This window comes from Rosa chinensis, chromosome 7 (assembly GCF_002994745.2).
Source record: "Rosa chinensis cultivar Old Blush chromosome 7, RchiOBHm-V2, whole genome shotgun sequence".
In the NCBI taxonomy this organism is placed as follows: Eukaryota; Viridiplantae; Streptophyta; class Magnoliopsida; order Rosales; family Rosaceae; genus Rosa; species Rosa chinensis.
Window position 1 is genome coordinate 52,591,572 of NC_037094.1, and position 54,524 is coordinate 52,646,095.

Consider the following 54,524-nt stretch of genomic DNA (forward strand, 5'->3'; position numbering starts at 1 on the left):
GAGTTATCGGAAGATGCCTTCTTGTACCTCTCTATAGTAGTTCTTAATATATGTCAGACAATATTCAGGACAATGTGTCAAAATCAATATTTCAGATATGAAACTTGTATGGTGAAGAAAAATATATTCACTAATCACCAACTCTGGGCCTTAATGCAAGTATTTTCACGTCCAATAGAAAGAAAAAAATTCTCAAACTCTAAAGCCAAATGAAATTGGAAGCATATATACTGATAACTGAACAAGATTTTGGTTGCAGGTTCCTAATAAATGGTGCATAGGGACGTGTGCACAGATGGATACATATTAAAGGTGCCTTTAATTCGAAGATCCAAAACCATGAAGGAAAAAGTTAACTAGAGAGAAACAAAGATGCACTGACTATGAATCTATGATATATTCAGCTTAGCTCAGTTGACTGAAGAACAGACCAGGGCTCAAATGAAATTAATAATTAATAATAATTACGTAATAAATAAAACATTTCCAGTCAATCAAATATGAGGAAGATGGCTGAATATAAAGGGAAATGGCCTATATATGTATTCACATGCATACATATAGACTGAAAAAATTGTGAAATAAAACAGCAAGAATTTGAAGAAACAGATCAAGAAGAAACCCGAAAAGTGACCAATAAAATTAAGAATTTAAAGAGAACTCTTAATCGAAACCAAACCACAGAAGGAATAAGAGCTCAAGGGCATTAGACAAACAGAACCTGAAACCTTTAGTTTCTTTACATGGATTTAACCGTGTCTTATATGCAAATAAAATTTAAAAAGTGTTAATAAACACTAAAAAGGCTAGAAAAACAAGTGCAGCAAGGTAAAAAAACACTTAAGAAGAAGCAAGATCATGAGCTCAACCCAGAACAGTTTTCTTCTTATTTTGAGAGTCAAACAAAAGAAATCAAAATCTAGAAGAAGGGTGCTCAAAAGAAGTAAAATTGTTATAAGATCAAAACCGGTTTTTATGCAAGGAAAAAAGATGACTCTCTTGTCTGCCAATTAACAGACCGCAGGCTTAGATCATCTTAATGAATGAGTACTGAATGCATATGAGAAACTAAAACGAAAGAAACAGACCTTTGGTTTGGATTCACTCCAGTCAATTAAGCTTAATTTGGGTAAGTTTCTAATCCCAAAGAAGCCCAAGTTTATATCCAACTCTACCTTTCTCCTCCATTTATAGCTCTTTCTTTATTTGTTTATTTTTCTTTCATATACAATATATCTAAATATATGTTAATAATTTTATATGGGTGTTCTAATCGAAAAGAAAAAATCTTATGTGGGTGTGACAAAGGGATGAAGAAAATGACATGAGGATGCTGTTTCCTGAAACGGATAGGAGATGATGTAGTTTTAGGTGATTTAAACCACCATGCAAGTTCAAATTCGCACCAAAAACAGCAAGTTTTGTTCCATTCTTACTTCTTATAACACATTACTTCAGTGAACTAAAATGACTTGTATAACCCTTTCCAGAATCTACGAAACCATATATAAGCCATATCCAAGTAATAATAAAATGTTGAAAATTAAAGTTTGGGAGATTAATTAGGCATATGTTCAAGTAAATTCAGAATATGTGTCTGACCCAAACTAGAGGTTACTTGCTCTAGTTGAAATAGGGTTTATATTAGAGATATTCTCAGAGAATCTTAGGAGATATCCAATCAATGTACGATTATATTTCCATGTACAACTCTATCTCTATGTTTGTAATCCTCTATATAAAGAGGCCCCTATTATCAATGAGAATACATAGCAATTTACTCTCAATTCCGTTTCTCTAAAACACGTTATCAGCACAAAGCCCTAACCCTGAAACAAATAGCCAAAACCTGATTCAAGAAGCTAAAAACCTTGAATCCGAATACAAAACCTTGAAGCCTTTTTTGCCTCCACCTCACACCTTGAAGAACTCGATCCCAGGAGTCCAGAACTGGTGGCCCCACCACAAGAACCGGCCACCGGAAGCTCCATACAATTCGCAGCAAATATTCCACCGGTTCACCATCTTCCGGACCTCCAATTTCCACCAAATTTTGGTAGCAGAAGCATCTCAAGCTAAACATTCAGGAACCTGAAGAAAAAGCACAAAAATTGGCCTAAAAGTGGGTGAACCGGCCAACTAAATCTTCTACAGAAAACCGGCAGAAAAGAGAAGAACAGAAAGAAAAAAAAAAAAAAAGAGAGGAAAAGATATATGGAAGCCCAAAAGCCCTGAAGCCTAAAGGCCCACTAACAAGGCCCACCGCCACGTCAGCTTCCAGGACCCACTGACACGTCAGCATCAGACCCCACTACCACGTCAGCACCCAGGGACTCACTTTCGCGTCAGCATCAGGACCCCACTGCCACGTCAGCACAGACCCTACTGTCAGCAGATGACCCAGAGCCACGTCAGTGACGGTCAGCACAGGTCAACTCTGGTTGACCAATTCCGGTCAACTTTCAGGTTTCAGCCTACTTTTTCCAGCCAAATTTTCCGGCCACCTATTTCAAGGTATTTTTTACTAAAAGTTACCGTTTTTTGAGTTTTTATTCAATTTCTCTTCTTTTTATCAGGGACTTGCAACCTCCCTTCTTCTACCCCCCCTTTTTTCATCATAGGGGAGACCAAATTAAGCCGAACTATGGGGGTTCGTGCTCACTCCAAGCTTAGAGCTTGTTGAGATCTCCAAACTTAGAGTTTATAGAGAATTTTTGATCGACCACTTACGTCATTGTTTCGATCTAATCCAATATCTCTTGGAATCGAATTTCTTAGAAGCAACTACACTTGGAAATTACTAATTTCTTGGAAGCGATTACGCTCAAAAATTTTATATGTTTTCATGGTAGCCTATTGCATTCCGAAATTAACCCTAATTCCTTGTTCTTTTTCAGGATGAGTAACCTAAACAAATTGGACTTTGCTCCATTAGGAACAACTGGCTCTGGATATCACAGGTGCATGGGTTCGTGATATCCGCCAGCATCTCAAGGCAGATGGAATCCTGGATATGATTCTCGAGCCTAGCCAGGATGTGCTAACTATTGAGCAAGCTCAAGCTTTGGAAGCAAATAGAGCAGCCTTAGAGTCAAATAAGGCGAAAGCTATCATCCTAATGACTCGTCATATGGATAAGCTCCAGTACGAGTGTATGAAGAAGACCCCAGAAGGCTGTGGGTCTCACTCGAAGATAGATTTGGCAACGTCCATGACTCCCTGCTTCCTGACATAGAAGTGAGATGGCATAGCCTCCGCTTCTGTGATTTCAAGTCAGTTCTTGACTACAACTCGAAAGCACTTCGCATTAAATCCTTAATAGAATTTTGTGATAAAGAGATCACAGATGCGATGTTGATTGAGAAGACTCTCTCTACCTTCCCCGTCTCTGCATTGATGGTTGCTAAGAACTATCGAATCAATGTTGTTGCAGGACGGATCACAAGGTTTCATGAGCTCATTGGAGTTATGAATGTCATTGAGAAGCATGACAACATCCTTGTGAAGAACTATAATTCGAGATCCGTGGAACTAGAGCATATTCCAGAATCCAATTATAGTCGCGCCCCTAAGAGAAGGCGCCAAGAGCGAAACACTAATCTTAGGGATACTTCTGGTCGTTCTGGTCCATATAATCGCTCTACTTGGGAAGGTAACCGCCAAAATAGGGGAACACGGAACCAAAGAGGTTTATGTGGAAAGAAAGAGGGAGGCAACGCCTCTGGCCATGTTGGTGGCGCCACCAACACTAAGAGCCATCTAAATGATGCTTTCAAAGCGCCTCAATCAATGGAGTTTGAGCAAAGAGATGTATGTTCTCGATGTGGATTGTCTGATCATTGGACACACATTTGTAGAGCTTGTGAAGAAATCGTCACCGCCTACAAAGCATATTGTGAAGCAAGAGAAGCTCACTATATGGAACAAGAAGATCAAGAAGATGATCTAGAGTGAAGGGTTGAAGACTACAAATTTGGTTGGGATCAATAGATCGCCAATTTTGTTTAAGTCTTTATTTTTCCAAGAGATGTAATAGGCAATTGCTATATATTTTTGTAGTAAATGCCAATGGTTTAGTTTTTCTTCAAAGTAGGCTCACTCAAAGTAAGTGTGATGTCTAGGAAGGTTCTGAGATTAGTGGTACTTAAGCGAGTATTGCTCCACCGACATCTCTCTACTTACCTGGTCACATTTATTTTGGAATTACCAAAAGAAGTTAGACGACTACCATTGTTTTGCATTAGCTATCATTTTGGATTAGATTTTGTTTAGTCAAAGAGACAATGATGTAACTCCGTTGGCTTATGAATAAAATTTTGAGTTTTTTATTACTCCATTTTGATTCTGAGCATATGACTTTTGTGACTACGATGGCTGGGCCATCAGTATTAATTCAAGGACATGGAATAGCCCAAGTTTCACTTGCCAAATGACACCTTAATTACTGCAGCAGAAACTCTCTATGCTCCTAGGGCCAATTGCACCTATGAATAGCCAACGGATTCCATGCGAAAACGCAGGTAGAGAACGGAAATGTGTTCCTTTGCAATACCTCTAATGATTGTGAACAAAGGTGCATCTTAGAGAAGTTTATGTGTCTCTCTAGTGGATTCTATGTCACTATTCGAGCTATTAATCCAATAAAGTTATGAGAGAAGATCTTTTGGATTTAGACACATATTGGCTTTGTCACGACAGGATAGATCATCCTATTCATGATATGATGATCCGTCTACTAAAAAATTCACATGGACATCATTTCTTTCGAGCGAAACGAAGCATGAATCAAAAGTTGATTTCTGGACTAAGTGTGACCGACGCAGCTGCCTAGGGCACCACCTTCATCCACCACCAGCCTAGGGCTGGCGCAGTCCCTATCCATGACGCCATGGATAGCGTCGTAGGTAATGCTGCAATCACCAACTTGCTTCAAATAGCGTTTCAGATGCTCAGGCCCAACCAAAATTCTCATTGGTTGCTTTTAAAGCCTCTCGCTCGTTTTACAAAGCCCGTTCCTTAGGGAAATTAGGACTGACACCGTCCTATACAAAGGCTATGAAAATACTCATTATGTTCTTACATAGAATCCATGGGGATTCTATGGACTGATTCAACTAACTTGCGGACGCTTAAATATCTCATGATATTGGTTGATACGCAAACACGCTGGTCACGTGTTTTGCCATATATTGTCCACTTGTAATGCTGCTCATGCTACACTCCTAGCAAATATCATATGACAATGGGCACACTCCCCAGATCATCCTATTCCTTCAATTGGACTTGACGATGCTAGCGAGTTTACATCGAAGACTTTTGATGGTTATTGCATTGGGACTGATGTTAGACATCACATTCCCATGAACACACCCAAATCTCGCGGAAATGTCTACGATGGTAGTCCGGACATTGGTAATGCGCATCAATCTCCTTATATCCGCTTGGGGTGATTCAATATCGCATGCAGCTATGCTAATTCATCTACGACCCACTGCCACTCAATCTACCTCTGCGTTACAGCTAGTGACTGGGTACAAGAATCATACTTACACATCTTTGAGTGTGCCAATTGCGCTGCCACAACGCTCTATGATGGGTCCGTACAGACGAATAGGCAACTACATTGGATTTGAGACTCCAACAATCGTCCGGCACTTAATGCCTTTCCAAGGCAATCTCCTTACTGCTAGATTTGCGGGTTGTCACTTTGATGAGACAGTCTTCCCGTCGTTTGGGGGAGATAAGAACACAGATATTATTCAGCACGAACGACAGGAATTGTCGTGGCCTGTCCCTACTATGTCTCATCTCGATCCCTACTAAAGTGACGAGATCATACATCTGCTACAAATATGCCTGCAAGGAAGTACGTCCCTACAAGAGGACATAGCGCCACCCTACACGGATGTAGGCATGGCGCCAACGCCAAAAAGAGTGGCACTCTGGCGTTACAGGCCATGGCCCCAGCTAGGATGCATGGGAGGCCCATGGGTTTGAATGAGGCTTTGGCACACTCCAATCCTTTAATCATCGACACTCAAAATCTGTCTCATGAGAATCTTCCAGGTTATGGTTATCATTCGGGGACGCCTCAACGTCAGAACCAATTCCTGAGAATATAGAGCTCTATGAAAATTACACTAGTGTACATGAGACGTGGGATAGAAACTCCATCATAATGGATGATGTAGTGACGCACTTCGTTGCACATGAGTTTGTTGAGTCCGATGATATCGAACCACACTCCGTTGATGAATGAATGCCAACGTAGAGAGATTTGGCCTAAATGGAAAGATGCGATCCAGGTTAAGTTGGATTCTCTAACGAAGAGGAACGTTTTCGAGCCAGTGATGCCAACACTTCCTAACATAAAACCTATTGACTAATGGGTCGTCGTTAGAAAGCGTGATGAGAAAAGAGATGGCAATCTCGCCTTATGGCGCAAGGCTTCTCACAAAACGCCCTGGAATCGACTACGATGAGACATATTCTCTCGTAATGGATTTCATTGCACTCCATTATCTTGTCAGTTTGGTAGTTTCTGAATAACTAATCATGCAGCTTACAAATGTGGTCACTACGTATCTATATGGGGATCTAGATATGAAATATACATGAAGGTTCATGGTGAACTTCATTTACCCAAGTCAAATAGCTCTAGACCACGGAGCGCGTTTGTAATAAGTTTGAAACGCTCACTAAAATGACTACTTGATTGGGAATGGATATGCCCATGCATTTCCATAACAAGTTTCGGATTCTATCGCGGTTCATGTTGGACATGATCTTTATTAGAAGCCCTTAAAGAGTTAAGGGAAACCGCTAAATACTTGAAATCCGAGTTTGAGATGAAGGATCTTGGGAGAACACGATATGTCTCGGTTTGGAACTTGAGCATCGTGTTGATAGATGCTTAGGCATTTTGACAAGGTCAAACCTTCAAGCACCCCCATGATCATCCGTAGTCATGATCCTAAAAAGGATTTTCTTCGTTCAAAGGATGATGATGAAGATGTGCTAGAGGCAAGAGTGTCTTACTTAAGTACAATAGGCGCATTATTGTACTTAGCTAAATACACAAGATCGGACATCTCATTTCCAATGAACTTGTTAGCTAGATATAGATTTGTGCCAACGCGACACCATTGGATTGGTGTAAAAAATATCTTTCGATACTTGAGATGTATGATTGATATGGGCTTGTTCTATCCCTACAAAGAGATGATGGATTCGGACCCATCACACCAGGAACGCCGCCAACACTAGCTTGCGTCCACTATGGCCATCCCAAAATGACATGTGTTTTGGAAGGTTTTGCTAATGTTGGGTATCTCTCTGACCCATACCAAGGTCATTCCCAAACTGGTTAAGTGTTCACCATGGATAAAGACCGTGATATTTTGGAGGTCTACAAAACAGACCCTAGTCGCTATATCTTCGAATAATGCAGAGATTATTGCTCTTCACAAAGTGGTTCATGAATGTATATGGATTGGATCCATAATTACGCATGTTCGAAACAATTGTGGTTTGAAGTTTACCACAGATGAGCCTACGAGCATATAGGATAATAATGCTTGTTTTGAAGCAAGACTACATCAAAACCGACCACACCAAGTATAATCAGCAACAACAAACTCTTCTCAAGATCAAAGTGAACTAGGTTCAATCTGAGGACAGTGCGGCAGGCTTGCTCACTAAGTCATTGCCTAAATTCCACTTTCAAGAAACATGTTGGTAGCATCGTTTGAGGAAGTTATCCGAACTCCAATGACCGTAGTCGTCAGGGGGAGATGCAGACATCAGGGGAGGTGTCTACATGTATGGTCTCGAAGTGTGAAGAGTGTGTTATGCTCTTTTTCCCCTTCAATCGATGTTATTTTTGTCTCACTGGGTTTTTGTTACTCGGCAAGGTTTTTAATGAGGCAACAAGAGGAGCACCACATTTGAGCGACACAAGGGGGAGTGTTCAAGTAAATCCAGGATATGTGTCTGGCCCAAACTCGAGGTTACTTGCTCTAGTTGAAATAGGGTTTATATTAGAGATATTCTCGGAGAATCTTAAGAGATATCCAATCAATGTACGATTATGTTTCCATGTACAACTCTATCTCTATGATTGTAATCCTCTATATAAAGAGGTCCCTATTATCAACGAGAATACACAGCAATTTACTTTCAATTCCGTTTCCCTAAAACAGCATATAATTTATGATTTATGTCCTAAATGAATTATTTAGTTAAATTTGGTTAATGGAGACAAGTCTAATCTTTAAATTAGGCGACTGGGAAATCAGTGGTCCATTATGGATTGTATTTCAATCCACTTAAAGATTATTTTATACAAATTAATGAATCATGTATCTATATATAATAGTTTGATTTTCGTGATCTAGCTATTTACATGAGCCCAGGTCATGCGTTAAGCCTTGGTGCCAACATTAATTTTAGGGTTTTGTTTGCAACGCCCAATATGATTGCCACATCTAGCATTAAAGTCTTATATGCAACACTTTTGAGCAGGGGCGGAGCCACGTTGGGGCACGGTGGGTCCCGTGCCCCAGTGAGATTTGAAATATATACAATCTGGTTGCATATTATAACTAAGGTCTGCCTTGTCTTGGTGGTTGAGGCAGATGAATGTGTTTTGGCTAGTCACTGGTTTGATTGCTAGTAACAGCAATGTGCTCAATTTTTTTTCCTTTTCTTGTTTTTACATTAATACTATTATTTATTCTTAGCAATGTGCTAATATTTTCTTTTTTATTATTTCTTTCTTTTTTCTAACATTAATACTAGTATTTCTTCTCAGAAAAAAAAAAAAAAAAAACATTAATAGTAGTCTTTCATATAGTTTCAAAGTTCAAAGATAAATTCTATTTCCATTATGAAAAATTGTCTAAAATCTAAAAGTTATAATTTTTATTAATAAAATATGCAATTTTAAAAAAAATATTGACCTTTTTTAGCACAAAAATAGATATTGATCTTTCCCTAACCTTATTCTAATTATTATTTTTATTACAATTTTGATATATTTTAAGTTTAAGTTTATTTGTTTTTTTTTTTTTTTAACTTTCGAGTGCCCCAGTTGAGATCATTTTCTGGTTCCACCATTGCTTTTGAGGTCACATGTAGAGTCTCTTTGGTGTTTTCATACTTGTTTGATAATTTCTTTCTTTACTAGTTATTCCATTTCTTTGCTCGTTAGTGATTTCATACCTTTGCCCCTAGCTAGGCCTTGTGTGGATCGGAATGCTTGCTATGCTTCATTAATTCTCTAATTTCTCTTGGTTCTTAATGAAATTTTTAACTTCGTTCATACCGTTCGCGGTGGACAGTTTGATAAGGTGAAGAATACAAGTCAAGCTCAAGGTCAACATAACCAAGCTCAAGGTCAACAAGATCAACGTTCAGATCAGCAATATTTATCAGATGAAGACCATGCGCGTACGTGTCACTCATGAAGAAAAGGAGCAGGAGAAAGAAGTTGTTGGTATTAACAGCTTGCTGCTGAACACGTGTCAAGCATCCAACGAGTCTGTTAGGAATTAGTTAGGACTAATTAACTGGTTTGCTATGCATGCACACCCCTAGTATAAAACCCTTAATTAATTAGTACCTGTAATTTTCAGCTAATCATCAATACAAATTCTCATCGTTCCTTTATCTGAGTTTCTCTTACAACTTCCAAGTTAGAGCAAACCCATTGATGACATGAACCCAACCAAATAAAACCCATTATGTGTTTCATGAGTCAAAACTCAACAAGAAGAAAGCTACGGACCCTTGGCATGAACAAACTCAAACTATGCTTCATAACCCCAAGTCCCAACTAAGCAGAATAGATTCGAAAAAGAGAAAGGAACAAGAATTTAGAGAATTTATTTTCTTGAAGACCGACTTTCTCTTTCAGGAAACTGAACAAGCAATTATAAACCAAACAAACTACACATATGCCAATAACTTTGATCAAGTTTCGATGATGAAGGGGACTCAGCATCTTAACATCAGCCAAAAGATTGATGACCTAGAAGAAAAATTTCTAAAAAATCTAAGCAACTCTCATCCCTCAAACCCTACCACCACCGCCACCACAACCCAACCCCAGTTCGTACTCGGACCAAAGCAATTGCCTCAACCCCTACCGAAAACCAACGGCGGCTTCATCTCACTCTCCTGCAGATCGCCATGGACTCCTTCGTGCTTCGTCGTACCTGCCTTGATCCTCCGCAGTGATTTTAGTAAGATCCCGTTGGCTTTTGCTCATCACGAGTGGGTATTTTGAACAGATCCAGGTCTTTAGGATTTTACGAATTTTTTTATTTGGTCTCATTTGTTCAGAGAGAAAGAGAGATTAAAAAAAATTAAAAATTAAAAAAATAGCTAGTAGTGAAAAGACTATTTTGCCTTTTCATAAAAATTTCACATGCGTGATACATGCTTAACGAAGCCGTCACGGAAATTGGACGGAGATATGTCGTCAATATCAAAATAAGACTTCAGGTATTACATTGATAAAGTTGAGAATTTAGGTATCAAATTAGCTTTGGTACCAAAGTGTGGGCACTAATGGTGAATTTTTCTCTTTAGGCCACCCATATTTGGTTTGTGGAATCAGGGCTTTGGAAAAAGAAAGTCATTCATTTCCTGTGTTTGGGATGGCAAAGGAAAGAAAAATAGGGAGGAAATGGTTCCTCCCACCCACCCTAGGATTCACTTTCCCTCCCAGTTTACTGCATTTATTATGAAAATATATGATCATATTCCTGGCATTTCCAAACACTAGAAAGGAAAATTGATGGAAATTGCAATTTCCCACGCCCGTGGAAAGAGCAAGGAATTGATTTACTTTTCTTTCTTTCCGTGTAAATTAACTCAGCATCAATGTAGGAGAGTATACGAGCAGAAAGAAGACTTGTTTCCTTTCCGCGAAGACTTGAAGGAGTCCATTTCCCTCAAAGTATCATTCCCTCGAGGAGGATCGTATAAATTCACAACGCATACACACACACACACACAGACTTCTCTTTTGTTATATTCTCTACTTTCTCTCTCTCCATTGGGCCTCCGAGAGAGAGTCTCTTTGTTCTTGGCTTCGCTCTTCCTCTACCTCAGTTGAGTTTCCTTTCTAGACGATCTTGAATGCTTAGTCTATGATTTACTATTTTAACTTGTATCGTACAGATTTAGTTCATATGCTTTAACCGCTTGGTTGTTTTTCATTACAAAACATGTCAAACATGGTTATTATTATCATTATTATTATTATTTATTTTTATTATTATTATAATAATAAGCTGACTCGAACCCACTAAAGGATTCTGTCAAAATTGCTTTTAGGCTCAAACAATAATAATTATTATTATTATTATTATTTGCTAAAGAGAAGAATTTCTGTTGCTTTAGTTCTGGTTCTAGATCATCTTTATGTGGAATATCCTGTACTTGTTCCTAACTTGTGTTTGTTGCAATTACATTTAGTTATTCGTCCTGCTGACTCATAGAACCACATATGGCTTACATGTTTAAAAATCAGTGTGTTTTGCTCAAATAAAAAATTAATTTTCCTTTACTCATATAACTTTAAGTCATTGCAATTATGTGCGTGAGTCTTCTAGATATATACAGTAATGCAAGTATTGCCGTACTTTTGTCATTATGAAGCAGTGAGAAAAGATAATATAGACTATATGCTTGCTAGGTATCCTCTTTCTACTTGCAGTACTTTCCTCGTTTATGAAGCATTGACAGAATATAAAACATATATGGTTGCAGGTATTCTGATTTTGTATAATGGGTGGACGTTTGATTGATGTTGACCGGGAACTTCCCATTTCTAATGATGCTCGCACTGTGGTCTTAGTTGGACGCACTGGTAATGGAAAAAGTGCAACAGGCAACAGCATTCTTGGCAAAAACGCCTTCAAGGCCAAGCGTAGCTCTAGTAGGGTCACGACCACTACTGAATTGAAGACTGCTATCTTGAGAAATGGACAACAAATTAATGTTATAGACACTCCTGGTAAAGTCTTGCCGACATGTATTTGTTTTGTAATTATGTATCAAAAAAATGTGTCTAGGAGTAGTACTACCAGTATATAAAGTAGTTGCATTTACGAACCTACTTTTCAACGGTTATTCTTTCCTTTTGATCTGTGTGGTATGCTGCAGGTCTTTTTGATAATTCTGCCAAATCAGAATTTATTGGCAAAGAAATTGCCAAATGCATTAAATTGGCCGAGGATGGAATCCATGCTGTTCTTGTGGTTCTCTCAACTAGAACTCGCTTTACGAAAGAAGAGGAGTCTGCACTCCGTAGCTTGGAAATTCTATTTGGAAGTAAAATCTTTGACTATATGATTGTTATCTTCACCGGAGGAGATGAGTTGGAAGAAAATGATGAGACTTTGGAAGATTATTTGGGACATGATTGCCCGGAGCCTTTGAAGGTAAATTTGTTTCTTCAATTTTGTTTTCCTTTCCCCAGTTTAAAATGTCATCATAATATCACTACTTTCGTTTCCATTTCTGAATGAGCGGGATATGATATTCTTTTTAACTGTATCTGTTAACATCATCGTGTGTTTCATTTGGACTTATAAGTTTGATAAAGAATATAGTCAAGTTGAGACATAAGCTAGAAAGTATTGAAGTTCTGTTGAAGCATTCCTGTTAGTTCTCCATTTTTTTCTTTTCTTTGCTCCCCATAGTTGGTTCCAAATGATATCAAACTTCGTGAAAATGCTTGTCCTGTCTAAACTGAGACAGTTCTTGGGGAACTCCTCCCTATTCATTGCGTACATCAAATGTGTATTACCTCTTTACAATAAATATTGGTGTCATTGTCATTTGTTGTTCACGGAAATAAAGTTGGTCTTTATTGATGATATGTGGTGATATAAGGTAGACTTGGTTCAAATTAGCAGTATCACTAGAAGTTGACAGAAATCTATTAGTAACATGGAATTAGTGGAAGAACATTTTGACATATTTTATGTAAGAATTTGCTTTTATTTTTATTGCTTGATCCAGTACTCTCTTTGATATGAGCCTATATATCATGCACTAGACATATAATCAGTTCTTGCAATAATTTAGGAACTCCTTGGTCTGTGTGGAAATCGTTGTGTGCTTTTTGATAACAAGACCAAGGATAAAAGCAAGAGGGTCGAACAAGTGCAGCAGCTTCTGTCGCTTGTAAACTCGGTTATAGCACAGAATGGTGGGCAGCCATACACAGATGAGATATTTGCTGAAGCGAAGGTATTTGTTGTTTTCTCTTTTATTTGCAGTAAATATTTCTTGAGATTATTACTATGTTGGTGTTGAATATAATGATCAAAACATTGTTGCATCTGGACAGAAAGGGGCTATGAAACTTCGTGACCAACAAGAAGAGGTTGCTTCGAAGGGGTATTCAAAACGAGACATAAATCTTTTGAATGAGCAGATGCAGCGTCAATATGATCTGCAGCTTAAACAAATTACTGAGATGGTATATTTTCATCTGCATTATGTTTGCATTCAATAATTTCCATCAGCATGTTTAACAATTGGCTTAGTTAAAACTACAATTTGCTACTTTCCTGCATCATGTGCCATTGTCCTGTGTCGATCTATTGACCAACCCCTTTAAACTGAGATCTTTGTATTGGTAAAGAATGAATTTGTGTATATTTTTTTGCATTGGCTGTTGGTCTTATTTGTCCAATAAATAGTAAAAGCGTAAAAACCAAAATTTAGAGTAAGAGAATTGAACAGTACGTTAACTATAAATCTGAAAACACTATATCAGCATTCATACTAAATGTGATTTAAGGTGGTTTAACACTCCCCACAACTCTCACAATCTTGGAGACAAGAGATTGGGAGAAGTTTGAACTGTTGACCGGGTAGAAATCTGGATACACAGAATAGCAATGACATTAAATGTGACTTAAGGGGAGCTTAATGTACTTGATAGTAGTTAATAGAATTTGTAGAATGAAATCCTTATTGGTAGAATGAAACAATTTAAGTGGCCATATCACCTTCATTTATCGAGTTTGGAATCTTGCATTGGGAATCTTATGATTCATGCTCTTCCATATAAAAACAATTCATTTTTCCTTTCTTTGGATTTGGAAAGATCGAGTGGGTAGTATAGATCTCAGAGCACAAGGTGTTTGCCTCTACTAATAACTTGTTTTTATATGCATGGAACTTTTACTTTCACGTATACTTTTATCTGAAACACAAATATGCAGCTTGAGTTAAAGATGAGAGTGAATACCATGGCGCTTGAACAAAAGTTAGCAGATGAACATGCTGCACGACTAAGATCTGAACTGCAGATTGCCCGAGAGGCTCAACAAAGGTCTGAAAAAGAGAGATACGATCTGCAAGTAGAGAAGCGGATATGTGACGGAAATGGCAGAGGCCGCATAGGCCTCGGAGACATTTGTCCTATTCTTTAATGCAATGATTGATAGGCTATGTGGTAAGGACATCGTGGAGTTTGAGGCAACTGGTTGCGACGTCCGGTTGATAATGGCTATGGTATCCTGTTTAAATGTGAAAGGTACTGGCTCACAGTTGGAATTAATTAATATCTAAACTCTTGAACTGTATGGGAATAATGTTGTAAGTTTATTCATCTCTTAAGGAGGTTTATACAGTATTACAACCATGTACATATAAAGAAAAGTAATAAATGCTGATCTAAGTTACCTATATCACTAATGCTAATTGATACACAAAATAAATCATTATAAATACTAATTGACATGATATAGCTCATACACGCTCCCTCAAGTTGGTGCATAGATGTCTCGCACTACTACAAAAATTGAATCAAACAACGCCTCTCAGATGACGCATTATAGTTTTCCGCTGTCTGATTTATTTTTATTTTTTTTTGTATGTCGTTTTTATAAAATTCGTTGTTTGATATGGAAATATGAGTTAGTTTAGAACACGTTTAAGTGCATAACCGTTGTACGTATGACCCTAAAAAAATTGAGCGGCAAGTTTCCCACCATATTTGTGGTGCCAAACCCTATCGCAAACCCCAAATTTCCGCCAACACATATTAATCATACGAGTAGAAACAATAAAAATGTGGTCTAATTAATATGTTTGACATAAAGGAGGGAGACTTCCCACCACCATTTTTCTCCAACTCCCCAAAAAGGGAAGTCAATTTAATAGGAGACAGACCCTAAATTTAAATGGCTGCATTCAGACCACATTCATACACAAATCTGTTGTGTGAGTCCTTGTCCAAATTGATAGGGCCTCACAAACTCGGCTGAAACCCTAACACTTAAGCAAAAAAAAAAAAAAAAAAACCGACCCAAAACCAAAACCCTAGCTCGATAGCGCCTCACTCTCAATAGACCCAAAACCAAAACCCTCTCTCGACAGACCCAAACCCAAAACCAAAACCCTCACTCTCTCGCCAAAACCTCACTGTCCTAAGCCCTCATTATTCTCTCTAACCAATCTCATCTCTCTGCATGACTCATGCAGCATGAGATTGTTGATTGCTAATGGGATTGAGCCGGTGAAGTTGTTAGAACTGAGATCGAGCCAATTCAGCCTCTCTAGATGGAGCTGATTCCCCCTAAGAACTTAGAGCTGACTCAGCCTGCCAAGTGTGTTGGGTGGAATCGGACCCACAAGCCCAACACCGGGAAGGTGAAGCGAATCCACATACGATTGGTTCCGGTCACACGCAGCTGCAGGCAGAGACCGAATTGTTCCTCAGTACCAAATTCACGTACGGCGTCGCATCTCTCTTTCTATGGAATTTTGATCATAAGTAACATATCTGGGCTTGTTTTTATTAGGTCGTTGATGTCCAGGTGTGTCTTGTGTCTATATTTTGTAATGGAAATTTCTATTGTGGTCGAGTGACTTCGCCCAATCCCACTTTGAATCAGCCATTAGGAACCAAACCCTAACCCACTCACTCCTCCTCTCAGTCTCCACCAAAACTCCCCATTTCGAATCTCTAGAATTGGACTGTCTTCCCTTCATAGACCATACTGAATTGAAGAAGATTCATTGCTCTGTGAAGTGCTAGTTTGTTACGTCTTTCTTGTGCATTTGGGTTTATCTGATTGTATGTTTGTTTGTCATGTGTCATTCTAATTTGCATTGGTTGACATTAGTTACTGTGTAGGTGTTTTGTGAGGTTAGGGTCTTCTTAAAAGAACCATAACATCCTTTTCCATATATGTATATTCAGCTCTCAATATGACAGGGAACTGTATCAATTTGGGCATAAAGGATTTAGGTTTTTTGGGTTTATATTCTACCCTTGTAGTACTCTAATCAGACTACGATTTTCAGTTATCTATATTTGGGTTGTTTATATGGAACTACATAAGTTTGTTTGGTATACTGCTTGCTTGCTCATATTGCTGTTTAATTCATAGCAACTCTTCGGAGTCTGGCAGCAGCTCTACTATAGATCATAATAACCTGTCAATGATGTGGATTATTTTCTTACGTTCTGAGTTCTGAGTTCTTTTCCGATTGTTGTTGTGGTGGATTGTTTCCTGTTATGATTTATTTGTTTCTCTGTTGGGCAACTTGAAGTAAAACACCAAGTTTCCATCAGTAAGATGTAATGTGCCATTTGGAGAATTTTAAATGGATGATTAATTTAAGCCTCAAAGATCTCATTGATTGTAGTAGTGTAGAGAATGTCTATTATTGGAGGTTGGAGATTAATTTAGCAACTTAATTAATGAGTATGTTATGGTCTAGATGAGTTGATATTTGTTGCTTTATTAATTTAGATTGAATGATAATGGGGAATTTAGTAACATTTTTCAGAACACATCACTACTAAAAAAAAATTGCAATTGCTTTGCCTTTTTACTTCAGCAACAGTTGTCATCACAATTAACACCCTATTGCTACAGAAAATGTTCCATCGCGATTAAACCTTATCATTTGTGACGGAAAATCTTTGCCGTAGTAGTTTTGTACTCAATTGCAACGCCTTTTGCTCTTGCCATCGCAAAACGTATTTGTATTTGTACTTTACCAAAAAAAAAAAAAAAGGACGAAAAGAAGCCATGGAAATACATAAACGTCACCGTATTACTCTTTGGTGCTAACCCAAATATTTTTCCCTCTGTTTTTCCTTTTGTTTTTTTTTGACCAAATTGTCTACTAACAAAACAGCCCTAATTCTTTTTCCCTCATTTCCCCAAACATCACCTCTCTCTCTCTCTCTCTCTCTCCCAAGCTTTGTAGCTCCTCGAACTGGAACCTACTGCCGACACCGATGAGCTCCTCCGCTGACGTTGATGAGTTCCACGCACCTAAATCTACCACCGAGGCAGACGAGCTCCTCCTTTCCTTCACCAAATAAACTGTAACAACAGCTTCTCCTTACCCAAACACAACAGATCAATTTCTTAAGGTAAATTCCATTGTTCTTTCCATTTGTCTCTCGTTAATTCTAGGGGAACAGTTGGTTGTATGTTGGAGTTCAGTTTTGATATGAAACTAATTGGGATTTCTTTCAAATTTGAGCACTAGTGGCCAATCCTCCTGGATAATCTTCATGTTAGTAAATAGATGGATATCTTTCTCTTAGACATCGATACAATGACTAGTTTGAGGTAGAACTTGATTTGAATTTTGTTGGGTTGAGTTTGAGTTTTGAATCAAGAGTTCAGCTTTTTGTATGGGTGATCTGATATTGTCAAGTTTTTATGGTTGAAGAACATTGCATGTCATGGTTGTGGACTCTACGCTCTGCACTGACCAAAGATTTGATGAAGACCCTTTTCATTTTAATCGGACTGCTTTCTGCTATAAACCTTTTAAATGAAGGAAGGATGCTTAAGTTGTTAATTAGATTTGCATTTGATTGTGTTATCTAAGATGCGTATTTTCTATCAACTATTGGGCTGCAGTTTTCTCATATAGTTGTGGGTATTAAAGAAACAACTTTCTAGAGTTTCCATTCACTATAATTTTGATATAGTCACTTTGAAAGCCATGTTTTCAAAAGGCAACTAGTAAAAGTTAGTAACTTGTTTACAAATCAGGTAGCAGTTAAAAGTGGTTGACTGACATTCTTCAAGCCTTACTACAATGCATTTATCTTAATTGTAGACTTGTAGCTGAGATCATTTAAGCGACAGCTTCAACTCTCAAGGACTACTATCAACAATCAAATTATCCTCATTTGGTCTTTAACTGGAAAGAAAGTATATAGAAGCTGGGTTGAGAAGGTAAGAAAGTGGAAAGAAATAAACAAAAGGACTAAATACTGTTTAGTCCTTGAGCTTTCGACCAAAAAACACTTCAGTCCCTGGCCTTCTAATTTCACACGTTTAGTCCTTGTACTCTCAAATTTTGGACCAATAGGTCCTTTCCGTTAGTCTTCGTCCAAAACCTCCGTTAAGTAAAATGTCTATTCTACCCTTACTTCCTTTTTAAAAAAAATTTATTCTTTTATTCTTTTTTATTTATTTATTCTTTATCTTTTTTTTCTTTTTCATTTTTTCTGTTTATCTCTTCTCTCCTCCTTCACCTACACGGCTACACCTGCATTGGGCCACCGTCTGCCACAAACCGTAAGCGCCAGACCATCGCCTGCAAGAGACCGCTGCCAGCATCGGAACTCCACAGTCTACCTTAGATAGCCCCCGCCTGCATCGATCTCCCACTTGATGCCCATCACAACTTCAACACCTTCGCCAATCCCATCGATTCCCGTAGCTCCGATGATGACTTCTTCTCCGATGCAGCCTCCGATTCCAACCGTGACGTCAACTGCTTCACCACCGATCTCTTCGACCGTCGCACCTCCTCCGATCATCCCCCAGTGACTGCGTCCTCGTCTCAGGATCGACCAAAACCCACCCAACCTCAAAGCACCAAAGTCTGATCTCGTGATCTCAAAGATATACACACATCTGTGATATCGTCTCGCTTGCAATTTTGGATTCGAGTAATGTTGGGGTTTAGTTTTCGATTCTGAAAATTTGTTAGGGTTAGGGATTCAGGTCCAATTGGTTTCTGATTTGGTAAGGGAAGAATATACTCTTCGATACCGTAACAAACTGACTAGCTGATTTGATTGTTGATGATTAGATGATTTTGATAAGCAAGAGGAGGTGCTGAGGCAATTTGATTTGAACACGGCGTATGGGCCATGTTTTGGGATCATCAGATTCGAACAATGGGAGCGTGCCTGCAAGCTAGGGATGGATCCATATCGATCTTCTTGATGAAAATCCCAGATCAAGACCCATATGCATCCATATCGAGACCCATATCGTTCTTCTTGATGAAAATCCCAGATCGAGACCCATATCGATCTATCGGGCCCTGCAAATTCCTCTTTCTAATGTTGGAGTAATTGCTCAGACTTGGAGATGGTGGGTGTTCTGCTTAGAGATTTGAAGTTTGGAGATGATGGTGTTCTGCTTCACATTGATTTGGGTTGCAGGAAAGCAGCGATTAGGTGGCTTTGCTCTTTCTTGATTGTGAACAATTGCCCTGACCTTGAGGATGTTCCGTATCTGAAGCAAGTGTTTGAGGGAGTTCAGTGCCTTCTTGATGATGAACTAGTCTCTGGTGGCCATGATATTAGTGATGGTGGACTTCTGGTCTATGCCGTTAAGATGGCATTTGCTGGGAATTGTGGCATTAATTTGGATGAAAGTACCTTCTTTCATAAGGGACACATAGGAGGAAGTGGCGGTCAGGGGGGTGGGTGTTGCAATAGCCTTTGGCTGCAACGTGGGTAGTGATGGTGGTGGCAGTGGCGAGGATGGGGTTGAAGTGCGGTGGCGATGGGGAGGGGAGAAGAGATGAACAGAAAAAAAAAAAAAAAAGAAAGAATAAATCAAAAAAGAAAAAGAATAAATTATTTAAAAAAAGGAAGCAAGGGTATTATAGACATTTTGACGCATAATTAATGCCACGTCAGCTACTTAACGGAGGTTTTGGACGGAGACTAACGGAAAGGACCTATTGGTCCAAAATTTGAGAGTACAAGGACTAAACGTGTGAAATTAGAAGGCCAGGGACTGAAGTGTTTTTTGGTCGAAAGCTCAAGGACTAAACAGTATTTAGTCCTAAACAAAAATTTTTGTTGTTGCATGCTCGTGTGCTAACTTCTCTAAGTTAGAAAGATAAGTGCCTTAATAATTTATGACCAACAAGCATTATTACTTTGAGTTGTGATCACTTAAAAACAAATTGATGTGATAGATCTTGGTCAAAAGTGGGGTTACATGTACATATTGGGAAAACTGGAGAGATTTAATGACAACATGAAGTATATTTAGATAGTTGTCTGTAGGAATAAATACAAATTATCTGGGATAATTCATTCAACAGAAAATGAGGTTATTTTTCTTTAATTTTAAATACTGCACTATTACAATAGAAAGCAATCTGATTAAATAAACTGCTTGACTACACTTCATGAGCTTAAAGTCTGGCTTGACTCCTATAAAAGGAGGCTATGGCTTTCCTGCCATAAAAAACGTAAAATTTGTCCTGTAATTGATGTTGGAAATTTAATTTCAATGCTATACATTTTTTTCACTTCTTTTGTTATACTTGACATTCAATTCTTGTGGTTCAATGTTGATAGGCACGCAGCAGCAGGTCTCTAGTTTGAAATCGGTTTCTTTCTCCATTATTGGGAAGCGCTTGCCATCTTTGACTTCAAGACCTGGACGCTTTCAAGTTCCTATTCGGTAAGTTATTTCATTGTAATACTATTGTGACTCTTCTTTGTTTTGTTTACCCCAACAATCTCATAGATAATTTTTTACATTCTTGGATTTTAATCAATAGGTCCAGTTTAATTATTGTGGCATTGGATGATAAGTTTTCAATGTTAGTTTCCTTTAAGTGCAAACTTTGATTAGAGACTTGGAACATAAATTTTTGTGCAGCCTTATGTTTACGGTTTATTCCTCTTTTCAGAGACGTTCTATAATGAAATACAATATTCTTTGTATACCAGAACCATGTGATAGGTTTCTTGTTTATGGAGGCAAGGTCCCAACTCTATTGGATGTAGATTTGGTACATTAGTTTAACGGTTCATGACCATTGAAACCCCTATCTTTGCATTATTGTATATGGAACTTTGCATTCTTTTAAGGTACTAATTCTATTGAATGTAGGCATATAACATTACATCATGGATTATACACGAATAAGTCCTTTGATCTGCAAACTCTTTCTAAGAGTAAGATACATTGATTTCTAGTTTGATGTATTATAATCTGCCACAGGACTAGTTGATTCATGCTTACTAGACCACATTATATCCCAATCATTATTTTAAGCTCTATGGGATCCATAATTATGTCAATTTAATTCTAATGACAAGCAACACTCATATTTTATTTTCTGCAGCAGAGAACACCATCCATTAGTTGAAAAGGCAGCTCATCAGCAAGTCAGCAGTGAAGAATCTGGAGTTAATTTTGGCAATCCAAATCCAAGAGCTTGATATTAGCAGGTTAGTACTTCGTCCCCATTTTTATATTTATGCTGATTTCATTTATTATGAAGAAGTACTAAGCTTGTCTGTGGCAATGTAATATGGCTATGTTTTTATTTTATTTTTATTGATGTATATATATTAGTCTTTTACAATTGACACTAGTTTTGTGATGCCCTGGAAATTCATATTTATTTTCCGAGGATTTTCCGCAATCTAATTTGTGGTTATTGGACGATTTTGTGGCTCGTGGAAGGAGCGGAAGTGGTTCGGATGAATTTTTATTCGAAAAGTATGGTTTTGGGGGGGGGCACAAAGGTTGACTTTTTATTTATCCAAAAACTTCCTTTATGAAAGTCGTAGAGTGCATCCATACGAGTTCATGGACGTGTGGAACGCGGAAATCAGAGTTCATATGAGGAAGTTATGAGCGTTTGAAGTTTGGAAAAATTTTATAAATAGGGGGTTTCCGTTTTCGGAAACTTACTATTTCCATTTTGGGAAATTTCTATTTCCGTAAACTATTCAAATCCTCCGTTCTCTCTCATCAGTCGCTCGACCTGACCCAAACCCGGAAACTTGACCTGGCTTTTCTGGCCACCTCTAGCGGCGGGACCTGGGCAGACCGACTCGCCTCCTTGTTCTGGTCCTCCTGGTGATGGCCTCTAGCATCAATTCTAGGTCACGGTGGTGCAGCAATGCGGTGAACTCGAGTGCAGTCAGACCCGATCGGAAAACTTAGCTCCGGAGACGTCGTGACTTCAAGCTTTCTGTTTTGAGTTCGTAGAAGCCTCCCTGATCGATCTGCGGTGTTTGTTTTGATTGATTCACGTTGGAATCGGATCAACTCAAGGTGAACAGTTCACAGCGGCTTGTGGCGGTAATCTAGGTTGTGTTGGCTTGAACCCCAAGTATTAAAGTTGATCTATTTGGTGTTCTTGACATTTTGGACGGTTGGATTAATCTAGTTTTGAGTTTTGGCTAGTGGTGGTTGTGCCACAGACTGTGGCAGCCTTCCGGCCATGTATTGGATAGTTTCTGGTATTATATATAATCTACTCGTCGATACGAGTGTTTCGATATATAATATGTAATTTTTGGAGATCGTATGAATATGTTGTGATTTTTACAGTTTCCGACCGTTTGATGATTCGATCCGTGAGGATTTGAGCGTTCGATAGACTTGTGGTTTTGTCAATTGTAAAAGCATTCCGGAGACTTTGGGTGGTCTCAGATGAGGTTTCGCCTCGATTGGCGTTACTTTCAGGGTTGTTGTTCGATTAGGGGATTCGAACTTTTAATCACTTGGTGATTCACTGATTTGAGATCATTGCTGATTAGGTGCTTCTCAAGGTGAATTGGACGAGTTGTTGGTGTGAGTGTTAGTTTGGTTATGTATTGAAGACGTAGCGAGATTCTGGGGTGAGTAATCTCACAATGTTCATTTACGAACAAAGTTACCTTTATCGTTTTGAGAGTTATTGATTTAACTGCAAACTATAGTTGATATTAGTGGCATTCCTGAGTGAATGACCACACACACACACACACACACACATAAATATATATATATATATATATATACGTGAAATATATATGTGTGGGTGCGTTCATTTTCGTTTTGTGATGTGACTTTTTGGAAAACAATTATGGTGGGAAATAGTATTTCTATTGTTTTGAAAAGTATTTGAGGATTTAGGGAGTTGCAGGTTGTGATTTCTCCTTTTGGGTTGGGTAACATTTTCAGGTCCGGTATGTCCATTTTAAATGTTTTAATCTGACGACCGGTGGTTTGAGGATTTGAGAGTCACAGGTTGTGATTTCTCCGTTTGATTTGATTTTGACATTTTGGGTCCAGTGCGACTCGTTTGATGTTTTGATCTGAGGGTCAGGTTAGCCTAAGGATCGGGGATTGCAGGTTGCATCCTCAGGCAATGTTATATCGTAAGGTTGAACCTTGGCCGGTTGACAGATTACGATTCAGTTAGAGCTCTAGTCTGTCTACCATCATACCTCATGGGTCTAAGTAGGTTACTTAAGACTCCTGGGTACATATTTTGTCTAGGTTGGACGAAGAATCATATTTTATTTGTTAGGTTAACGATAGATATGATTGATGCGTGTTGATATTGTGTCCAGGTTGGACCGAGGATTCATATTCGATTTGTTAGGTTAACAATTGATATGAGTTGATGTTTTGTCCAGGTTGGACCGATTTGTTGTTTTCTCTAGGTTGGACCGATTTGATGTTTTGTCCAGGTTAGACCGAAATGTTTTGCTATGAGTTGATTTTTATTATCCAAGTTGGATCGATTTATCATATTTGAATTGTTAGGTTAACGGTTTATATGATTTTGTCACGGTGTGACTTTCGTTGTTTTCTTTTAGGAAAAGTGTATTGTTTTGGGAAGCATGATATTTTTTCCTTATTCTCAAGTTGAAAGGTTTTCCTCGTTTGTGGCGTACGTTGTGTGGTGTTTTGTTTTGAGTTACTCATACGAGCTAGCAAAAGCTTACCGGGTTTGTCGTTCAAACGGTGTAGGGGTTAATCGTGCATGTCAGGATAATATTAGCTGAAGTTGGGGTAGCGTACTTGCAGCTTAACGGTAGGAAGCCAGTTTTGTGACTTTACCGTTATTTGGACTTCCGTTGTAGTAAGCTCTGAGGAGCATTTACGTTTTATTTTGTTGTTGACAATTTAATTCTAGGGCTGGGGATTTAAGCCCAAAAACCCTCAAACCCGGACCGGCCTGTCAAATCCCGACTTGTTTGGGCTGGGCCCTATTTTTTTTATCACCAAAATGGTTCGGGCCGAGCCCTGCATTTCAAAGTTGGAAAAGCCCGTTTAAGCTTGGCTTATTTAAAAGAGACAGATGTCCATGGATTATTGGACTTAATATAAGGCTCAAAATCTCTACCATAGGATCAAATACACTGAATTGTTTCTCACTCAAATACGTAAAAGGCTAAAGTCCTAAAAGACTAAACGTCTAAACCTAATCAATCTCACTATCTCAGATCTCTCAGCCATTTCTCCGCCTCCTTCAAACTTCAGCCGTCCTTCCCAAACTCGAGTCGTCCTCTCCAGCCACTAGAACATCACCGATCTGAATCCTCTCCGGCCTCCGAAACCCGATCTGAACCTAGAGCTGAAACCGGCCACTGGAACGTCACCAATCTGAATCCTCTCCGGCTTCTGAACCCAGAGCTGAAACCCGATCTGAACCCATAGCCGAAACCCGATCTGAACCCAAAGCCTCCGCCATTTCCACTAACGCTGTGAGTTTCTTTCTCTCAATTTCTTTGATTCTTTCTCTTAATCTCTTTGTATCTCTGTTCATATGTTGTGATATTCTGTTACAATGAAGTTTGTTGTTTGATTTTGGAGGTGTCTGAAAACGGAGTTGTGATTGTGGCTTAAGAAGCTCTAAAGGTGTTCTTCTTCGAAATGGTGGCTCAGGAATTGGGACTTTATAGTTGAATTGCAGCTTTGTATTTGAATTGGGACTTTGTGTTCAATTGCATGTCAAATTGTTCTTGACTTCTTGTATTTGAATTTGGATAATGAACTCTACATATTTGGATATCTGAATGTGCAGGTTGAACTTTGGATATGGTTAGTGTTTTGAAATTTGACAAGCAACATGTTGAAATGAATAGAATTTGCGTTATATTTGTGGGCAGGTAGCAAAGAATGAAAGTATAAAACTGGTATTTGGGCCCGAAAGCCCGGAAACCCTGCCTGAAAAAAAAAGGGCCGGTCCCTGTAGGTGCCAAAATGAGCTTTAGGCCCGAACCATAAAAACCGGGCCGGGTCCGGGCCCAATGAAATTTTTGATGAGCCCGGCCTGTGCCCAACCCTATTTAATTCATAAGTTTGTGTAATATATAACTCTGGGGAGCGAGTATATATTGACTTTGTGGGTCCAGGGCATCAATATGTATTTAGTTTTTGGGGAAAAAGTTTCCAAGTATTTTATATTGATGGCTGAGCGATCATCGCATGTATAATTATGGGATTATATATCGATTTTTATTTGTGTTAAAAATCAGGGGCGTGACAAGTTTATCTTAAATAAAAAGACATTATATCATTTACATAAAATATAACTTGCACAAGACATACATATTCTGATGTAGCTTAATGAAACCAAGACAAACTTCTAAATAATGGAAAACTTCATTAACACAAGTATGTAGCTTTGATAAACCTTTAGCCTTTGACATACATAATCTTGACTCAATGTTTTTTTTTATTGATCTAGAAAACTTGCATTTCACAATGGATAAGAGTTGGATTAACATAGGGAATAGATGGTCAAAGAGGGTTATTGATGGTTATGAAGAATTTCTGAATTTTGCATACACTAATGGGAAGGAAAGTGAATTGATAACTTGTCCATGTAGAAAATGTTGCAACCAACCCATTTATTTGCCCAAAGAAACTGTCCGAAAACATCTCAAAGATAATGGCTTCTTGGGAAAGTATACGAATTGGATTAACCATGGAGAGCCTCCAATTGCTACTAATTAACCATGCCAACTCTGAAGTTGATTTAAATGTCCAAGATGATATGTTTGAAATGCTGCATGAAGCTATGGGTGTGAAACTGATGATCCTCCATCAGATGATCCCCAAGTTGGGCCAAACCAAACTACGTACTGCCCATTTTTTAAAGGGGGAAATGATCATTTACCTAATTTTGGAGTTAATTAACCCCACTTGCCCAAACACTCTAAGAGATTGCCCACTTACCCAAACACTTTAAGAGATTATTTCCCTAATACCCAATTAATTATTTTTTATTTTTTTTATATTTATTTTTGGGACTTTTTTGCCCTCTCCTTCTTTCTCACTTAGAGAGAGAAGTCATCGGAGACCTTGCCGGACTCCGGTAACCAATGGCCGGCCGCCGACTCTGGTGATCGAAATCTGGCGAGCGGTCACCAGAATCCCGAATCTAGCTACTGGACTGGTGACGTCTGAATTTATTGCCCCTTAATAATACCAGTAACCATATTACTGCCCCCCAATAATCATATTATTGCCTCTCAATAATCATATTATTGTCTCCCAATACTTTTTTTTTTTGCCTCCTAATAATTATATTATTGCCCCTGAACAACAGCTTTTGCTCCACCGGCACCACCGCCAGACGCCAGACGTATAAAGATGTTTAAGCATCTTCCCACCACGTCGTCACCAATTTTGTGAGCTTCCCGAAGTACCAGGCCCAGATCATCATCTTCAACACCAACAAAAATGAAACAAGTGCAGCACCATCCCTCCCATTTCTTCAACAATGAAATCTCTTCTCTATCTACATCCTCTTTCTCTCACCTCCATCTCCACCGCCAGACCTCAATTCCTCACTTCAAACTCCCGGCTAATCACGGCGATAGTTCCGTGATTATATCAGCTAAAGGGAGGGCAAAAGAAGAAGAAGAAGGAATTGATGTCGTCGCCGCAGAGACCACGACGGAGCTGGCCGGTCTTGACCCCTAGGAGGGCAAACACTAACAGACCTCCAGCATCATCTAAGAGAGACCCGGTGTTGGGAGACGAGCTCGAGGGCGGTCATGGCGCAGACGACGACGTCTGGCTCTGAGACGGAAACGAACTCGGTCAACCAACGCCGGAATTGCTGATCAAAATCCGAGGCAAACGGATTACGCGTCTAATCGACGCCGGGTCAGATCAAATTCAGTCGCCTGTGATTTATGAATTGGATGACCTTGGGCTCGGAGAGATGGACAAGTAGAGATCCGGTGGGCTGATGTCATGGTTTGAGTCGCCGAAGGTTTGGGTTGAACGCCGGATTTCAGTTGCAGAGAGAGAGGTCGTCATCCAAGTTAGGAGAAGAGAGAGAGTGGCAAGCTTGTAGTTTTATAATAAGTTTCGTCCAAAACAGTCCTTTTACTTCTAAATGGGGTAAGTGGGCATGCTAATCTCTTAATGAAGTAAATGGGTTCATGTCGGCTCAAATTTGGGAATTTGGTCAATACCCTAAAATTTTTGGTTCGGGTCGTAACAATATATCCAAGTTTTCCTCTCCTAGTAATATTCAATTTATCATGTTTGGCCCATGAGATGAAGTTTGTGCTGTCCAACTTATTAGGAGCAATTGGACCATGATCATTTGAGTAGGATTCTCCCATAACCTGGGATGAAGATTCAGCCTTTCTCATAGTGTTTCTGGGACGAGTCATTGTTGACTTCTTGGTCAGCCATAGTGTTGGTTTTTCTAATTCGAAGAGACGGGTGTACGAGGTTGAAGTCTGAGAGCTAGTAGTCGATCTCACTGTGCAGAAGACTCAGATGTAGAAGATAGAGCCTTGGCAAATGCAGAAACGCAGATGAAGTAGGTCAAAATTGCCGTCAGCGGTGCAGGTCATGTACAAGGGCAGGCTAAGAGGACGGTGCTGGTTCATGGTGAGTCTGAAGCCGTGACGGAAGGACGCTGGCCGGTCGTTGACGTCGAGGCTGGATCGGGTTTGAACCTACAGATGTCAGGTCGTGGAGTGCAAGTCTTGGTCGAAGGGCACATTGGTCGTGCAGCTGAGGTTGCTTTTGTTGGAGTTGGTCGAATTCGGGTGGGCCTTGAGGCATCCAGGGAGGTTTGTTAGTTATTATTGATCACACAAGATAGCAGCTGATCAAGAACACAAAGACAATCTGGGAGAATGACTTGGTTTATTTGAGAAACAACGTTGGCTATATAATAGCCTCACAAGATGAAACAGAAAATTGAATACAGCCCCGTTATCAGCTAAAAACGTGGTAACTAAACTAAGAAGAATTCAAAGCAGTAACAACCATACCATAAAGACTAGGGCACTTATTAACAGTAACAAACTCAAAGTCATGACATTCCCTCCCTTAAACTAGATTGCCCAAGCAACTAGTTTACTGCAGGTGCATTGCAGACTCCCAACTGATCTCTTAACCTCTGAAACGACTCCAGCTTAAGTGGTTTGGTTAACACATCAGCCACTTGCTCTTGTGTCCCAAAGTGCTTCAATTGCACAACTTCTTTAGCCAACTCTCGTAGGAAGTGAAAACGCACATCTATGTGCTTGCTTCTACCATGCATCACGGGGTTCTTGGATAACTTAATTGCTGAACTGTTGTCACAGAATATGGTAGTGCCCTCACTGCCTTCATAGCCAAGTTTCTTCAGAATTCTCTTCATCCACACAGCCTGACATGAACACGCTGCAGCAGCTACAAATTCAGCCTCAGTTGTACTAAGAGTGACGATTGGCTGCTTTCGTGAGGACCAAGCAACTGCTCCAGAACTCAGAATAAAAGCATAACCTGACGTGCTTTTTCTATCTTCCAAGGAACCCACATAATCACTGTCAGTGAAGCCAACCCACTCATCTGCTAATATAGTCTCTGCTTTGTTGAAGGATTGGTTGGTATATCTATTGTCATTGATTGCAAGGTCTTGCACTCAACTAAATAACTAATATACTGATTGTTGATTCACAGCGTCACCAATTTTTTTCTGGGATAGATTGGAGTGCAAGGTCAAACAAAATACTTACTTCATATCAGGATTGGAACTTGTGAGTACCTTAATTGAGATATTTTTATTCTGTGATGATTTTAAATATCTGTGATGATTTTAAATTGACATGGTATCTGCCCTCTCTCTCTCTCTCTCTCTCTCTCTCTCAGATGATTTTAAATTGACTATATTGACACTCCTATTTGTCTTCTATCATTTGGAAGGAGAAGATTTCCTTGTACCTCCATTTAAGAGGAAAAAAGTTCGCATTGAATGAATCTCTGATCCATACGAGAGGGAAAAGAGGCAGACTGGCATCGAAAGCCTTTTTTTTTTTTTTGGCATTGGAGGAATCTAGATGCTGAAACACTTTGTAAAAGAGATGGCATGGTGACCAAATCCAGAGCTCTTGTCATCACTGGAGTAGAAATGAAATGTGGTAGTTTTTCAGAAGTTTGATGGGAATGTTAAACACTGAATTCAGTATCAAGTTATCAATATGATTAAAGCCTGGTCCCTGTATATATAGACGCTTTAATCTGGTCATATCAAGTACTTACACTAACTTTGAAGTTAGGATATGCAAAATAATGAAAACAGCCAATTTCCTCTTTAGACAATGTTTATTTGTAACATGTACTAGAATTGAAGTTCTTTACCTCCAAATGCAATTACATATTATCTGCAAGTGTGCAACTTAAACTCTTGATCAAACTATTAGGAAGTAATTTATACACCAGTTCTATAAATTGAAAGTAGTTTAAACATGATTTCTACAAGGAACTCACACACAATTCTATTTACATGAAAGGAATAGATCCACAAGAAGATTAAGGAATTCTATATATGGATTTCTGTACAAGGTTTGTGCTTGTAAGCAAGGTAGTCTTGAGCAACAATTAAACATGAACATTCCAAGAAAGGCTTTTACTTTGAGCGGTAAACAGTACAAAACTGACATGGCGGAATTTGGTTGGAATTTGCTTTCCCAAAATTCGCTTTCGGATTGGAGCAGTTATACATCAGATGCATCCCAACAGGGCTATTAATCTCAATTTGTTCAAGACACTGCATTTTCTCCTTCTGAAGTTATGATGTAACTCAAGGGCAAATTGTCAACAAGAGCAAGTAACAATAAGAGATCTCAAGTACCTGCAGCAAAAGCAAGAAATTGATGTATTAATTCAAAAACATGAATGCTTCAACTAATAACGAAATCACATGTTAACATATCATCTGTATTATTAGTTTATTATGAAAAAAATTAAATGAACTCAGTGCACATAAACATCCAGAGACAGATGAGTTCACAAACCATAAAAGGAAAGATAACCCAAGGCCCAAGCTCATATCCACAAAATGCTAGACAAAACTAGCAAACACAAACTAGAAGAACATATAAATGGAAAAAGAAACGAAGACAAACATACTTCTATAGTTCTATTATAGTTAAACAACCCAACTTGGAGAAAATAAGGAAAGAAATACTTTCCCACATCTCATTTATATTGACAATGGAGGAAACATGGTTCTCCCATTTACCCAACTACAGTACAAAGTCAACAACATAGGAAAGCTAAATATAGCAAATTGACCTCAAATTGTGATTGACGCCATTATATCAATATCTCCTGGCTGCAAAAGTGACTTCACAGACAAGGAAGTCTAATTCAGCCTCACAAGAACAGGTTACTACTAATTAAGGAAAGCTCATAAAAAATACTTTGTGAATACTTAAGTTACATCTTCTGTTTCTTCAAATGGTATAAGGTCATAAGTCACAACAAGCATAGCTACATCATCATTATCATTTTACAAGAAATTTACATGCAGCTTTTACAACATAATGAGCTGGGTCATGTATGACACAGATATTCTCTGATTTTTATACGACTAGCTTCCAAGGACAAAAATAAACTGTTATTTAGTCGGTTCATCTTGAGATCTAGAGGAACAATAGCAACATTTGCAATGATTAAGTGTTCAAACCTGTCTATGTGGTAAAGATGTTTCCAATCTTTAGGCACTTTGTTATGTTGTAAATGAATGCCAAAGAACACGGTCTAACAGTAGCAATTGATTACATAGGTCGTTTAGGGCAAACAGAAATGAACAAGTACAAAGGACTAAAAGAAATGAACAAAAACAAATAGGACATACAGACGAAGTAAGACTAAAAAGCCTAAAAAGCCCATGGACAGAAATGCGTTGTGATCTCGTTTCTGTATCCCCTGTTCCAAGCTGTCCATATTCATTGTTATAAGTGCCATCTGCTTTTTTTTTTTTTTTTTTTTTTTTTTGGGGGGGGGGGCGGTGGGTGTCGTCGTGTGTGAAATGCCCCCTATTAAAGAGCTTGATCGCTACTCTGAGGACTATATATATATCCATCACTCATCTCAGACCAAAAATTGAACTCTAGCAAAATCATTTACAAGCAAGAGCTTTGTAACCACTTTGCACAGCAACATATAGCAGAGCACATTCAACCTATTATCATGTAGAAAATAACTAGAAATGTTCTCATGTCTCTAGCAAATGTTTAAAACTACGCATGCAAATAAAGCTCTAAGTTGCATAGGTTGCTGAAATTTGCACAAGGGTAATTGGCTGGGTTTCACATATGCAGTTGCAGTCAAAGGCAGCATATCCCCACGGAAGTCACAAAACACAAAACCCCGAGAATTAGCCATTGTTGGAAGTGAACCTATTCAAAGAGGTAAAATGCACGAGACATTTGCTAAAAAATTGCATTTCGATCATTTATTCAAACAACTAATGTGCACACTAATGTTTGATTCCTAAAAGATCCAATGAATCAAAAGTTTCTAACCTATAGGTTGATTCATTGCCCACATATTTTCTAACCCATCTCTCTGATTTTGTATAAAAAGAGGAAAGAAGCTTACCTTTGACTTTGATTGCAGCTCTGGGAGCAACCCCTATAACTTGGCATATGTAAGCAAATGTTCAAATATAAGCAAAGTGAGAATTCCCGGGGTTTGTTAAAATGGGATTAAAAAGAGTTTTAATGACCTGCTCTGGGATTCAAGAGCAGTGAGAATTCCCAGGAATTGTAAAGATATCAAAAAAATGGCAACCCACATCGGTCAATACTCATTCACTCAAAACATACAAATGCCTCATGTAATCAAAAGCAAACTATGCTACCCATCAAAAACAAAGAGCTAACCATCAATATTGATCAAGTGATAGTTACAAAAACAATAAAGAAGATAAATTAATTAGAAGAGGTGGTGGAACCTGATCCCATTCCCATCATGTAAACCCAGCAGCCTAAGCTTAAGACCCAGCTTTTCTCACCATCATCATCTTCATCTTCTGGTTTGTAATCTTCCCAAATAATCAACACAACCGATAATCATTTATAGGACGTTTAATCATTGAATTGAATTGATCGAATTTTTAGGGTTCAGGAAGCATTTGTTTTTCTGCTTTGCAGGATGAGGGATGACGAGGGAGAAGACTTCAACTGTGCTCTGTTTGCAGGTTGATGGTTTCTTCTAACAGGACCTTTTATCTCCTTGATGCAGCTGCTTCTCTCCTTCTCCCCTAAAAGCCCTTGTGGTAACTTCATACTTTACAGTTTCATCTTCCCTGTCCTATGTGAGACGCGGTCAATCTAACGGAAATCTTGACGGCATCTGTTGGTCTACAATTCAGTTGGTTCATTGCAGATAAGGCCCACTGGAGCAAAACAGAGACCAAGTCCGACCTTCACTTTCTTTACTCTATAACACTTTCAAAGCAACACCCACTTCTTCTTATACCCCAAAACACAGTGCCGGCAACCCATTAAGCCTCTTCATGATAGCAAATCCGGTTTTGGATTAAAGGTTTTGGCAACTTCGGGTTTGGTTGAGGGCCGGTCTTAGGTGGTGATCTGCAGACAAGAGAGTAAGGTGTGGTGAGAGAGACAATGGGGGGAGAGTAAGGTGGACATTTCGTTCAAACGCATGTTAATTAAGGCATACAAAACTTGGAAAGCTGCAGACATGAAACTGTAAACTAAATGGTTGCAAGAAAAGAAGGGTGGAGCAAAAGATTAACAAAGAAAAGGCGTCAAAACCTTAAAAATAAATATGGATAAAATGACTAGCCCCTTTTTTTCTGTCTCTTTCTCTCCTTTGCAAAAATCTGACAGCACCTTGTGAAGAACTGTATTACAGGACAAAAAGTGACACAGAGATGCAGAGGTTCAAAAGCATTATAAAAATAAACAGACAAGAATTAACAGACAAAGGACTTGCATCCTAAACTCAGGAATAAACATATAACAAATAAGAGAGAGGGAAACAAACCAGACCACCTTCTTAAATTCAAAAAAGGCGCCGATTGAAATGTTTACACACACACCACTTTGTCCACCGACTCAAACTCCAGCAAAAAGCCCTATAATACTAACAAAGTACCAATTGAAAAATCTAACAGGTCATGACAAATGTCTACACATAACAAAAACGCCCAAATATCCAGAATTCCAGCTTGACCAAATTTCCAAGTTTGCAGCATTACGCCTTTACCAAATTTCTAGTTGATATCAGTAAGACAGAAATAAATTGATTATCAGTAATCGTAGAACTGATGAACAATACCAATTCAAAATTTCAAATTTCAATTTTCCAATTCAACTTCAGTTCAATAATTCCCAGAATCCCAGATTCTCAATTTATCAGAACAAGAAGATTGGAAGAAGAGAAGAACGAGAACTTATGTGGAGAAGCCGTGGGCTGGAGGCTGAAGGAGGACTGGAGGAGCAGTGGAGTGGAGGGGCGCAGTGGAGTGGACTGGAGGAGCAGAGGGAGACAGAGGCAGAGTCGGGCAGAGAGAAAGAGAGGGTCGTGGTAGCACAGTGAAGCGGAGGAGCGCCGCGCACGGAGGCCGGATCGCCGGAGGCACGGTGACGAAGTGAGAGAGACGGAGAATTGAGGCTGTGCGGGTGAGACTGAGATTGAGAGAGCGCACGTTCGTTCGTTCGTTCGTTCGTTAAATAGGTCAACAATTTTCGAATATCTATGACCATTGAATATATTACCGATCCAACGGCCACAAAACACACAGTATGGGATACCTCCAGTACCGTAGAATTTTCCCCAATATGATACGGTGGGAAAGGTACATTAGAGAAACTGATGATTGGGATTGGAGTATTAAAGCTGATTATATTTTTGTCATCACCTTGAAAGAGAACAAAGGCTGTGAATCGATGGAAATTATTCTATGCACCGACGGTGTAAATGACCCAACACTTATAAAATAATGTCAACCCTTGATATTTATTATCAACTTTATTTTTAATAAACAAAAAGTGTATTTAATGCAATCTAACCATTTATTTATGTTGGTGCAAATGCACGGCGGTGCTCTGAATAATCTCTCGTGAATCGAATCAAGGCATTGATTAATTCCCAACCGTCGCCGCCACAAGTTGCCTAACAGAATTTAGTTGTGTTAATTTGGACTTTGGAGAAAGAGATTTGTAAGAGCTAGACAGAGGTAGATAAAACACTGAGGGAAGGATGATTTAAGATGTAGAACCAATCATTGTTAGAGAATTTTTTTTCAAATTGAGTGAACTATTTGCTGCTGCTTTCTTTTCTACACAGATATAAATGTTCATTATTCAAAACTTCATCATTCCATATTTGATATTTCCATAGCAGGATTTACAGTACTGCTTTGTTTTTTAATTTTTTGGTCGAAGTTTACATTTTTGGTGGAACATCAGAACTAGAGACATTCAAAATTTAATGAAACAGTACAACTGTTGTGCCCTTTGCGAGATCTCTTCCATAGTGCCGGCACCGGCAAAGGAATGAGTATCTTTTCCTCCATTGACCAAAGAAAGAAGAATTAAACAGAGCATCTACTCTTTTTTGCAACTCAATTTGTGCAAGCAACATTTCATGCTGTTGCAAGAGGTGCAGAACAAGAAAAAGAAAACAGTAAGAAGAAAAGAAACGAACCTGCATGACATAGGATCTGCAGTCCTTGTATGCCCTTGATCTTAACTATTAGGATTGCATGAAACACAGAAATGCAGAAGCCTAATGTCTTCATGTCAAATATGGTACTCAAAGATTTAAGGCCTTGAATGCCGGATGTATCATTTTGACAGAAAGTATTGGCATTGTATGAGTGAAACCAGACGGATGTGCTGTAGAACGAAGAGATCCTTGGTGATAAAGTTTCCAGCATTTATTATTAAAATATATGACCATATTCCTGGCCTTCCCAAACACTGGAAAGGAAAATTGATGGGAATTGCAATTTCCCATCCCCGTGGAAAGAGCAAGGAATTGATTTCCTTTCCTTTCTTTTCGTGTAAATTAACTCAGCATCAATGTAGGAGAGTATACGAGCAGAAACCTCGAGGAGGATCGTATAAATTCACAACTCCTGCACACACACAGAGACATAACAGAGAACTTCTCTAATTCTCTCTCTGTGTGGTCTCCGAGATCGAGAGAGTCTCTTTGTTCTTGGCTTCGCTCTTCCTCTACCTGAGTTGAGTTTCCTTTCGAGAAGATCTTGTATGCTTTTATTCCAATCGTACCGTCTCTTTCACTCTACAGTTTTTTTTTTTTTTGCTATGTTTCAATTGCCGGCAGCGTGCCCCGAGTTCATCAGACGATTCTCTCTCTCTCTTTCTCTCTCTTTATTTTTTTTATTTCCTAACAGAATGAATGATTGTGGATCTTATGGCTAGCGTCTTCGGCTGTTTTTTTTTTTTTGGTAGATAGGTCTACAATTATTCGTGCTGCTGACTTATAGAACTACATATAGCTTACACGTTTAAAAATCAGTGTGTTTTGCTCAAATCAAAATTAATTTTTCTTTACTCATATAACTTATTGCAATTGTGTGCGTGAGTCTTCTAGATATATACAGGAATGCAAGTATGGCCGTACTTTTGTCATTATGAAGCAGTGAGAAAAGATAATATAGACTATATGCTTGCTAGGTATCCTCTTTCTACTTGCAATACTTTCCTCATTTATGAAGCATTGACAGAAAATAAAACATATATGGTTGCAGGTATTCTGATTTTGTATAATGGATGGAAGTTCGATTGATGTTGTCAGGGAACATCCCGTTTCTAATGCTGCTCGCACTGTGGTCTTAGTTGGACGCACTGGTAATGGAAAAAGTGCAACAGGCAACAGCATCCTTGGCGAAAGAGCCTTCATTTCCAAGCGTAGCTCTAGGGGTGTCACCACCACTACTGAATTGAAGACTGCTATCTTGAGAGATGGACAACAAATTAACGTTGTAGACACTCCTGGTAAAGTCTTGCCGACGTGTGTATTTGTTTTGTAATTATGTATCTAAAAAATGTGTCTAGGTGTAGGTAGCACTGCGAGTATATAAAGTAGTTGCATTTAAGAACCTGCTTTTCTACGGTTGTTCTTTCCTTTTGATTTGTGTGGTATGCTGCAGGTCTTTTTGATAGTTCTGTCAAATCGGACGTTATTAGCAAAGAAATTGTCCAATGCATTAAATTGGCCAAGGATGGAATCCATGCTATTCTTGTGATTCTCTCAACTAGAACTCGGTTTTCACAAGAAGAGCAATCTGCAATCCTTGGCTTGCAAGCTCTATTTGGAAGTAAAATATTTGACTATATGATTGCTGTCTTTTCGGGAGGAGATGAGCTTGAAGAAAATGATGAGACGTTGGAAGATTATTTGGGTGGCCGTGATTGCCCGGAGCCTTTGAAGGTAAATTTGTTTCTTCAACTTTGTTTTCCTTTCTCTAGTTTAAAATGTCATGATAATGAGTATGTCACTACTTTCGTTTCCATTTCTGAATGAATGGGATATGATATTCTTTTTAACTGTATCTGTTAACATCATCGTGTATTTCATTTGGACTTATGTTCGGTAAAGAATATAGTCAAGTTGAGACATGAGTTTAGAAGTATTGAAGTTCTGTACGTTGAAGCATTCCTGTTGGTTCTCCCCAGATTTGTTTCCAAATGATATCAAACTTGGTGAAAATGCTTGTCCTCTCTAAACTGAGACAGTTCTTGGGAATTCCTCCCTGTTCATTGCTTACATCAAATGTGTATTACCTCTTTACAGAAAATATTGGTGTCTTTGTCATCTGTTGTTCCCACAAATAAAGTTGTTCTTTATTAATGATGTGTGGTGATATAAGGTAGACTAGGTTCAAATGAGCAGTATCATTAGAAGTTGACAGAAATCTGTTAGTAGCAGGGAATTAATGGAAGCTCATTTTGACATATTTTATGCAAGAATTTGCTTTTATTTTTATTGCTTGATCCTGTACTCTCTTTGATATGAGCCTATCATGCACTAGACTTATATTCAGTTCTTGCAACAATTTAGGAAATCCTTGGTCTGTGTGGAAATCGCTGTGTTCTTTTTGATAACAAGACCAAGGATGAAAGCAAGAGGGTCGAACAAGTTCAGCGGCTTCTCTCGCTTGTAAACTTGGTTATAGCACAGAATGGTGGGCGGCCATACACGGATGAGATATTTGCTGAAGTGAAGGTATTTGTTGTTTTCTCTTTTATTTATAGTAATTTATTGAGATTATTACTATGTTGATATATATTGAATATAATGATCAAAAAATTGTTGCATCTGGACAGAAAGAGGTTATGAAACTTCGTGATCAACAAGAAGATGTTGCTTCAAAGGGGTATTCAAAACAAGAAATATCGCATTTGAATGAGCAGATGCAGCGTGCACATGATCTGCAGCTTAAACGAATTACTGAGATGGTATATTTTCATCTGCACTTTGCTTGCATTCAATAATTGCCATCAGCATGTTTTACAGTTGGCTTAGTTAAAACTACAATTTGCACTTTGCTGCATCCTGTGTCCATTAACCAACCCCTTTAAACTGAGATCTTTGTATTTGTAAAGAATGAATTTGTGTATATTTTTTCGCATTGGCTGTTGGTCTTATTTGTACAATGAGTAGAAAAAGCCTAAAAAAACTTAAATTTAGAGCAAGAGAATTGAACAGTTAACTAGAAATCTGTAAACACAATACCAGCATTCATACTAAATGTGATTTAAGGTGGTTTAACACTCCCCCCAACTCTCACAATCTTGGAGACACGAGGTTGGGAGAAGTTTGAACTGGCGGGTAGAAATCTGGATACACAGAATAGCAATGACATTAAATGTGACTTAAGGGGAGCTTAATGTACTTGATAGAAGTAAATATAATTTGTAGAATGAAATTCTTATTGGTAGAATGAAACAAGTTAAGGGGCCATATCACCTTCTTCATTTATTGAGTTTAGAATCTTGCACTGGAAATCTTATGATTCAGGTGCTCTCCTATATAAAAACAATTCATTTTTCCTTTCTTTGGATTCAGAGATCAAGTGGGTAATATAGATCTCAGAGCACAAGGTGTTTGCCTCTACTAATAAGTTGTTTTTATATGCTTATAAATATTGAACTTTTACTTTCATGTATACTTTTATCTGAATCACAAATATGCAGATTGAGTCAAACATGAGAGAGAAAACCATGATGCTTGAACAAAAGTTAGCAGATGAACATGCTGCACGACTAAGAGCAGAAGAGACTGCCCAAAAGGCTCAAAAAAGTTCTCAGGATGAAATCCGAAAGCTTAGAGGTGATCTAGAAGCAGAGAGGCAGCGGCCGAAACCGAGAACGTCCAGGTGTGCTATTATGTAATGATTGATAGGCTATGTGGTAAGGAGATCGTGGAGTTTGCGGCTATTGGCTGCGACGTCTGGTTGATAATGGCTATGGTATCCTGTGTAAATATGAAAGATGCTGGCTTACAGTTGGAAGTTTAATATCTAAACTCTTGAACTGTGTGGGAATAATGTTGTAAGTGTACTCATCTCCTAAGGAGGTTTATATAGTACTACAACCATGTATATATAAAGAAAAGTAATTAATAATATTGCTGATCTAAGTCAACTATATCACTAATGCTAATTGATACACAAAATAAATCATAATAAAGACTAATTGATATGATACAGCTCATGTCAACATAAACATATTTTCCCCCTTTTTATATGAGATGCTGGGTTGTTTGAGTGGGATTTCCGCAACATTCTTTGGACTTTGAAAGATAGGATCAGCAACCCACGTGTTTTATGATCATCTCTTTTATTTCATGAGTTGCATCTGAATGTAATATGTCCGCTAATCGTATTTAATCAAGTTCAGAGTCAGCTGTTGCATCTTGGACCGACAGGTAAGGTAGCCCTTACTATTTTGAAATATATATAAAGCAGGTTATAGATTTGATTTGGTTATCGACTCGAATCATTCATGTACAAGCCCGGGTAACGTATCAAACCACTGAATCAGTGGTGAAGAGGCTCCATACAAAAAAACTTAAAGTGCAAGTGTAACTGAAGATGAAGGACCTGTTATTTTCCATCATATACCAGAAACAATTAACAAACATATTGTCTCCACCACGTTGATTCACCGAAAGTAGCATATTAAGATAGTTCATTTGTTAAGATTGTTTGAAAGTACAGCTTTTAAGTACTTCAATTAACAGCATAATGTGATCTATGCAGAGATTCGTAAGAATCTTGTTAAGAGGTTTTGCATCCAATATGATTCGGTGTGAGAGGTATATTAGAGAAACTGATGAATCGGTTAGTCTTACAAATGCTTGATCTTGGAACAGGCCAAGCTGTGATTGGGATTGAAGTTTTATTTTGTCATCACCTTGAAAGAGAACTCTTTCAGCCAACAAGGCTGTGAATCGAATGAAGGCAGTGATTAATTCCTAACCGTCGCCCCCACAAGTTGCCTAACAGAGTTTTGTGTTTGGAGAGAGAGATTTGTAAGAGCTAAACAAAGGTAGATTAAACACTGAGGGAAGGATGATTTGAGATGTAGAACCAATCATTGTTAGAGAATTTTTTTTCAAAATGAGTGAACTATTTGCTGCTGCTTTCTTTTCATTATGTTTCAAAAAGACAATTCTTTTCCGCTGCTCCTTCCACACTGTTACGGTATCCAGCTTTTCTACACAGATATAAATGTTCATTATTCAAAACGTCATCATCCATATTTGATGTTTTCATAGCAGGATTTACAGTCTGCTTTGTTTTTAAATTTTTTTGGTCGAAGTTTACAGTTTTGCTGGAACATCAAAACTAGAGACATCCAAAATTGAATTAAACAGTACAACGGTTGTGCCCTTTAGGAGATCTCTTCCATAGTGCCGGCACCGGCTAAGGAATGCATATCTTTTCCTCCATTGTACCAAAGAAAGAAGAATTAAACAGAGCATCTACTCTTTTCTGCAACTCAATTTGTGCAAGCAACATTTCATGCTGTTGCAAGAGGTACAGAACAAGAAAAAGACAACAGTTAGAAGAGCAGAAATGAACCTGCATGGCATGGGATCTGCAGTCCTTTTATGCCCTTGATCTTAACTTTTAGGATTGCATGAAACACATAAATGCAGAAGCCTAATGTCTTCATGTCAAATATGGTACTCAAAGATTTCAGGCCTTGAATGCAGGATGTATCATTTAATTTGACAGAAAGTATTGGCATTGTATGAGTGAAACCAGACGGATGTGCTGTAGAACGAAGAGACCCTTGGTGATAAAGTGTAATGTAAACCTGTCAAGCTTTTCAGAGAGGTCTACATGAGGCGATATGTTGGTTCAAGTACCGTCATAAAATTGTTTAGAGGTTTTGCATCCAACATGATGCGGCATTGGAAGGGTCTATTGGAGACAGTTATAAGTGCTGATATTTAAAGAACACAGGTCAAGTCTATGAAGTTGTGAAGCTAACTCTGTTGTGTCATCCTAAACAATTTGTCAGGACAAGGAAAGAGGCATCTAGCACACAAGTCTATCAGCTCAAACAATGGCAGTTATTCGCATTTTCACTGCTGATCGAAGTTGCTTAATGTAGTTTAGTAAAAATCAGTGATTGAGGAAAACACGCAGAGGTAACGCTTTACTATTCACAACTAGTTACTCACTCAATCATTCTAATCAATACACAAGAACTACGCAAAAGCATCACCACACTGCTTTGCAGTTCTGCTAGCTATACCAGGAAACTAGCAGCAGCAGCAAAGAGCTGGTAATCTCCTATTTCATCTCATTTTCACAAGTATTTTGAGGAACTTTGTAAGCATATACATGGTTGATAAAGATCTCATTATCACTTCCATAAATAATTTTATAATAAAATTTATATACTGCAATACTAGGTAAATAAACTCGGTAGTGATTTTTCCGCTGACTCAACCAAATCATATATTAATCCTTACAAAACACATTTCCATGTTCATATAGCTTGATGTCAATCAAAGAAGTACTGCTGCTTATGCAATCGTTGATCAAAAAGGGAATGTCTCCAAACTACTGCTGGAAATTACTAGTTCAAAGTTCTAGACATGAATAAGGATACAACACCAAAATAGATACTAGATAGTAGCCAATGATATCATTTATTTAAGATACGGTTGATGCAGCATAAGCTAGCAGCAGACTGATGTGTCTCCCAAAAGTTCACCTGCATTCCAAAGACGGAACAAATAAACCAAAAATGAGAACTTAATTCTGTATTTTAAGACAGTCGATAATTGAATTATGTAGTGATTGACATAGACAAAAGAATTACATACCCCAGATGGAGCAATTTCTTCTCTGGCTGTGAGTATGAAGCCTCACCCTCAACCATAGTGGAGCCAAAAAAATTGCGAGAAGCTAACGCCTGGATTGCATTAAACTCTGCCCCAGAAACCAGGTCTGCTTGCTGAAGCCTCTCAACTTCTGCAATCTGAAAGATCAAGTTTTGAAATAGAAGAAATGATTTGAATCAAGGCAGTCTTCATATAGGTAACTTCAGATATGCAGGTGATAAGTATGGCATGTAGGAAAGGCAATTAAGACTTGGAAAACATAGAAGAATGCACTCAATGCAGCAGTTTAAGATATCTACATGCAACACAATATCTGATGCATATATAGAAGTCATGGTAGAAAAACATGCGCATGCATCTTTTATTGGTTTCCTTTGGATAAGAAAATATATTAAAACATGAAAATCCACAAATCTATATACGCTATATTTTCCTCATCATGTAAAAGCTTTAGTATGCTAGCTCTTACAATATGTTTCAAAAAATACAATTTCTTTGAATGTCAATTGCTTCCAATACCTTAGCTCGAATTAAAACATTCTCGTTTTCCAGCTCAACCTCCTACACAGAAATAATTATTTAGGACATCATCATTCCATACAAAACTTGGCAATTCTCTAACAGATCAAAACTAGACACATGTAAACTTGAATTGAAAGAGAAGATTTACCCTTTTCTGCAAGTACTCAATTTCAGCAAGCAACATTTCATGCTGTTGAAAGAGGTAAAAAGATAATATTAAGAAGGAAGGAAGCACATCATGCCTAGAATATGCATGTGAAGACTAAATGACACAATATCACACAACACAAACTAGCTGGATGAAGTACTAAGTCTAATTAATCATAAGAGTAATTAGTATGTCATTGAGATAGAACCTGTTCTTGCTCGGTCTTTGTCGTGAAATGCATGCATGCATTTTCGTAACTTTCACATTCGTTTTCATCAATTTTTACCTTCTTGGACCTGATTCTAGTAAGGCCTCGTTCAAGCCTGTTCTCTAGCTGCTTTAGTTCTTTCACTGTCAGATTAGTCAACGAATCTCCCATTAAGTGCCTACAAATGAACAGCAGAATATAGCTCAATAATTTTGTTGGATTATTCACCTTAAGGGACACACATTGAGGGACAAGTGACGAATAATGCATTCAATGGGTGGATTCAAAACTTCTGGACTAATAATTCATTGAAGTGATTGAATCCAGCCCTTACAATGCATTACCCGACCATTTAAAAAGTTCACTCTCTTACCTGAGCACTTATCGATCTATATTCAATATCTTTGTTTATAAAGTCACATTCATAACATATAGTTCTGTATGTGTTGTATGCTATTGAATGTAGAAATGAATATTAGTGGAGATATCACCTGTTAGAATTCTGCAGCATTTGAATTTGGTGCCTCAGCTTTGCCGATTCCTGTTGGTAATACTACATCAAGACAAAAGGATGGAGTATACTATTAGCAATAGCACCTATGCTACGAAAATCAAAAACAAAATTAAAGGAAGCATATATCCAGCTTTGTTGTGCAAATCTTTTGGAGAAGTAAATAGAAGGGTAACCTATGGAATTCTAGCTACTAGTGCATGAGACGTTGCATTGAAAACCATGACAAACACACAGAATTCACACACAAATACAACAACTGGTTAAGCATAAAATGTAACAAATACATTTAAAAAGAGATTTGGCTTACTTGAGCATTGATTTCTGTAATAGTGGTTGCACCTGAGTTATCGGAAGATGCCTTCTTGTACCTCTCTATAGTATTTCTTATGCTGCTATATGTCATACGATATTCAAGACAATGGGTCAAAATCAATAGTTCAGATATGAAACTTGAATGGTAAAGAGAAATAATCACCAACTCTGGGCCTTAACGCAAGTATTTTCACGTCTAAAAAAAATAAAAAAATATCACCGAATCTAAAGCCAAATGAAATTGGAAGCTTCCACTGGAACAACCCCAAACTGGAAATATCGGTGTGGGGACATGTACTTTAGCATTGGAAGTAATCTTTATTATCGTATGTTTTACACTAATATCTGAAGTTATCTAAATGACCAGATAGAAATAACTTTAATGTCTTAATCATTAATTCAACAATGATGATCGAGCCTTCTTTGAGTTTGATTATCATATATAGCATATGAACAGTTGGATGATCACATATACTTTGAGAAAAGTGTGAGTTTGATTATCATATTCTTCAATGTACTAAGATGTCTTAAATACTTAGACTCAATAGTCAATACATAAGTAATGACAAAGAGCAACAAAGCCTTAATTGTAAGACAGCAGTGAAACCAAAAGCAAGCTCATGGAGATTGGGACAGATAGTATATATGCACAATCCTAGGAATCAATCAGAATAGTGAACAGAAAGCACACTACTCACTCCATAAATACATGGTAGGTCTCAATTGATCGATAGTCAGTTCAATCCTTTTGTGGAGGACAATGGTATGCACTACTGGGCACCACACACATGTATATATGTGTCGATAAACTTACAAAAAGGGCAACAAATTAATATTGGTTTTGACATTGAAAAAGGGACATGAAGAATTAATGAAGAAAGATATGGAACAATGAACTGTGTAACTGCAATTCCAGTACATCCCAAGTGATGCAAGGGAGCTCTAACATGTGAATATATAAAAGTGGGTCATCCCAAAGGGTATGACTTTTTACAGGTTCACTTTTACATTTGTAAGGCTTTTGTTAATACTTCAGTCTTAACATTCAATGATTCAGGTGAATCAATTCCTATTTCAAATTAAAGTTAATTTTTTACCCTATAATAAACTCAAAATTTTCACTAGATGAGAGACTAAAATGTACTTGGGATCTACTGGAATTGCATAGGAAAATAGTAGTAAAATCAACCCACTAATGGTTGTCTGGGTCCCAATACTTAATTTCCAGAAATAAAGATGGGCTTGCATGCATGCAAGCAGAGATACAGTAATTCACATATCAGAAAGAACATGAGTGCTTCACTCATCAGTACTCACTTTAGATCAACCTCTCATTAGAAGAGTCAAAAGAAGCGTGCATGGGTCAGTTAACATGTTCAATGACCCACAAAACCTGCAAGCACATATACCACGTGCCTTTTCAACCATTAAAATGGAAACCCCAGAAAACTAAAAGCATGCAGAGCCCAGTTCCAATCTTTTGCAATTAATCTAAGGGTAAAAAACTAGGGGAAAAAAAATTAGAAAGGACCCAAGTCTTGAGTTAAAGTATCAGACCCCTTTTTGAGTGAAAATGAATCCAAAAGCTCAAATTATAAATCTACTATACAGCTCTATAAAGGCAAACAGAAGGGTAAGAAGCTTTGAAAGCCAAATGTGGAAAGGGGAAGACTATCAACACGAAAATCGATCGAACATGCAAATGATGGAAGAGGAAATGCTCAGAACTACTACAAATTAAATTCTGGAAGCAACCTAGGTCAGCAAAGCTTTCCTTTAATTATGCATGAGATGAAGATTTTGATAGATTGCAACAGTAGTACTACACTGTAAATCAAGACAAACAAGCAGTAATAAAACCAGGCAAAGTACTCGTGCTCATGCATGGAAGAAGGTCTAAATTTGTGCAAGAATATATTAACTTTGACTTTCAGGAGCAAAGATGAGTACAATGCTGTTTTAGACCCAACACAATGCCCAATGGGATGTAGAATATTAGCATGCATATATTGAAATAGACAAAACACCTATATGATCTGTTTTATTTATATACAAGGATACTTTTTTGTCTTATGAAGTAATTAAAAAACCTAATTAATTATTCCTATGTTGATTATACAAATAGTAGTTTGAGGATGTATATGTACATATATTCTGTGAGTTATGATATATATATATATATATATATATATATCATGGTTACATTTATATTTGATATTAGTGCACTCTAGCTATTCTGCACTCATGATCAATCAAGTTTTCGGGTAAATTTATGGTATGTTAAAATTTCTGATACATCAACTATTTTTATCCCTCGAATGACTCATGTTATCACTTTGAGAACTAATATTACTATTTTCAGGACTCATAAGGTAAACTAAGAAAATTTACCACTTTAAGGACTCATGTTACCACTTTGAAGACTAATATTACTATTTTGAAGACTCATGTGGTAACTAAGAAAATTTTCCACTTTAAGGACTAATATTACTATTTTGATCGAGGACTCATTTTACCACTTTTAAGGTAATTGTATGTATGTCATACGTTAACACATTGTAAAATTCTCCCAAGTTTTCAATATTTCCAGAACCTAAGTAAGGAGAACATCATTTAGTCTCTTATTCTCGATGAAAAAGTTCACAAGGAGTTACGTGGATCAATGTCCTCAGTGTCTTCTTATCACAGAAACAATTAAATCAGTACGACAGCAAGAAATAAGAGATGGGAAAGAACCAAAGTAAAAGAACATCCATAAAACTTCTTATTCTAAATTGTCATCAAATCTAGTCGATCTGATGAAATGAATTCTAATCAAAAGAGGACCATTTAACATCACCATTGTGCAAATACTAAACATGAATTAAAGGCACAAACAAAGGGCAGAAACAGTATGAGTGTTGAAATGGCTCACTTGTTGTTAGAATACTCGTAGAGGCGGCCACGGCTAGAGAAGACAATGAGAGCAACTTCAGCCTCACAGAGAATGGAGAGCTCATAAGCTTTCTTCAACAATCCATTTCTTCTCTTGCAGAAGGTCACTTGACGGTTGGTGGTGTTCTCAATCCTCTTTATCTCAATCTTTCCTCTCCCCATCTTTCAACAACCTAGCTGAATTGATCAGTTGCAAACACAGTTTAGTTGTTACTTTTTAATTGAAATACTAACCAATATGTACCAAAAGTAGAAGTGACCTATTTTGTACTATTAACTTGCTTATGGTTTGTACCATGATTAGGAAGAAATAGAATCATCCCCAAAAGTCTCCTGCTAATATTTTCAATTTAGCGACTAGCAGGTTAGATAAGAAACAAAAATGGAAATCTATTTAGACAACTAAACTGAAAAAGTTGTCTGAATTTAATGAACTTTATATATAATGAGAAATAAATTAATAAAGTTTCTCATGGATTAATTGGAGATCGAAGACCCACAATCTTAAAGTCTGAAACTTTCATAATTTTAGCAATTTGCATAAATATGACACCAGATCTTATGAAACTAATTGACTAATCTGAAGGGAAAAAAAATGTAAATTTGGATCTCATAAATACATTAATTATACATCTGTAAACATTTAAATGTAAATTTTCTTTGGATCTAGGAGATCCAAATTTACTAGCCTTGTTTCATCAGGTAGATAGATCAAAGTGAAGACCGAGAGTGGAAAAAATGCAAGTCTATAAGCCATAAATATCAGCATCTGATACTAGAATCTACAACATATATACTGATAACTGAACAAGATTTTGGTTGCAGGTTCCTAATAAATGGTGCATAGGGACGTGTGCACAGATGGATACAAATTAAAGGAGCCTTTAATACGAAGATCCAAAATCATGAAGGAAAAAGTTAACTAGAGAGAAACACAGATTCACTGACTACTATGATATATTCAGCTTAGCTCAGTTGACTGAAGAACAGACCAGGGCTCAAATGAAATTAATAATTAATAATTACTACGTAATAAAGAAAAAAATTTCCAGACAATCAAATCTGAGGAAGATGGCTGAATATAAGGGAAAATGGGCTATATATATAATTATGTATTCACATGCATACATATAGACTGAAAAAAAATTGTGAAATAAAACAGCAAGAATATTTTGAACAAACAGATCGAGAAGAAACCCGAAAATGACCTATAAAAATATGAATCTAAAGAGAACCCTTAATTGAAACCAAACCACAGAAGGAATAAGAGCTCAAGGGCATCAAGGAACAGATCCTGAAACACTTGGTTTTTTTTAATATGAATTTAACCGAGTGTTATATTTAAAAGAAAGGGTTAATAAACAGTAGAAAAGCTAAAAAAACAAGTGCAGAAAGGTAAAGAATTTAAGAAGAAGCAAGATCATGAGCTCAACCCAGAACAGTTTACTTCTTATTTGAGAGACAAACAAAAGAAATCAAAATCTAGAAGAAGGCGGGTACTCAAAAGAAGTTATAAGATAATTAAAGCAAAACGGGTTTTCAATTTGTGCAAGGAAAAGAAGAAGATTTTCTTGTCTGCAAATCAATAGATCTAATCAAGCAGCTCAGATCATCTTAACGAATGGGAACTGAATGCATATGAGAAACTAAAAAGAAAGAAACAGACCTTTGGTTTGGATTCACTCCAGTCACTTAAGCTTTGGGTAAGTTTCTAATCCCAAAGAAGCCCAAGTTTATATCCAACTCTACCTTTCTCCTCCATTTATAGCTCTTTCTTTATTTGTTTATTTTTCTTTCATATTTGTATATCTAAATATATGTTAATAAATTTATGTGGGTGTTCTAATCGAAAAAAAAAAAAAAAAAAAAAAAATCTTATGTGGGTGTGACAGAGAGATGAAGAAAATGACATGAGGATGGTATTTCCTGAAACGGATAGGAGATGATGCAGTTTTAGGTGATTTAAACCACTTTGCAGGTTCAAATTCGCACCAAAAACAGCAAGTTTTGTTCCTTTCTCACTTCTCTTTATGATATTTTACTTCAGTGAACTAAAATGACCTGTATAACCCTTTCCAGAATCTACGAAACCATATATATGCCATATCCAAGTAATAATAAAATGTTGCAAATTACAGTTTCGGAGATTAGAGCATAAAATTTATGATTTGTGTCCTAAATGAAGTTTAAAAAGGTAATTAGTAGTTAACTTTGGTTAATGGAGACAGGTCTGATCTTTAAATTAGGCAACTGGCAAATCAGTGGTCCATTATGCATATTCAATCCACTTAAAGATCATATATTTTTATACAAATGAATATTCATGTATCATTTTACTACATAATAATAGTTTGATTTTCGTGATCTAGCTATTTACATGAGCCCAGGTCATGCGTTAAGCCTTGGTGACAACATTAATTTTAGGGTTTTGTTTGCAACGCGCAATATGATTGCGACATCTAGCATTGAAGTCTTTGTACGCGACACTTTTGAGATTACAGGTGGAGTCTCCTTCGTGTTTAATTACTTGTTTGATAGTTTCTTCCTTTACTAGTGATTCCATTTCTTTGCTCGTTAGTGATTTCATACCTTAGCTATAGCTAGGCCTTGTGTGGAATGCTTGCTGTGTTTCATTAATTCTCTTGGTTCTTAATGAAATATTTTAACTTCGTTCATACCGTTGGAACAGTACTGTTTGATGAGGTGAAGAATACAAGTCAAGCTCAAAGGCAACAGATCAAGCCCAATGTCAACAAAAGTCAATGTTCAGATCATCAGCAGCATTCATCAGATGAACACCATGCACGTACGTGTCACTCATCCAGAAAAGGAGCCGGAGAAAGAAGTTGTTGGTGTTAACAGCTTGCTACTAAACACGTGTCAAGCATCCAACGAGTCTGTTAGGAATTAGTTAGGGCTAATTAACTGGTTTGTTATGCACGCCCTAGTACAAAACCTTCAAGTAGTTCCCGTAATATTCAGCCAATCATCGTGTAACAAATTCTCATAGAAAATACCTCTGTTTTTTTTTTCTTTTTTTTAAGATAATCAAATGATTTCACTCCTACCCCCATGGTGACTCGAACCCAGAATCTGAATCCTAGGTAGTGGGTGCTCTAACTACTGAGCTAATACCCTAAATACCAATATCTCTGTTTAACTCTCTCTCTCTCTCTCTCTCTCTCTCTCTCTCTCATTCTTCTTCGATCTTCTTCGTTCTTAGCTTTTTAGGGTTTGTTCATAAACTCCATAGCCATCTGTTCTAGCTTGTCTTGATTTCTCACCAACCTCACCATGATTTCCAGCACAGTTAAGAAATCGAATCGGATTCAAATAATTTTTTTTTTTTATTGATTCCTGTCAAAAATAAACAATTGGAGTACCACTATAAAAGGCTGGGAGAGCTTACAGAAATTTCAGGGAAACATTACATCAAAATGGTTATATCAGAACTTGAGAAAACTTAAAATTCAAACCGTTATGAATTTCTACAAGGGACTAATTAGCATGACACAAAAGAAATAGTGATGGATAGACAAGATTACGAAAGAAAAAAAAAATTATCACATCAGAACTTGGGATTCTCATGGGACTTCAAGAGCTCAAAGCGAACCGAAAACAATGCTCACGAGCTGTTCACATGGTCTCTTTTTCTTAAAGAAGTTCACATCCTGTTAAAACCCTAGCTGCTTGTTGAGACAAACTCTGGTCGGCCTTGTCGACCCTTTGACTAAATAGGAGCGAATGTTGTGTTCCTACTATGATGTGGGTCATCGACTCCATGGTGGCCTGTTTCGGTGCTGCCCTTCGACTTCATTGCCTATGGCCGGACTTAAAAACTCAAAATATATGCTAGGAAGTCGAAAGTTTCAATTCTGATGATCTGTATATTTTGTAAGTGCTATTTCAATCCGATAGTTGTATTTGGATCTTGTACTGTATTAGCTAGCATACAATACTTTTGGGCAGATCGATGCACAATTATCATGCTAATTCAGTTGCAACTAACAAGGGTCTATGCCCTCTTGGTCATACACTTTATGCTCAATTTGAGATCAATTATGAAATAACTTGATTTGATGAGGGTGAAACAGTTTTAGATGAAAATTTTCTTCGTGCTCTTCTAAAGTCTCAACACAAAAAATTCAAGGCAAAATAATGTCAAATGAGTTTAAGGTATTGCACGCAATCAAACACCTACAGTGCGTCTCACCTTTTAGTCTTTTGTTAATCTTCAATCATATTCATGGTTTGGTAATGCTTTTAGCATTTTTATTCTTTATAAAGGATTTTGTTCTCATGTCCCCCCTTTTGATGTTGATCTCTATTTCATTTAATAAATTTTTCTTCTGCCAAAAAAAAAAGACCTATATCCTTTTTCTATGACGTTTATGGGGCATCTATAGTACTTAATTCTTAGATAGCTAAACCTGTATAGGTTCATTATCATTCGTATAAGATCCATGTCTTCAATATAAATATCGGTGATCATATAAATTAGGTCAATTTACTCGTTCTTGGCAACTGAAAGGGACGTCTGAAAACCTCAATTAGTGGTCCTGTACAAGGCATGTGATGATCGATCATGTATTCTAATAGGAGTTAGATTTTGAACTTGCTATATAATTGACTCGAAATTTCAAAGTAGTTTTTCATTTTGAATTAAAATGGTGGTGAAATTTTTATTGGCAAAGAATGGTGGTGAAAGTCTGTATTCCAAAAACCTATACTCTAGAACTTTGATGATAACGAATATATATATATATATATATATATATATATATCAACATCGATCACTACACTAACATGTTAGGACCTATAACTTTGAATCTTTATATGTTATATCAATATTGTTCCCACAGTCATCTTAAAAGATAGTAATTAGTACGTTCAGTTTTATCTCAAAAGACTAGTGTGGAAAAATTTGATGCCTCAATTATTTGGTTGGCTCCTTTAGAGCTCCACATACCTTTGATTCTGCTTCGCCTACCATCGGATGGAAGAAGCTACGTACTCCGGTGCTCCTCTCTACGAAGCTACTCCGGCCACCATGAATTATCATCGACCACTGTTCACCAAAAAAAAAAAACGCTTTTATCACTTGTGATTGAATACGTGTACATTTACAAAGTACAAACAGGGATTAAATGACCTAGCCTTAGAACTCAAAACCTGCCGAGTATCGTACTCCAGCACCAAGTCCAACTAATAAATACTAGTCATTCTCCACACATGTTCTCCATGTGCAAATATTTTTTTTTTTTTTTTTTCAGAAAAAAAAAAGTAAAATAAAAAATAAAAATAAAAACTATCATTACAGAATAAAGAGAGAAGATAGTGAGAGAAAAAGTGGGTTGTGGGTTTTTTTTTATAATAAAAGTATATTTTGTAAATGTCATGATTGTCCTTGTGATTTAATTAATTTTCAAAGTTTTTTAATTTTCTAAGGTCATTTCTGTCAAAATTTTTTATTTTGGCTAACAAACCCTCTTATCTTAATAATAACATAGATATATACAATTACACGTACAACTTACGTCTTTGTGGTATTAGCTGGCCAGTAACGCACGTCGAAGTCCCACACAGACAGCAGTCCCCCACTTAATTTCCAGTAACTTCAGTTCAGTTTTGATAATCGATCGCTGGTTTGGTTAAGTTTTCGTCGATCGGTTTGGTTAGTTTAGATGCGGTTTGTCGATTTTTACTTTCATAAAGTCCATGGTATATACCCTCAACAATGAGAACCTATACGTATGGATATCAATTTAAACCATGGGGACAGAGAGAAGTACTAATAGCGAAATAAGTTAGACGCACTACTAGCAAAACAACAATTACCCACGGATTTTAATCTGTGGGTAATAAGACTATCTCACACTGATTTCAGTGTGTGATAGCTTTTACACACAGTGCACGCACAGATTGGTGTTACCGTGTGGTTTGGAGGGGGGTAATGCTCATCTCACACGGATTATGTTGTCCGTGCGAAATACTAACGTGGGCCCCACTATAATTCCATAAATATAAATTACCAGAATGGAACGAAATCCGTGTGAACAACTCTATTTCACACGGATTTCTGTAGCAAATGTTTACCTATTTCACACGGATTTCTGTGTCAAATATATACTTATCTCACATGGATTATTTTGTCTGTGTGAAGATTAGACGTGGGCCCCACTGTCTTTCCATGAATATAAATTACCGTAATGAAATGCAATCCGTGTGAATAACTTCCTATCTCACACGGATTTCTGTGTCAAATTCTTTTACCCTAACTCTCACTGATTTCTGTGTGTAAAAGTGATAGCATTTATAAAAAAAATAAAAAAATAAATAAATCTGCTAATTAATTAGGAACCAATTTTGTTAATTTTCTTATTATGCTTTATGTTCTGTTTTACTTAATTAAAGTTGACACAATCACATCAATAACTCATAAAATAACAATAAATTAAGAAAAGAATATGCGAACTTATATTCATAGAGTCATCATATACAAATAGTTTCTTAATTGCAAATCCAAAAGGAAATACAATATCCTAGAAGCTATTTATGGACATTAGTTCCTTTACCACATGTGCAAAAGAAACTTCCTAAAAACAATGAGCGGGTGTGTTGAGGTGCTGGTGTTGCATCTGAGAGTGGAGGAAGTCTGAACTTCGCTTTCATAATCTTTTTCCTCATCAAGTTGGTGACAATTGAGATTCCATCTGCACCATAAAAATTCCATGAAGAATGGAATCAAACGTTATGACTAATAAAGATGTATATAGCTGCCCACTACAATCAACCATCAATAAATTAATAGCACAACTTCATTGCAACTTAACAACCAAATTGCAACCCATATTTTCAGGAAAAAAAAAGAAAAAGATGCTGCAATATTATCCCTTGCAAAGTTCCTGTGCCTAGCGGCATTGCATCGCACTCATAACCTCTAAAATGAATAATTGATAAGTTAGTTCCAGTGCTTGATGTAGATAAGTTAGTTCTATTTAAACAATTAAACAGATGAAAAATCAAAATCCAATATCAATTTACTACCCCTCGCTAAACCAGGTTCACTTCTCACTCTTTATTCTTACTAACAACCAACAAGACTAGTTCAAAGTATCTGCAATTCATTAAGTATGTTAAGCACTGATCCTCATATTCTCCATCTCAAATTAACATAAAAGTAATGAGCTTGGCTTAATATTTTAATATACACAGATATTATCCTAAGAAACATCCACTACCATCAGAAGTCATCTTACAAGAATTTGGAAAATCAATACCCATTATCAACTTACTCATTATCTTCATCATATCCACCAAATCTACCTTAAAGTTTCTGTATTTAAACCAAAAGCAAAGCCTAAAAGCAATCCTAGACAATAATCGAACACCTATATGACCCTTGGAAAAAGAAATCAAGGACAAGGCCATTACTTACCCTCTCTTCTTCTCAAAGAAGCATAACACAAGGGCCCCTGCTGAAATACATTTATCATGTTTGGATTTTTAAACTTCTACAACCCAATTCAATCATCAAATCAACTGAAGAGAACCAAAAGTATAAAACCCAAAGATAATAACGAAAATTATACCTGATTCAGGGAGTACTTCGATATCGAGCCCAGGAGTACTGCCTATAAACACCCAAAAGGCGAAAACCAAATCCAAAATTCAATCCATAGGACACTCAAATTCAGAAATAGATGAAATCCAAACTAGTAACACAATTACAGAAAAGAATGATTACAAAACAGAATGACTGATTTCGACATAAATGGAAGAACAAAATGAAAACAGAATATATCGATGCTCACCTCCTTTTTCCAAGTAAGACGACGTCAGTTTGAGAAAAAGCACAGGGTCCTTCACGGGTTGTTGCCGGAAGTCAAGGAGGCTGCGTTAAACTCGTCGGAGGTCGGTGAGGTCTGTGATGGTGGAGGTGAGTCACGGTGGTGACCGGAAGTGGGTGTCGGAGGAGAGAGAAAACAGATCTAGTTCCTCTGTCCTCCATTAAACCAAAACAATTTGGAGATGAGAGAGAGGGAGGCAGAGAAGAGGAGCTGGGATATGAGAGAGAGGGGGAGGCGGAGAAGAGGGTGGGGGAGGGGGCAGTGGCAGAGGAGATGAGAGAGAGGGAGACAGAGGAGAATTCGATTCGGAGGAGGCTTTTCAATTTAAGCAGCAGTGATGCACGGAAATCTGTGTGTTTATAAT

At 37.5% G+C, this 54,524-nt stretch overlaps 3 protein-coding genes and 1 long non-coding RNA gene across 9 annotated transcripts; 2 read left to right on the forward strand and 2 right to left on the reverse strand.

Moving 5' to 3' along the window:
* Positions 1–11,025: 11,025 nt before the first annotated feature.
* LOC112175435 (immune-associated nucleotide-binding protein 9) lies at positions 11,026–14,668 on the forward strand. The gene is made up of 6 exons (XM_040511906.1): positions 11,026–11,117; positions 11,779–12,025; positions 12,175–12,452; positions 13,102–13,266; positions 13,367–13,498; positions 14,250–14,668. The coding sequence occupies exons 2-6, from the start codon at positions 11,797–11,799 to the stop codon at positions 14,457–14,459; spliced, it is 1,014 nt and encodes a 337-aa protein (XP_040367840.1). The 5' UTR covers positions 11,026–11,117; positions 11,779–11,796; the 3' UTR covers positions 14,460–14,668.
* LOC112179489 (immune-associated nucleotide-binding protein 9) lies at positions 11,056–38,956 on the forward strand. Of its 3 annotated transcripts, none has more exons than XM_040511907.1 (6): positions 11,056–11,117; positions 36,055–36,301; positions 36,457–36,737; positions 37,368–37,532; positions 37,634–37,765; positions 38,504–38,956. In XM_040511907.1, the coding sequence occupies exons 2-6, from the start codon at positions 36,073–36,075 to the stop codon at positions 38,699–38,701; spliced, it is 1,005 nt and encodes a 334-aa protein (XP_040367841.1). In that variant the 5' UTR covers positions 11,056–11,117; positions 36,055–36,072; the 3' UTR covers positions 38,702–38,956. The 3 variants fall into 3 exon arrangements, with proteins under 3 accessions (XP_040367841.1, XP_024173677.1, XP_024173676.1); XM_024317909.2 differs by lacking the exon at positions 11,056–11,117 and adding an exon at positions 35,413–35,523; XM_024317908.2 differs by lacking the exon at positions 11,056–11,117 and adding an exon at positions 35,431–35,549.
* Positions 29,769–33,995, reverse strand: LOC112178951. Its single transcript, XR_002927564.2, has 3 exons — positions 33,086–33,995; positions 32,260–32,899; positions 29,769–30,150 (listed from the first exon to the last, which is right to left on the reverse strand). It is a non-coding gene; the product is annotated as an uncharacterized LOC112178951 (long non-coding RNA).
* Positions 38,957–41,345: 2,389 nt separating the features above from the next.
* Positions 41,346–48,067, reverse strand: LOC112175587 (agamous-like MADS-box protein AGL11). Of its 4 annotated transcripts, none has more exons than XM_024313279.2 (9): positions 47,977–48,067; positions 46,291–46,487; positions 43,372–43,453; positions 43,042–43,103; positions 42,629–42,728; positions 42,343–42,384; positions 42,192–42,233; positions 41,655–41,809; positions 41,346–41,542 (listed from the first exon to the last, which is right to left on the reverse strand). In XM_024313279.2, exons 2-9 carry the CDS (start codon positions 46,470–46,472, stop codon positions 41,539–41,541), a joined length of 669 nt encoding a protein of 222 aa, XP_024169047.1. In that variant the 5' UTR covers positions 46,473–46,487; positions 47,977–48,067; the 3' UTR covers positions 41,346–41,538. The 4 variants fall into 4 exon arrangements, with proteins under 4 accessions (XP_024169047.1, XP_040367842.1, XP_040367843.1 ...); XM_040511908.1 differs by having other exon boundaries at positions 42,551–42,728; XM_040511909.1 differs by having other exon boundaries at positions 43,372–43,456.
* Positions 48,068–54,524: the final 6,457 nt, after the last annotated feature.

Coding starts and splice junctions, on each gene's coding strand:
- LOC112175435 (XM_040511906.1), top strand. CDS start 11,797: ATGGGTGGACGTTTGATTGATGTTGACCGGGAACTTCCCATTTCTAAT. Junction 12,026..12,174: donor TAATGTTATAGACACTCCTG/GTAAAGTCTTGC, acceptor GGTATGCTGCAG/GTCTTTTTGATAATTCTGCC. Junction 13,499..14,249: donor TTAAACAAATTACTGAGATG/GTATATTTTCAT, acceptor ACAAATATGCAG/CTTGAGTTAAAGATGAGAGT.
- LOC112179489 (XM_040511907.1), top strand. CDS start 36,073: ATGGATGGAAGTTCGATTGATGTTGTCAGGGAACATCCCGTTTCTAAT. Junction 36,302..36,456: donor TAACGTTGTAGACACTCCTG/GTAAAGTCTTGC, acceptor GGTATGCTGCAG/GTCTTTTTGATAGTTCTGTC. Junction 37,533..37,633: donor AGATATTTGCTGAAGTGAAG/GTATTTGTTGTT, acceptor GCATCTGGACAG/AAAGAGGTTATGAAACTTCG.
- LOC112175587 (XM_024313280.2), bottom strand. CDS start 46,472: ATGGGGAGAGGAAAGATTGAGATAAAGAGGATTGAGAACACCACCAAC. Junction 42,385..42,550: donor CAAAGACCGAGCAAGAACAG/GTTCTATCTCAA, acceptor CTCTTTCAACAG/CATGAAATGTTGCTTGCTGA. Junction 42,234..42,342: donor TTGAGTACTTGCAGAAAAGG/GTAAATCTTCTC, acceptor ATTTCTGTGTAG/GAGGTTGAGCTGGAAAACGA.